General features: G+C 38.6%; 2 protein-coding genes across 2 annotated transcripts; both read left to right on the top strand.

Annotated features, from left to right (window-relative positions):
- Positions 1 to 22,077: 22,077 nt before the first annotated feature.
- NUP107 (nucleoporin 107) lies at positions 22,078 to 66,302 on the top strand. Its single transcript, XM_065887615.1, has 28 exons — positions 22,078 to 22,085; positions 23,827 to 23,918; positions 24,434 to 24,520; positions 25,177 to 25,292; positions 28,652 to 28,796; positions 33,776 to 33,879; positions 36,267 to 36,394; positions 37,095 to 37,143; positions 40,023 to 40,094; positions 40,752 to 40,840; positions 42,580 to 42,658; positions 44,453 to 44,566; positions 48,448 to 48,538; positions 48,675 to 48,751; positions 50,636 to 50,695; positions 51,726 to 51,871; positions 51,999 to 52,047; positions 54,889 to 54,958; positions 55,280 to 55,398; positions 56,088 to 56,126; positions 56,426 to 56,576; positions 56,911 to 57,023; positions 57,957 to 58,059; positions 58,521 to 58,681; positions 59,343 to 59,468; positions 59,856 to 59,969; positions 65,659 to 65,826; positions 66,195 to 66,302. The coding sequence occupies exons 1-28, from the start codon at positions 22,078 to 22,080 to the stop codon at positions 66,300 to 66,302; spliced, it is 2,778 nt and encodes a 925-aa protein (XP_065743687.1).
- Positions 66,303 to 67,559: 1,257 nt separating this feature from the next.
- Positions 67,560 to 68,009, top strand: LOC136131457 (NPC intracellular cholesterol transporter 2). The gene has a single exon (XM_065888215.1). It carries the CDS (start codon positions 67,560 to 67,562, stop codon positions 68,007 to 68,009), a length of 450 nt encoding a protein of 149 aa, XP_065744287.1.
- The last annotated feature ends 1,310 nt before the right edge of the window (positions 68,010 to 69,319 follow it).

Below are 69,319 nucleotides of genomic sequence, written 5' to 3'. Positions count from 1 at the left end.
TTCCATGTTATCTAAAGAAAAAAATGTTCTCTGAGAAACCCCACTTAACTAAGAGACTTGTTTTGGCAGAACTGGTTTTACTTAAAGTCACTGGGAGAAAATTAAATCCGCCAGAAGTGGAATTATGGAGCACTAAAATCACTTCAATTTATTATGTCCTGTTGTTACATCCATTTGGCCCTCTTTGAGGGCACCACCGTTAATTCAGTTACCTTCATAAATGTTTGTTGCCTACCAGCTATGTGCCAGGCTGCATTCTAGGCTCTTAAAAACAGATAAATTTAGTGATTTCTTGTCAGCCATTTATTCTGGGTCTGAGGATAGAGCAGCAACCAAGATCAACTTAGGACCCTGCCCGCTAGGACTGATACTTTACTTTGGGGTTTCTCAGCCTCAGCACTGTGGATGCTGTATGCTAGATGATGAGTTGTTGGGGGCTTTCCTGTACATTATAGGGTTTTTAGCAGCATCTCTGGACTCTACCCACTAGATGTCAGTAATACCACCCCCGCCCCCAAGTTGAGACAAGCAGAATTGTCTCCACACATTGTCAAGTGTCCTCCAAGTTAGATTCAGGGAAAGGGGAGAGGGGTGTTGAAGGGCAGAATTGCCCCAGTTGAGAACTGTTGATCTGGTGGGAAACAGCACATTAATTACAGATGAGTGTTAGGGGTACAAAGCAGACAGTTTAGGGCTTCCCTGGTGGCGCAGTGGTTGAGAGTCCGCCTGCCGATGTAGGGGACACGGGTTCGTGCCCCTGTCTGGGAAGATCCCACATGCCGCGGAGCGGCTGGGCCCGTGAGCCATAGCCGCTGAGCCTGTGCTCCACAATGGGAGAGGCCACAACAGTGAGAGGCCCGCGTACCACAAAAAAAACAGTTTACTATAGTGAATAAGGATGGGCTCCAGAACCAGATTTCCTAGGTTTCTAATCGCAGCTCTGCCACCTCCTAGCTTGTGACCCTGGTTAGTTTCCTCAGTTGCTTTACCTGTAAAATGGGAATGATAGTAGCATCTACTTCACAGGAGTTAAAGAGAGTGAAGTACATGGCCAGTGTCATCCTCCAGGTCAATATTTTTGTTGCTTTTTATTTTGTATTTTGCTAACAGAAATGGGGCTGTGGTTTTGGCAAAAAGCACCATTGTCTCCCATACAAAATAGTAACTGCAGCTTAGGAATGCAAATCATATGTAGATTGACTTTTCTGGTACTTAAATGGACAAAAATATTAAAATAATTAAGTCAGAAAACTAATGAGTCCCTTTTTATGTCCCCATGGATACTTGGAGAAAAGCAAATTTTTGGAGAATAACTGGTATTTCACGTAATTTTTCTAAAAAGTGTAAAAACCTTGTTTTAACTTGCATGTTGATTCAGTTCTTTTCCTTAAATATATAATCTTTACCACACGTGGATATTATGAGTAGGAAGTTTTAAAACCTCTGCTTATGAGAATAACTTTGCTTTGCTTTTTTTTAAATCGTCTCTAGATGTGGGGCAGATAGCTGAGAATCAAAACTCATTACTGCAACATTTTTTCTTCTGGTTTGTCTGTCTGTGTCTTCATTGAATTTAATCCCCATCTATTATTCTGCCACTCTTTAAATCATGGAAATGTAGAGTTACAGTATTTTATAATTAATACTCCTACAACCTTATCTTAGAAATAATCATAGTGTTTGCAGTCTTTTTTTTTTTTAATTTTAATGTTATTTTTGGCTGCATTGGGTCTTTGTTGCTGCACACGGGCTTTCTCTAGTTGGCGGTGAGCGGGGGCTACTCTTCATTGTGGTGCGTGGGCTTCTCATCGCAGTGGCTTCTCTTGTTGTGGAGCATGGGCTCTAGGCGCGCTGGCTTCAGTAGCTGCGGCACTCAGGCTCAGTAGTTGTGGTGCGCAGGCTCAGTAGTTGTGATGCACGGGCTTAGTTTTAGTTGCTCTGCAGCATGTGGGATCCTCCTGGACCAGGGATCAAACCCTTGTCCCCTGCATTGGCAGGCGGATTCTTATCCACTGCACCACCACCAGGGAAGTCCCAGTGTTTGCAGTCTTTCTCTCTCAAACCAGCAGTGAGCCTTAACAAATTGTGACTTATAAGACTCAAAAATTTTTTAATCTGTTCTATAATTTGTTACAGTGCGTCAGTACATCTGGTATTTTGTGAATGTATGAGAGAAGTGAAATAGAAAACAGAACTAAACTTCTCTTCCCTTAACTGACCATTGAAAGAAGAACGTGTGAGTCCTTTTTATGATATTGATGATACTTGTCAAAATTCTAAACCTATTAATGGAGCAACTAAGTTTGTAGGCTTGACATTAATTTATCTTTGAAAGGTAGAAATAAAATACTGCTGAATAGGTCGGTTTTCTAAATGCTACGGGAGTAATCCATATGTTGCACATACTTTGAACTTGTTCCCTTAAAACACCCTTTGTGTGGCCTATAGATTACCGACCTTAAAAATTAAAGATTTTTTCCAAAATTAGGTATATCCACCTGATTTTTGTATCTTAAGAACCAACAAACACATTGAGTATTGCATATTTACCATGGTTCAAGCACTGTTCACTATGCTAGTGTGGATACAGCAGGGATATTCTGCTCACGTGGAGCTTACATTCTGTTGGGAGGGGGGAGTCAACAAATGAGCAAAACTCAATTGGTGTAAAACAAACTGTCTCAGAACTTTCTATTTGGGACAACTTAATGATTTTAGAAAAGCATGGTATCGTTTTTAATATGTATATAGATGTTATCATTTGTAGGCAGTTAATTTCTCTATTCTGATTTATTTGAAAGGGTGTGGAGAGAATTTTTACGTTTTGTTATATTACAAACCTAGTTTAACCAGATTTTCCTGATACAGTGACTTAAATAACTATCCATATTCAGCATTTGGGTCAAAATGCAGGTTTTTTTCCTGAATACTAAACAAGGCAGATCATACAAGATTTTAATGTGAATAGCGTATTCACTTAAATCAAAAGGGTACAGCAGTTTTTTAAATAGGCAGAGATCAAAGCCTTCAGTGTTTTTGTCATCTACCATTATTACCCATTGAACTTTCTATTTATAGTGTGGTAGTTTATGCCCCCTGGGAGCACTAAGTTCAGAACAGGAAACTCTATTTCTGTCAGACGTGAAATGTGCTGTGTTTGGAGGAGAGGGGAGTAGGAAAAAGTAAATGAGAGAATAAACCCAGTCCCTGCTGGCAAGGTGCTTTATGTATCAGTGGTGGGGAAGGCCAGTCAGAAAGTATCTCATAAGCAAAAATCTAGTACCTCATATCTAACCACAGAGAGTTCATGCTCCATTATCCACACTAATCCAAGTGACTAAGAGTAAAAATTGTATTTTGCTTGTATGGACTATTTGATTTATTTTTCTATGCGTTTTACTCAGGTCAGTGTTAATTAGATTCTCTGAGCAAATCAACCATTGATGGAGAACTGCATGGCTGGCAGAAAGAAATGAGTGTCTTTCCATACTGGAAATGGAGCAAGATCAGATGGCTACAGCATAGAGTGGGAGCAATATGACTCATCAGCAGATTTTGACAGCTGTGTGGAAGATAGGAGGTGAAATGGTCGAGCTGGAGGTAACCCAGCCAGCTTGGAGGCTGCTTGGGTGTGTACGCATGAAGTGATAGCGTTGGAGCTGTGGTGAGGAGAGCCCACAATGTTTTAGAAAGGAATAACTGGAGAACTGTTTAATGGCTTAGATGTGGGAGCTGAAGGAAAGAGTGAAATACCGGGTTATATGAGCCAAACCAGAGGGATTGAAACCAATGATGATAAAATACAGAAGCCAACAAGGAATCGTGGTTTTTAGTGCATGAGCGAAACAACTTTTTGGTATGATGAAGTTTATTTTAAGTGAAATGTTTTAAAGGGTATCTTCTGAGGAGAGGTGGATTTTAACAGACTTTGAAGTCATTGAGATACAGGAGGCAACTGAAACCATGAGTGTGAATGAAATTATTTTCATAAGGATTAAGTATAGAGAAAGAAATATAAGAAAGCCTGGCCTCAGTGGGATGGGGAGGAGAAAGGTTGGAGTACAAAGGATTGCTGTTACAAAGACAAGGGCGTAGAAGGCAGCAAATAGCCTTCTATAGCCAGGGAATACAGCATTCTTAATGGCAAGACAGTGTCCCCCTCTACTTGGTTTACAGTGGTAAGACCAGCAGTAGTTCATTCTCTCGTTGCATCATAATTTATATCTGTCTCTTTATATACTTCTTGGTGGGAAATTAGCTACTAATCTAAGGAGATGATAGGATAGTTTTAGAAATACCATCCTCGGATTAGTACCAGGTCTATGGATGTCTGTTCAGCAACTACAGGCACACCTCAGAGATATGGCAGGTTTAGTTCCAGACCACCGCAATAAAGTGAATATTGCAATAATGCAAGTCACAAATTTTTTAGTTTCCCAATGCATATAAAACTTAGGGCTTCCCTGGTGGCGCAGTGGTTGAGAGTCCGCCTGCCGATGCAGGGGACACGAGTTCGTGCCCCGGTCCGGGAAGATCCCACATGCTGCGGAGCGGCTAGGCCCGTGAGCCATGGCCACTGAGCCTGTGCGTCCAGAGCCCGTGCTCTGCAACGGGAGAGGCCACAACAGTGAGAGGCCCGCGTACTGCAAAACAAAACAAAACAAAAAGTTATACTGTAGTCTATTAAGTGTGCAGTAGCATTATGTCTAAAACAAACTACAAACCTTAATTTAAAAGTATTTTATTGCTTAAAAAAATGCTAGTCATCATCTGAGCCTTTGGCAAGGTGTAATCTTTTTACTGGTGGAGGGTCTTGCCTCAGTGGTGATGGCTGCTGACTGATCAAGGTGATGGCTGCTGAAGGGTGGGGTGGCTGTGGACATTTCTTAACATAAGACAGCCATGACATTTGCCACATGGATCAACTTTTCCCTTCATGAATGATTTCTGTGTGGCATGCAGTGCTGTTTGATAGCATTTTACCCACAGTAGAACTTCTTTGAAACTTCAAGTCAATCTTCTCAAACCCTGCCGCTGTATTATCAGCTAAGTTTATGTAATATTTAAAATTCTTTGTTGTCATTTCGACAGTCTTCACAGCATCTTTACCAGGAGTAAATTCCATCTCAAGAAACCACTCTTGATCCACAGAAGCAAATTATCAACCGTTGAAGTTTTATCATGAGATTGCAGCAATTCAGTCACACCTTTGGGCTCCACATCTAGTTCTAGTTCTTTTGCTGTTTCCACCACATCTGCAGTTACTTCCTATACTGAAATCTTGAACCCCTCAGACTCATCCATGAGAGCTGGAATCAACTTCTTCCAGATTCCTGTTAATGTTGATATTTTGACCTCTTTACCCGAGTCAGAAATGTTCTTTCTTTTTGCTTTTCCATTATGGTTTATAATTCCCTTTGGTATACAGTAGGACCTTGTCTCTTCATTCTGTATATAATAACTTGCATCTGCTAATCCCAAACTCCCAATTCAACGCTCCCCGCTGCGCCCTACTGGCAACCACAAGTCTGTTCTCTATGTCTGTGAGTCTGTTTCTGTTTCGTAAATAAGTTCATTTGTGTCATATTTTAGATTCCGAATATAAGTGATACATGGTATTTGTCTTTTTCTGACTTCACTTAGTATGATAATCTCTGGGTCCATCCATGTTGCTGCAAATGGCATTATTGCTTTTTTATGGCTGAATAGTATTCCATTGTATTATATGTGCCACATCTTCTTTATCCGTTCATCTGTCAGTGGACATTTAGGTTGCTTCCATGTCTTGGCTATTGTAAATAGTGCTGCTGTGAACATAGGGGTGCATGTGTCTTTTCCAGATATAGTTTTGTCCAGGTATAGATCCATTAGTGGGATTGCTGGATCATATGGCAACTCTGTTTTTAGCTTTTTAAGGAACCTCCATACTGTTTTCCATAGTGGCTGCACCAATTTACATTCCCACCAACAGTGTAGGAGCATTCCCCTTTCTCCACACCCTTGCCAGCATTTATTATTTGTAGATTTTTTAATGATAGCCATTCGAATCAGGCATGTTCTTTTTTTAATATATTTAATTATTTTTGGCTGCATTGGGTCTTCGTTGCTGTGTGGGCTTTCTCTGGTTGCAGCAAACGGGGGCTACTCTTCGTTGCCGTGCGTGTGCTTCTCATCGCGGTGGCTTCTCGTTGCAGAGCACGGGCTCTAGGTGCGTGGGCTTCAGTAGTTGTGGCTTGCGGGCTCTAGAGTGCAAGCTCAGTAGTTGTGGCACACGGGCTTAGTTGCTTCGCGGCACGTGGGATCTTCCCGGACCAGGGCTCGAACCCATGTCCCCTGCATTGGCAGACAGATTCTTAACCACTGTGCCACCAGGGAAGCCCAGGAATGTTCTTAATAGCATCTAGAATGGTGAATTCTTCCCAGAAGATTTTCAAATTACCCAGATCCATCAGAGGAATCACTATGGCAGCTATAGCCTTATGAAATATATTTCTTAAATAATAAGACTTGAAAGTCAAAATTACTTCTTAATCCATGGGCTGCAGAATGGATGTTGTGTTAGTGGGCATGAAAACAACATGAATCACCTTGTACCTCTCTGTCAGAGCTCCTGGTTGACCAGGTGCATTGTCAATGAGCAGTACTGTTTTGAAAGGAACATATATATATATTTTTTGAGCAGTAGGTCTCAACAGTGGGCTGAAAATATGCAGTGAACCGCGTTGTAAACAGATGTGCTGTCATCCAGGCTTTACTGTTCTATTTATAGATCACAGAGTAGATTTAGCATAATTCTTAAGGGCCCTAGAATTTTCAGAATGGTAAATAAGCATTGGTTTCAACTTCAAGTCACCAGCTGCATTAGCTCCTAACGAGAGTCGGCCTGTCTTTTAAAGCTTTGAAGCCAAGCATTGACTTTTCTCTAGCTATGAAAGTCCTAGATGGCATCTTCCAATAGAAGACTGTTTTGTCTACATTGAAAATGTGTTGTTTAGTGTAGCCACCTTCATTAATTATCTTAGCTAGATCTTCTAGATAATTTGCTGTAGGTTCTACATTAGCACTTGCTGCTTCACCTTGCACTTGTATGTTATGCAGATGGCTTCTGAAATCTCAAGAACCAACCTCTGCCAGCTTCAAACTTTTCTTCTGCAGTTTCTTCACCTCTCTCAGCCGTCTTAGAATTGAAGAGAGTTAGAGCTTTGCTCTGGATTAGGTTTTGTTTCAAGGGCATGTTGTGGCTGGTTTAATCTTGTATCCAGACCATTGCAACTTTCTCCATATCAGCAATAAGGCTGTTTAATTTTCTTATCATTTGTGTGTTCGTTGGAGTAGCACTTTTAATTTCCTTAGCACCCACAATTTGCCTATCTGGTACAAGAGGCTTTGGACATGCCTTCCTCACTAAGCTTAATCATTTCTGGCTTTTAAAGTGAGAGACATGCAACACATTCTTTCAGTTGAACACTTAGAGGCCATTGTAGGGTTATTAATTGGCCTAATTTCAATACTGTTGTGTCTCAGGGAATGGGAAGGGCAAGACAGGAATGGCCAATCAGTGGAACAGTCAGAAGACACACAACATTTATTAAGTTCGAGGCCTTATATGGGCATGATTTGTGGCACCCCAAACAATTAAAATAGTAACATCAAAGATCACTGATCACAGATTGCCATAACAAATATAATAATAATGAAAAAGTTTGAAATATTGCAAGAACTACCAAAATGTGACACCAAGACACGAAGTGAGCAAATGCTGTAGGAAAAATGGTGCCAGTAGGCTTGCTTGCTGCAGGGTTGCCACAAACTTTCAGTTTGTTAAAAACACAGTGATCTGCTAATTGTAATAAAGTGAGGTATGCCTGTATAAAGTCTGTTTCAGAGCCAGTATTGACAGACTTCTTTTAAATTCAGTTGTACCACGTCCCCAAGGCATCTTTCAAATACATGTCATTGAAATATTTCTCCACCTGCATTTCCAATGATATAAACATGTTTGTTCCTCTTTTAAATGGCACTTTGGTGTTTTACCCGCAAAAATGCATTAGGGTGGTAAATTATTATTTATTAAGTGGGTTCTCATATGTTGTCGACTTGTTTCTGTTATTTTCTAAAAAGACATTGGTGTCCTAGCTAAGCAGTATGTGTTAGTTCCTAGGGCGACTATAACAAATTACCACAAATTTGGTGACTTAAAGCAATAAACTTTCTGTGACGGTTCTGGAGGCCAAAAGTCCAAAATCAAAGTGTTGGTGAGGCCTCGCTCCCTCTAGCGGTTCCAAGAGAGAAGTCATTCCTTGCTGCCAGCATTCCTGGGCATTAGGCCGCAATCACTCCAGACTGCCTCCATCTTCATATCGCCTCTGTCTCTCATCTGTCTTTTAAGGACATTTATGTTGGCATTTAGGGCACAGCCGGATAATCCAGGATAATCGCAAGATCCTTAATCACACCTGAAAAGACCCTTTTTTCAAATGAAGGTAACATTCACAGGGTTGGGGATTAGGATGGGAACATATCTTTGGAAGCCTTTATCAACCTACTACACAGCGTTTTACTGATTTTGCAGTAACAAAGACCAGCATGGGTCTACTCTAGGATAATCCGAAACATGCCAAATTGAATCAGCAGACCTAAGGGTCTCCCTAGAGAGATCCCGCCTAGGAAAGCCCCAGAATTAAGCTACTCTGCAGGGATCCTTCTAAGGGAAACCTAAAGTCAGAGGAGACCTTCATGAATCAATAAGAGGTCCGGTCTGGGCTAGTTCCACAATTCCAGAACCAATATAGTGTCCATGAAATGCTGTTAATCATTATCCCACTGAATTACCTTCCACTTGGGTTAGCACACATCCAGTCTAGCCGACATTTTATATTATTCAGTGATAACAGAAACTTCCCCCTTCTACTGACTTACTATTACTATTTGTAAACTTTATTTTCTCGGCTTTTCATTTCTAGACACAACAAAAAGGGTTTTGCCTCCACCTCACCCCCTCACCTTCAGTCAGACATACATGATTCATATTAGAAGAAAATGAGTGCTTCTGAAACCAGTGTCATGATTTAGATTTTATTCAACCTCTGCACTGAATTGCATGTTTCTTTTACTGCCTTTCTTTCTTTGTTTTTAGAAATGGGAGCAATGGATGGGCACAAGAATTAAATGATAAAAATTCATTTGGTTGGAATAAAGTACATTGAACATTCAAGCAAATAAGGGATTAATTCAACCCAGTGGCATTTGGGGGTTTTATATTTTTTAGTACATCCTGCATTAGGTTTCTGTGAGGTTTCTCAAAAATGAATGTGAACCTTCTCCAGATAGGCCTTATCTGTTCGTTATTTCTGGTAACTATTTGAAGTAATGGTAAAAGGGGACAGTAACCATCTGTGGGGTTTATGTGTTTAAGATACAAACTTATAGTTCCCAGAAGTTGATTCAGTCATTCTCTATCAGAACTATTCTGGAAAAAGTTCTCACTTTGTTCATTTATTCCTTTGGGTTTTCTGACTTCACTAAAGCATGACTTGGATTGTGCAAGATTTTCACTGGAGACATAGAGTCTATTTTATTAGACTAAAAGACAGTCATGATTCTTGAAATGCATCTTGGGCTCCTGCAGAAGCTAGACCAGCTGGTAATTACTATGTCAAACACCTAACGGCTAGCTCTTAACTTGTTCAGAAACAAAGAGATGATACTAGCTAGCTACCACCATGCCATTAATTTCATTCCACCAGTGCTGTCATAGAGGATGGCACTAAAGAAGGAAGAGGCACCCATCACCCCTCCCTTCATCCTTCCATTCTGAACCAGTACAGGATATTCTGATGGGCAGGGCATCCTCTCCTTAGCAGGATGTGGCTAATCCAGATATAGAGTTAGCCCTGGGCCCCCTGCCAAGGTTCTTGTTCAGGGAGGGTAAAGAGGACAGGTCTCAGGATGTCATCCAAATAAGTAAAATGTCAAACCATGTCAGCCCTGGAAAGTGAAGACAATTTACAGTGCCACCTCCCTGCCCCACTGTCAGCCGGAAGAGAGCTATAGCTACCCTAGAGTTCATCTCCCCAAGGCTATTACATCATAAGGAAGTACTTTTTTCTTGGCTCAGTTGCTTGTGAAACTCACTGAGAGGAGCAGTAGAATTAGTCACCATTGGCTCAACTGCTTTATCTCACTTCGAGGAAGAAAGGTAACAAATTCTAGGAAGCAAAAGATTTTTGTGACAGGTTTCCTTGACCTGCACACAATAAATTCAAAACCACCCCATGAGTTAAACCAAAACATATTCAGTATCTAGCCTTAAGCCTAGTTTGACTATAACATCTCTTTTCCAAAGGAAGGTAACCTGTGGAATGATAATGATTCCAGAAATTGTTGTTATAAAATAATAATTATGTAATAATTTTTATTTTTTAAGCTGTTATTACATAATAACAATCTATGGAATCATCCCCAAACATAGACTATTTCTCTGCTCTCTTTTCCTGTCATCCTGTCAAGGTGAGAGAATCACAAATAAAAGCTTAAGAAACCTGTTACCCATGCTCCCCAAAACCAATTTAAATGCAGAATGATGAAAGAATAAGAAAAACCAGCAAGTGATAGCTGAATTCTTGTTCTTTGGCATGATGTTCTGATGAGAAACTTGGGATTCAAGAACTCATCAACTCTGATAGTTTAGAAGTAATAACAATATTAGTTATTTCTTGGACCCCTACCATGTGCCACCCACTGCTCTGAGCACTTTACAGGTTTTTATTTAGCCTTCAAAACGATGCTATGAAATAGGGGATATTAGTGTCCCCAATTAGTGCTAATGGATGCCTTAAATCAATAGAATAAAACATAAACACTAGAAAAGGAAGTTATTATAAATAAATACTTGAAAAGCTCAAAAAGTCAATTAGAATTATTCAGGAACTTAGGAAGGTAGCTGGATACAAAATAAATATGCCAAAAATCAATAGCTTTTTTTTTCTATATTCACAATAAGCACTTAAAAGTTGATATGAGGGTAAATATTGTAACAGACAAAAATTATAAATGTCTCAAGGAATAAAGTAAACAAGAAAGAGCTACTAAAAAGTCATTAAAGAACATAAATCAAGATCTGAACAAACTATATTCTTGAATGGGAAGACAATATAAAATATCTATTCCCCCAAGTTAACATTTTAATGTAATATGATTCCAATTTGAATTTCAACTGGTGAAGTTTTGAAATTGAACTAAATGATCTTAAAGTTCAAGTGAAAGAAGAAATAACATTAAGGGACTTCCCTGGCCCTCCAGTGGTAAAGAATCCACCTTCCAATGCAGCAAACGCGGGTTCGATCCCGGGTCAGGGAACTAAGCTCCCACATACCACAGGACTACTGAGCCTGCACACAACTAGAGAAGCCCGTGTGCCACAACTAAGAGCCTGCCTGCTGTGACTGAGACCCAACACAGCCAAAAATAAATAAATATTTTTTTAAAAGAAATAACATTAATTAGTAGAGTAGAACTGAGTCCAGAAGTAGATTCTAGTATATAACATTAATATATGACAAAGTTGTATTTCAGTAAGAAAGAATGTTTCTTAGTAAATGCTGGCACAACTAGCTATCCATTTGAAGAAAATGAAAGTGCAACCCCTATATCGCACAAAAAGCAAATTCCATATATATTAAATTTTTTAAATTAAATATAAAGTAAAACAAAAATAAATCTAAGAGACTGGAAGCGTAGTCTAGAGATAGGGGAGACTTTCTTAGCCAATTTAAGAAACTAAAAAGCTATTTTTTAATTAAAATATTTTATATATTTATGGGACTTCCCTGGTGGTCGGTCCAGTGGTTAAGAATCCGTCTTGCAATGCAGGGGACGCCAATTCGATCCCTGGTTGGGGAACTAAGATCCCACGTGCCAGGGGGCAACTAAGCCCGCGCACCACAACTAGAGAGGAGCCCGTGCACCACAACAAAGAGCCCACACACCACAACGAAAGATCCTGCATGCCGCAACTAAGACCTGAAGCAGCCAATAAATAAATATACTAAAAATATTTTATATATTTAAATTAAGATAATGAAATTAAAGAATTTATAGATTTAAAATTTGACAAAATATATTACAAAGTTCATGTGGGAAAATATAACAAAATATATAGGGTTAATATCTATAAAATACAAAATGTTCTTAAGGATTGAGATGAGCCAATACAAAAGAAAAATGGGCGAAAGATATTACTAGGCAGTTCCGAAGAGAGCAAATTCAAATGGCCCATAAACATTAAAAAAAAAATGCTCAAACTAACTTGTAGACAGAGAGGTGCAAAACAATATACCAAAGAACCCAACACATGGGGAAAATTTGCAAAGAGATAACACTACAAGCCCAGAAGAGAGGTTAGAGGGCAAGAAAGGAGTCATATATTGCTGATGGAAATGTGCCTTGTAGAGCCTTTGGTAAGCAAAAATTTTAATTTGCTATCTGCCATTACCTATTGAAAGTCAAAGTGGGCTTATTTGACCCAGCTATATCCTACTCCTCATAGCTACACCAAAGAAATAAAAGTATATATATATATATATATATATATATATATATATATATATATATATATATATGTACTTTACTGCTACAGTGTAGTAGAAAAACAGAAATAGGGTGAATGACCATCAAAAGAATGATTAAATAAATTATGATGCATTCATAACATAGAATATTATGCAGCCATTAAAAATGAGTTTGAGGGGATTCCCTGGCAGTCCAGTGGTTGACTCGCCACTCTCACTGCGGAAGGCCAGAGTTCAATCCCTGGTCGGGAAACTAAGACCCTACAAGGCAAAAAAAAAAGTTTGATTTTTGTTTTTTTAATTAATTATTTATTTTTGGCTGCGTTGGGTCTTCGTTGCTGCAAGCAGGGGCTACTCTTTGTTGCGGTGCAAGGGCTTCTCATTGCACTGGCTTCTCGTTGCGGAGCACGGGCTCTAGGCACGCGGGCTTCAGTAGTTGTGGCACACAGGCTCAGTAGTTGTGTCTCACAGGCTCTAGAGCACAGGCTCAGTAGTTGTGGCGCACAGGCTTAGTAGCTCCGCGGTATGTGGGATCTTCCCAGACGAGGGCTCGAACCCGTGTCCCCTGCACTGGCAGGCGATTGTTAACCACTGCGCCACCAGGGCAGTCCAAGTTTGATTTTTAATGGTTGATTTAGAGGGATTTCTATGAGGTATTTAAAGTGAACAAAGCAAAATACATGGAAGGATTGTGTTATGTTTGTGTGTGTGTGTTACATGAGCCTGGGAAAGGTACTGAAAAATACATCCCAGGTTGTTAACATGGTTTTAGAGGAGGGGAGGGTTGAGGAGGTTAGAGTTAGGGGGATCTGAGTAGATAAGGGAAGAATAGCAAAAATACAGCTGTGGGAAAACAAAACAGGATCATAAAGGCATAGAGAATTCCTCATTGTCAGTGTCAAGTAAATAACAGTTTCTGGAATATAAATTTTAAAAGCTATATGAATCTCATTGCTATATGTAAAATATGAATATCAACATATGGGGGAATAATGTGCTATAACAAAAATAACTGTCCTAGCCATAGTAATATGGATGACTTTTGAATTATTTCTTTTTCCCTAACATTCTTATGCTATCTTTAAGTAAAAAATAATTTAAAACAAAATTAAGTAATAACTTCATAGCTAAATCAGAAAAAAATAAGTCATCATTCAAAAAGCAAAAGGAGTTTAACTTTCTTCTGTTACCTGAAATTCAATCTTCTTACACAGCTGAAGAACTTCAGTTGATCTTGTGAAGGACAAAGAAGCAGGACTCCCCTAGGATGGCAGGCAGTTTCCTGAAGATTAAACTCAATCTTTTAAAAATTGCAAATAGGAAGCCAGGACAGATTTCTAAGCACAGACGTACCTAATGCCCTTTCGCGGCACAGACTGCAGCTTCCTAACAAGTTTCAAGGGCAGTGTTCAAGACAGACGCAGGTTTTTCTTGGCATTATGGTGCACTGCCAATACTTACATTATATCATTTTATGCTTTTAAATGCTCTTCTATTTATAGAACCTGCAGAGTTGGCTCTTATATGTCAATATGTTTGTAGCTCAAAATATCCTCAAAGTATTTACAAACTAAATATACTACATTTTTTTTTTTTTTTTTTTTTTTTTTTTTATGCGTTACGCGGGCCTCTCACTGTTGTGGCCTCTCCCGTTGCGGAGGACAGGCCCCGGACGCGCAGGCTCAGCGGCCATGGCTCACGGGCCCAGCCGCTCCGCGGCATGTGGGATCTTCCCAGACCGGGGCACGAACCCGTGTCCCCTGCATCGGCAGGCGGACTCTCAACCACTGCGCCACCAGGGAAGCCCTATACTACATTTTCAATCATTAAAATAACCCCTTGGGACTTCCCTGGCGGTCCAGTGGTTAAGACTCTGCACTCCCAATGCAGGGGACACAGGTTGGACCCCTGGTTGGGGAACTAAGATTCCGCATGCCGCACAGCATGGCCAATAAATAAATAAATAAATAACCTCTTGAAAATTGTGTTGTTGTTAAAGAATAGATTTATAGCATACATTTTCATAGATGATCTAATTAGAAGATATTTACTTACAGAAAAAGATAACTGTACATATATGGGATCCATTCAAGTTTTTAAATTACTTGTTATATTGTTTCTCAAAAGGTTTTCATTTAGATAATGATGTGTTTGTTTTCGCTGTGTTCTTTTAACCCCTCCCTACCCTCTTCCAACTCACTGGGTATGCAGCATCTTTCTGACTGTCAGACACAGAGACCTGGACAATGACCTGCATTTGGTAAAGTGGACTGAAGGCTGAATGCCATTATCTGTGTTCTTAGCACCATAGGAGCCACCGCGTGGATTCTTATGCAAACCCTAGAGAAGAGGAAAGACCCTCTGTGATGTGTGAGGTTGAATTTCCCGCCTTCAACCCACCAAACCAGGGAGGATGAGGGCTCAGTCAGAAGTAAGACCATTATAAGAAAAACAATTTTTAATGTGACTTTTCTTAGCCAGTCGAATTTATGGGGTAAGGTTCATGCTAGCTACCTTCTCTTCATATTAAAAGCTAAATAGAGTATAAATCATGCTATTTAGAGAAAAGAGAACAAAGCAATGCTGTCTCAAAGGCCCTAAGAAATCATTCATCAGGAATGCGAGTGCATATTTGATTTACAGAATTTCTTTGCCAAGCAGAGAAGTATGCGAAAACAGCAAAGCAAAATGCAGAAGCTGCCATAATAGTTTCGTTTAGCTGGAGCATGTCCTGTATCAACAGGGATTAACGATTTTAGTTTTTTGATCGCCCCCAAGATCATGTTCACTATTGATGACAGCTAAGATGTCTGTAAAGAGTCACTGCAATTGATTTATTTGTCCAGCAAACTTTTTGTCAGCAAATTCACTACCACCTTAAAAATGTCACTGACTGCTCTATGCTTTCAACACTAGAAGCACAAGCTGCAGTGAAAACTGTATGGAGCTCACCCTTACTGTCAGAGTTCTAAGAAGCAATAACATATTTATGATTTCATGTTAAAAATCTCCCAGACATCACTGTTTAAATCACAATTTAGCAATAACAGAGTAACTTGAAATTATGAAGTTTTACATTTCACCATTCTGTTTTCCTCTTCACATTGAACAAAATTTGAAAGGATTAAGAGGAGAAGCTATAACATATAAATTATTCAAGAGTTCTTCCTGTTTTTAAGCTCCACAAGACTGAGATGACAACTCTTTTGAAGTGGTAGAGAGTACTGTGAGGTATCTATATATGATAGAATATAATATAAATGAAAATAAATTCAGTCTGATTATATAAATGTAGATATTCTTATTAGAATATTTGTTGAGGAATTGAATGCAGTTGTATTGATTGGAAATGACCCACTCATTCAAAAAAATTTGAGCACCTACAAAGTGACAAAAGGTAGAGATGAATGAAACAGATATGGTCCCTACCTTCTTGGAGCTGAACAAAAGAGCAAACACATACTAAATATTTACTATACGTGGTGCATTATAATATTAGTCTATGTTTATTATTATAGACCAAACGCTGTTCTAAGTGATTTGTCTGTGTAAACTCATTTAATCCTCAGGTAAGTACTATCATTTATGTTATACGGAAACAGAGAGGTAGTTTGTTCAAGGCTCCATTGATTAAGTGGAGGAGCCAGGATTCAACCCAAGGAGTCTGTGTTCTGTGCCACCTCTCAAATTGCTACATAATTATACTCCAATAAAGATGTAAAAAAAAAATTGCTACATAAATAATATTTAATCACGAGTACAAACTTCTGAGGACAGTACTCTTATCTCAGTTTTGCAGAAGAGGAAACTGAAGTGTAAAGAGGTGAAATAACTCATCAAATATGAACTAACAAGACCCTACCCACCACACTACACTACACTACACTCTCTGCTTTACAGGCAAGATAGACACACAAGGGTCAACTAGGCTCCATATTTAAACTTTGACCGCATTTGACCTCAAGGTAAAGCATTTTCCTTCAAACCAGATACTAACCCCACCCCACCCCCAGCAAAAAATGTCGTATCGGAAAAGACATAATGTACTCAATTAATAGCTTTGTGCTATCACCACCACGACCACATCCTTTCCTAGACTCCTATCGATGTCTCAGGAAGTCCTTCTATTAGCATTTCTCCTATATGTGAGGTTCCGATAACACATCTGAATCTTCGAGGGCACACAAGGTTTACGCTCCACACTTAAATATTTTTGTACTCCCCTGATTCATGAGCTTCCTCTTCTTGAAATTTAACATTTTTTCTATCTTTTTTGCTCCCTGATCTCTCCGGACCAAACTCATATCTTGCAGATTCCCCCTAAAATCCATTCGAAGCTCTGTTTTCCTTCCCATCACTGATGTATAACTGCTTTACAGCATCACTGCTACTTATGCATGAAATGTGTGTCAGCATTTTATTCTGACTACCAAGATCTGATGCATCTTGAGCAGGAAGCCAAATTAAATAAATAATTTTGGATTTATTTTGGTTTATAATTTGGTTTCTATGTTTAAGGCTAAAATATTTCCTTGCACAATAATGTGAAATGGGGCTTCCCTGGTGGCGCAGTGGTTGAGAATCTGCCTGCCAATGCAGGGGACACGGGTTCGAACCCTGGTCTGGGAAGATCCCACATGCCACGGAGCAACTAGACCCGTGAGCCACAACTACTGAGCCTGCGTGTCTGGAGCTTGTGCTCCGGAACAAGAGAGGCCGCGACAGTGAGAGGCCCGCGCACCACGATGAGGAGTGGCCCCCGCTCGCCGCAACTGGAGAAAGCCCTCACACAGAAACGAAGACCCAACACAGCCAAAAATAACTAAATAAAATAAATAAATAAATAAAATTTAAAAAAAAAAAAAAAAATAATGTGAAATGTACCTAATGCCACAGAACTGCACACGTGGAAATGGCTAAAATGGTAAATTTTATGTGATATACATGTCATCACAATTTTTTAAAATAAATAAAAGAGCTGAAAGAGCTGGTCGACATCAAAAAGGAAAGGAAAAAGAATAAAACATTGCCAATCAAGCCCTAATATCAATTTACGAGATCTAACGGTTTTACCTCATAACAGGTTTTAAATAAGAATATTTTAAGAAAATAATGGCCAGGGAATTCCTTGGAGGTCCATTGGTTAAGACTCCACAGGGACTTAAGATCTCACAAGCCACAGCACGACCAAAGGAAAAAAAACAAAACGCCAAATTTTATTTGGTGACTATAATGGTGATCTAAAATATTTATGTATTCCAAGTTTGTGATCAATTATGTATATTTGAATAGGTAAGTTTACATGATTTTTTTTTCTTTAATCAGCAAATGTCCTTTTCCCCAGTCAATATCTCCCAGCTACAAGCACAGTGCCTGGTACATAATTGACACTTGATAATTATTTGTGAATGGTTGAATAAAGGATTCTTCAGGATTATAACGACTGAGCTACTTTATATGGAGAACAAAAGGAGACTTTGCAATTATATTTATATTTATCAATATAAAGTATTCGTTATTTTGAGATCTTTATATAAACAGGGAAAAATGCTTCTGCATCAGAAGTGAAAAATAAGGATTGGAATTAGTTCAATTCAATCTATGTTACTAGTGTCTCTTTCTCTATGTCTTAAGTTTGATGTTGCAAAATGAACTGATAATTATTGTAAGAATAAGATAATTTTTGAACATGTATAATATGCCACACATTTAATGCCTGGTACTATTCTAAGGCTTTACACATATTAACTCACTAAATCCTCCTAACAACTTTATGATTTCATACTATTATTACACCCAAAAAGAATGAGGCACACACTTGCACCCAAGGTCATGTAGCTGGTATGTGGTGGAGCTAGGATGTAACCCAAGTCAATCCAACTCTCAAGTCTGAGCTTTTGACCACTTTGCTCTATTGCTATTTTTGTGTTTAGTCCTCACAATTACCCTAAGAGAATATTTTCATTTATAGAGGTGGGGTTTAGAATAATTAAATAGCTGATAAACTGCAGAACTGAGATTTAAACCTGGGAAACCTGATTTCCAAGACTGCTCTTAACAGGCCAGCCAATATTGTCTCCTGAGCCAAGCTAGGTCTTAAAACCTACATGTGGTTTTGGTTCAGCCAAAAACTGGTATTTGCATTTAATTCATGATTCATGTTATTTACTATACTTTTGGCTTGTGATTCAATTTAGCTCAAGTCCATGACCTGAAGTAAATTACTTAATCTTACTGTAATTCTACTTCTTTAGATAAAAAGAATATTATGAAATTTTAATAGCATGTTTGCAATGTTTTGAGCTCATAGAAGAAAACTGCTGTTTTAGAATTCGAACATGTTAAATTTCAGATACTCTGTATCCTCAAAGTGGACATGCCCAGTAAGCAATTGGATGTATGAGTCTGGAATACAAAAGCAAGATATGGGCTAGAACTATAGATTGGGAATCTGGGAGGAAAGAAAGCCTGAGGATAGTGCAGAGTTGAAGAAAAGAGAGCTTAGGTCAGAATTCTGGAGAAAATGAATTAACATTTAAGGGAAAGGCAGATTTCAAAAGCCCACATTGGAGACTAGTCAAGAGAAGCCAGAGAAGACTTAAAAAAGTTCATGAGGAAAGTCATGAGACCTAGGGACAGGACTGTGTCAGAGAAGGCTTAAAAAAGTTCATGAGGAAAGTCATGAGACCTAGGGACAGGACTGTGTCAGAGAAGAGAGTGGTCTGCAGTGTCAAATGCACCCAAGATGATGAGAGATGAAACACAAACTTTTACTGACAAAGAGAGCATTGGTGACCTTGTTTGGAGCAGTTTTCTTTTAGCAGTGAGGGTTGAAGTCAGACTGTGTTAAGTTGCATTGTCAGTGTAAATAGAGACAAAGTTTCCTCTTTCAAAATATTTGGCTAAATTAACAATGTTGCAGATGAAAAATATTTGATATGATTAAAATGTTCATACTGTTAAGTGAAAAAGCATTTATAAAACAGTGTTATAGTCTGATCCCACTTGTTCCAGTTATCTATTGCTACATAACAAGCCACCCCAAAATGTAGTGGCATAAAACTGAAACAGAAAGGAAGGGGGCAGGGCACATTAAAAGAATGCCTAACCATTGAGGACAAGACATAAACTGGTTAGAACCAACTAGGTCCAAGATGGCAGAAGATTCAACTTGCAGTAGACCTTCAGTCTCATACACTCATTGTAATTGTAATACATTAGCATCTAAATGACACACCCACAGATGCCATGACAGTTTCCAGGCCTACCATAAAAGGCCAAAAAGTGGGCCGTGGCCCAGTTCCTGAAAATCCCCGTCCCTTCCCCAAAATAGTTGGAATAATCCTCCCACTTGTTAGCCTATGAAATTACTCAGTCATAAACTAACCACCCCATATTTCGGGGCTCACTCTCGCCTTTTGAGGTGGACTGCATTCTGTCTATGGAATGTGTCTCTCTCTAAATAAATCCACTCCTTACCTATCACTTTGTCTCTCACTGAATTCTTTCTGTAACGAGACATAAAGACCCTGAGCTTCATTAAGTCCTGAGACCAGGTGTCGGATTTCAATTAAAAGTGGGTTCAAGGGTTTCCCTGGTGGCACAGTGGTTGAGAGTCCGCCTGGCGATGCAGGGGACACGAGTTTGTGCCCCGGTCCGGGAGGATCCCACATGCTGCGGAGCGGCTGGGCCTGTGAGCCATGGCCGCTGGGCCTGCGCGTCCGGAGCCTGTGCTCCGAAACCGGAGAGGCCACAACAGTGAGAGGCCCGCATACCTGAAAAAAAAAAAAAAAAAAAGTGGGTTCAAGTCCCAGTCTGAGTTCTGGCTGGGTTCGAATTCCATCCGAGTTATGCAGTTTCGGTATGGTGTTTATGTCTACTAGTCGATTGTTTCAAAAGTGAACCTCAGTGCACTTTTTAACAAGTGTTCCCTCTTTGCATATGAACTGAACACTAAGCTAATCCTTTGCCCAAAGCTGCTCTTCACTTTTATTGTGTGCCTTAAGGTCAATCACTTCAAGTACATTACATGAATAAAACGCTTTGGAATTCACTTGCCAGGGGACACATGGCAAAAACCTGAAACACTGGCTCATACTTTGAATAAACCTGGCTCTGGCACTGACAAAAACCATTAAGACCACATTTCATTTTCCATAAGAGAAAAGTGTTCTTCTGTACAAGAAAATTAGGATATGGGAAAAATGAGAGAGCACTAGGGTGAGACCCAAGTAGTTATTGGAGGAGGAGAAAATTAACATTTCGATGAGTACTATGTGCAGTGCACATCTGACATCTCGGTTTTTAAGAAATTTTTTGCGGTACGTGGGCCTTTCACTGTTGTGGCCTCTCTCATTGCGGCACACAGACTCCGGACACGCAGGCTCAGCGGCCATGGCTCACGGGCCCAGCCGCTCGCACACAGGCTCCAGACACTGAGGCTCAGCGGCCATTGGCTCACAGGCCCAGCCGCTCCACGGCATGTGGGATTCTCCCGCACCGGGGAACGAACCCGTGTTCCTTGCATCGGCAAACGGATTCTCAACCACTGCGCCACCAGGGAAGCCCTGACATTTTGTTTTAATCCTCCCAACAACTCTTCGATAAAGGCGTTACCTCTGTTCTACAGATGAGGAATCTGCAGCGCAGGGATTTCGAGCCTAGATGGAGCCCAAAGCCACGTTTCTTCAAAACCCCACGTCGTCTCAGCAGAAATTAGCAATGAAGAAGCCTTCCTAGAATGACATTTCCCAGGATTAGAGTGGAATGTAAATGCCTAAGGCAAAACTTCGACTGATTCCTTCAGGGCCAGAATATTCTTTTTGCCTATCCTGCACTTTGAAATAGAGGGCAATACCAACATCTTTTATGCTTTTTTAAGACAGGTGATCCTTTTCTCCTTAATAGGGAAAAATACCAAGTAAAGAACAAATAGCCATTATGGAAAACAATTTCAAAAACTGTAGGGGGTTTACACTACAGTTCAAACAAGGTGAGTACAGTAAGAGAGAGACAGGGACCCCCGAGGTGTAGCGCAGAGACTGCACGTCAGAATTCCAGGTCCAGGCTGTTTCTGACAGAGAATACCAGGAAATGACTTCACATTTTTCTAGACTATCAATATACGTCAAGTATCCCAGCAGGATAATCCAGGCGCCTGGACCACGCCCATAAATGCCAGTCAAGCAAAGGGGCGGCCGCACAGCGAGGCGAAACGCTCCTGCCCCGCCCCGGTCCTGCCCCGCCCCGCCCAGTGACGTCAACCGCCGGCACACCTTTGCTCCTGCGCAGACCGGACAAACGGCGGCGGGCTGAAGAAGTTGCGCATGCGCCGAATGGGAAAGTTGTTCCTTCTCCCCTCCCGCCTCTCGCTTCTTTTTTCTACAGCGGCTTAGCGAGGACGTGCTTCCGGGTCAAAGGATTTGCTTCCGGAGAGCGGGAAGGCTAAAACGCGGCGGTTAAGCTGGGACTGAGTTTGCAAGGTTCTCGGTGGGAGAAGGCTATAGCCATGGACAGGTCAGTTCTGGTGGTGACGGCCGAGCCCGGACACTTGTCCCTCCAGGGTGTTGGAGGAACGAAACAGGTGAAATCCGACTCCCAGAGGAAGCCGACGAGGGCCCGGGTGCTGACCCTAGGACTCCTTTTCCGGGCTGTGGGGACTGCAGCTGATGGGAGAAAGGCCGCTTGGGTCGGGAAGGGATACGGCTAATGATAATCTCCTGGTTCGCACGGCGGCTCTGCCATCTACTCACTTTGGCGCAACATTTTTCGCTCCTGGGTTAGGCGAGGTAGGAGGTGGCCCGGCATTCGAGATGCTGAGTGACTTGCCGTAGATCACAGAGCCAGTCAGTGATGGAACAGGGATCTCAGCCCAGACTTTCTGATTACAGGTTCCAGCACCATAGTTACTGAGTTCTTTCTATGACCCTGGCACTATGCCAGACATCTGCGTTAAAGATGAGTTATTCAAGGTTCTTGGCCTCGGGGGAATGTGTAGTGGAGGAGACAGCCGAGCAGTAGGGAGCGATAAGTGTTTTGTACTGCTCTGTGGGAAAAGAAATGGGGAGCAATGAAGTCTCCCTGTCATGGGAGGTATCAGGAAGACCTCTCAAAGGAGAATACTTTCTAGTTGGTGTTTGAATAGTAGCAGTAGCCTACACTGAGTAACTTAAACGCTTTAAATATATTATTAGCTAATTTAATCTTTCTAACAATCCTGTGAGGATAGCTACTGTGATCCTCTTTTTACACCTAACATTGGGGCTAAAAAAGGTTAAGGAACTTGGTCAGTTAGGAAGCTAACAAATAGAAGAACCAAGTTGCCAACCTGGATCTGTGTGTCTCTAGACTCCAGGAGGCTGTTTGATGAGTAAGTATTCACCAGGTAGACCAAGGGGGCAAATGTAGGCCTCTGTAAAAGAAGCAACATGTACAAAGGTGTAAGGATATGAAAGCGTAGCTGAATGGTCACGTGCAGTGTATGTTTGTATGGAGTGATGTTTTGGCTGAATATAAGGCTGAACTGGTAAGCTGGGGTCAGATTGTAAAAACCATGCTAGGAAATTTGGACTTGATTCTGTAGGCCAGAGATAGCTATCTGAAGATTTTCAAGTGGAGGAAATGCATATTAAATTCTTGTCTTAAGATACAGGCCTCTTAATTCACACAATTTATTTTCTAGACTTTGGGCAGAGAATGACAGGGGCATTGTGACTACAGTAGTGCTGAGACAGGAGACACCCTTAGTGTAGTCTGGGGAGAAAAAACTTGAAGGATCATTTCTCTCCAATTTACTAGATTTCTTTTTTACTTAGCCTCCCAAGTCACTAACTTAAATAGTGGTATCCATGGTTTGAAGTATTTTGGAAACTACAGAAGATCCTTTTAAGAGTTCCTGCAGTTTTAGGGACCTCAATCCAAAGAGGAAAGGTTTACCTTCATGAAGCAGTTATCTAAAACAGTGTTATAATATAGATTTAGATTCCACGTGTTAAAATAATTCCATAGGAGAAAATAACAAGTAAGTATTTGAAAGTCATAGAAGTCTTTGTGCAGGTAAAATTTGAGCAGGACTTTGAGGGATAAGCAGGATTTGGAGCCATAGGGGCATTGTCAACAAAAATATCAAAGACTTGGCTACTGGGATGATCTACATCTTGACTGACTTAGGATCCTTCGGTCCAATCATGATGATAAAATTTTTTTGCAAATGCTACATTCTCATTTCATTCACATGAGCTTGATTATGCCATTTTAGGAGTGGCTTTGGAGAGATGGCATCTCCTGTGATCCGGGAGGCAGAGGTGACTCGGACTGCACGAAAACAGAGTGCTCAAAAAAGAATTTTAAGTATCCTTTGCATTTTAAGCATGATTATAAAAATTGCAACATGTTCGGAATCAGGATTATAGACTTTTCTTTTTATGAGAGATATTAAACACTAGCTATAATAATAAAATGCTATGGACATTAGTTTTAGGTTTGTTTTTTTTTAAACTTCCCAGATGTGTTATTTTGTAAGTATAATGCTGAAATTCAGTGAGATTCATGTTTCCCTGAAAATAAGGATGTTCCATTTTACTGCTAACCATCATACTGTGTTAGCTTCTGCTGAGATTAGATTTTTTTTATTATTTGAAATCTGACTAACAAATTTTAGTTCAATGTGTAGTAACCTAAGACTGATAACGGAGAATTTAAAGGGGAGAGGGAATTATTTACTCTTTGCATAGAAAATGTGGTAGCCATAAGATACTTTGCCCTTGAAAAATGTATTCACATATTTTGTATAGTGTAAATATGGTTCACTCTATCTTTGATGGTGTCTTTTCTACATGAAAAACTTTTCTTAACTTTTCCTGTAGTTCGGGCATCCCAAGATGAAATTTTTGCTAATACTACACCAAGAAACCAGGTTATCCCGCGAACTCCCAGCTCACTTAGACAACCTTGTAAGATTTTTTTTTTGCTTTTAAAGCATTTAATAATGATAATAATAATAGCAACTAATACCATAATATATATTATATTTTATAAATTATCTCTAATTAAGAATAAATAATAATGATTGCAGTTACTATTTGTTGAACTCTTACCATGTGTAAGTCACTGTTCTTTACATAAATGCATACTAACTATGACATAGGTATTATCTCTATTTTGCCAAGACTGAGTGTGAGACTTAGAGAAGTTGATTAACCCAGATAACATAGCTAGGTAAGTATGTAAGTAATGGAACCAAAATTCGAACCATAATCTGCTTACTCCAGGGCCCATGTCCTCTATACTATAGTATGCTTTATAAAATTAGAATTTGGCAAATTCATGGACTCATTTGTGTCCCTTTTTATGCTCAGTTGTGCTGTAATGAAATCATCTCTGTTTGCAGTAAAGTTTTTCTTGGTGGGCTCAGTAGTACCAAAAATTCATGTTTAGAAAAATAAGTTGAATCTTCGTATGATGGAAATGTTAATATTGAAAGTATTTATTTGGTTAGAATCTAAATAATTGAAAAGTGAAAATTATTCTTTATTGTTTGTTTGCTTGTTTTCTTCCATGATCAAGGCTCACGCATTTCGAATTCTTTTTACTAACCTCTTCCTAGTAGTTACTCCAACAAACCGAAGCTTACTAAGGCAGCCAGATGTTTTCTGCATTCTTGGAACTGGAGGGAGGTCTCCTCGGCTTCCACAGTCTTCAGGGTTCTTGGGAAATCTGTCTATGGTATGTAGAAAGATGGAGCTGAAATTTTCTTCCTTTTTATTAACGTAAGATATTTAGCTTAAAAGCTTTTAATGAGAATTGAAGTCTTATTTGTCATAAAGTAATTTGGTTATGTTAATTGAAATCAGGTTTTGATTAGAAAGACTTTCAGAAAACTGAGACCCTTAAGCATACTCATGTCATAGGTGGAAGCTGTGGCACCAGCGGCAGTTAGTTGTCTACAAAATGTGTTAATCTGACAGTTTGCTGATCAGAATAAATCAATTCTGATTGGTTGCTATTGGTATAAAAACTGAGCCCAAGAAGCATAGAAGAGAAGGAAGCCAGGAGTAATCAATGAAGACTGTCATAAGGAAGGAGGACAAAGCATTAAAGGAAACACGAGAAAATTTTGGGAGAAGCAGATGAGACACTCTTTAGGAATCACTATGGTACAATATTTAAAATAGCAAAAGAAATATCTTATAAACTGTGATACAGAATGACTTGACCTAGGTGCTTAAAATACCCTATAGAAAAAGAAAGAATTGTGTCTAACTGAGAAGAAGAAAATGGAAGACTTTTGTTGGAGTAGTAGAGTATTATGGCCCATTTAGTTCCAAAAACAAGATAAAAATGGCTCTTTATTTGGCTCTGTGCTTTTTAAAAAGAGGTTTTGCATGTTAAACCTCTCCTTGTCTTAGAAGGTTAAATCCATCTTAGCAATGTTTATTACAGTCTTATGAATTTTAAGAGTGTTAATATCTAACAGTGATCTAGTCATTGAACAGTTTTACTTTGCTTATAAAACTGGTTTATTTTGGCAATGTTTATTCTTATTCTTCTTAAAAACATGAGTGAATTGACTGCTTCTGGGTTTAAGCAAAAGAAAATGAGTTTTATTATTTACTGCTTCAGAACTGCAAGATTAATAGTAAAATTGTTACTCTTTTAAAGGCCAGAATAGAGTAAATATGTATTGATTATTACAAAATGTTTGGAAATTACTTTGTAGTCAAAGATATTGTCTTGATTTGTTTTGCCTATTTTATTTTATTTTTGAATATTTATTTTCCTTATTGTTTTGGCTGTTTTGGGTCTTAATTGGGGCACACGGGATTTCTGTTGGGGCACGCGGGATCTTTTCGTTACGGCGCGTGGTCTCTTTGTTACGGCGCGCGGGTTTTCTCTCTCTAGGTGTGGCACACAGGTTTTCTCTCTCTAGTTGTGGTGCGTGGGCTCCAGGGTGCGTGGGCTCTGTAGTTGTGGCGTGCGGGCTGTCTAGTTGAGGTGCGAGAGCTCAGTAGTTGTGGTGCATGGGCTTAGTTGCCCTGTGGCATGTGAGATCTTAGTTCCCTGACCAGGGATTGAACCCACATCCCCTGCATTGGAAGGCGGATTCTTTACCACTGGACCACCAGGGAAGTCCCTGTTTTGCCAATTTTAATATCAGCTGTGAGACGTGGTCTTAGATAGCCCTGAAGGAAGTACAGTTATTTGCTATGTTGATTTTACCATGTGTCTACCTGCCAAGATTTGTTTATGGACCAAAGTATTTTTCTGAATGCAGGATATCACTGCTGTGTAAGATTTTCAGTTTGATCTTTATGATAATGATGATTAGTATCCAGAAGGGAGTAAACTATCAATCAGTCTTCAGTAGCTGCAGCTAAGCTCTCCTCAGCCCATAGTTACTACCTCACTAATATATAGGGCCTCAGCACCCATCTTTAGCATTTTTCCTTGGGGAGACTGATTTAAAGGTACATTTTTATTGTTGCTCATGCCTAGATTTTAAGTAAAGATAAATTTAAAAAAGCTTTTTATTACTATTTTTTAATATGTCCAAAAATACAATAGTAGAGTAAGCCTCCATGTATTTATTGCCCACCTTCAACAGTTATCAGCATATGGCTGATCATGTTTCATCTGTACCCACAAGCATTTCTCCCACATTATAGTTCCCAGGTTTCATACCATTTTATCCATAAATACTTCAGTAGGTATCTCTGAAACATAAGGATGCTTTCTTTAACGTAAGTACAATATTGTTAACACATCTAACCCCTCCCTACACACACACAGAGTAATTCCTTTATGATTTCAAATAGCCATTTTATGTGTACTTTTTCCATTACAATACGTATTTCATTAAGTGTTCATACTTCTTCAGTTGTGTCAATTTTTTTTTTTTTTATTACGGTACGCGGGCCTCTCACAATTGTGGCCTCTCCTATTGCGGAGCACAGGCTCTGGACGTGCAGGCCCAGCGGCCACGGCTCCCGGGCCCATGTGGGATCCCCCCCTGGACGGGGGCACGAACCCGTGTCCCCTGCAACAGCAGGCAGACTCTCAACCACTGTGCCACCAGGGAAGCCCAGTTGTCAGTTTGCTCAAATCAGAATCCAAACAAGCTCAACACATTGCATTTGCTTGGTATGTCTCCTAAGTATTTTAATCTATAAGTTCCTCCATCATTCTTTTTTTCTTTACCATTTATTTGTTGTAGAAACTGGATCGTTCATCCTGTACTATTTCCCAAAATTAAAAAATTGATTTGAACTAGTCCTAGAGCAATAGAACTAAAGCTGATAATAGTTTACTTATTAATATCAGCTTAAATATTACAAAATGGAATCTTTATTGGCTTTTTTTTTTTTTAAGTATGGAGTAGTACAAAGAAGAAAACTAAAAAGCTGGGACTGGGACTTCCCTGGTGGTGCAGTGGTTAAGAATCTGCCTGCCAATACAGGGGACATGGGTTTGATCCCTGGTTCCAGAAGATCCCACTTGCTGTGGAGCAACTAAGTCCGTGCACCACAACTACTGAGCGTGTGCTCTAGAGCCCACAACGACTGAGCCCGCGAGCCACAACTACTGAGCCCGCATGCCACAACTACTGAAGCCCATGCGCCTAGAGCCTGTGCTCTGCAACAAGAGAAGCCACCACAATGAGAGGCCCGCGCACCGCAACGAAGAGTAGCCCCTGCTCACCGCAACTAGAGAAAGCCTGTGCGCAGCAAGGAAGACCCAGCGCAGCCAAAAATAAATTAATTAATTAAAAAAAGAAGGAATATACTGCCTTTTTTGAAAAAAAACCCACCAGGACTTCCTTGGCGGTTCAGTGGTAAAGACTCCAAGCTCCCAGCTCAGCGGGCGCAGGTTCAATCCCTGGTCGGGGAGCTAAGATCCCACATGCCTCATGGCATGGCCAAAAAAAAAAAGCCATGATTTCCTTAATAAAATGGTCCCATGGCTCTCTTTTAAAAGTGAAAAACACATACCTATGGTCTTTAAAAGGTTTTAATAGTATTAAAGTCTTCATTCACTCAGCAGCAATAACCACATTACTTTTCTGTATCTTCCTTTTATTTTTTCAGGTAACTAATCTGGATGACAGTAATTGGGCCGCTGCATTCTCATCACAGCGTGCAGGGCTCTTCACAAACACAGAGCCCCACAGTGTAACAGAGGATGTAACTCTCAGTGCTGTTATGTTACGGGAGGACGATCCTGGAGAAGCTGGTAAAACTTCGTTTGTAACAGTAGCTTGTCGTTTTACTAAGATCAAGGAAATTATCTCCTATTCCTGAACATCATAAAAAAATATTTTTGGGGGCTTCCCTGGTGGTGCGGTGGTTGTGAGTCTGCCTGCCAATGCAGGGGACATGGGTTCGTGCCCCGGTCTGGGAAGATCCCACATGCCCAGCGGAGTGGCTGGGCCCGTGAGCCATGGCCGCTGAGCCTGCGCGTCCGGAGCCTGTGCTCCGCAACGGGAGAGGCCACGGCAGTGAGAGGCCCGCGTACCGCAAAAAAAAAAATTTTGTTAAGCCAACTAGTTATGGTAATGGCTACGACATTTGATGTAGCTCTAGGAGGTTGAGAACCTCACGTTAGTTCTCAGTTGGAGCGGCATTTTGCCGTTTAATCTTTCAGTATAAGTAGTAGCCTGTTAGGTTATTAGACTAGTCTCTAATATTTTTATTTCCATATTTGTGCTGTTGAAAGAGCTTCTCTTTTTCTTTTGGTTTAATTTTTATCTGACATTGTTGACGTGTTTTATTTGGCCTGGATGCTAGTGTTGCTTCTTCAAACAGTACTGTGACTATTCTAACTTTACATTGGTTATTACCATTCCCTTCTGAAAAAAAAATCTGCTTTTAGTGTCTCTGTACCTGCACATTATGACATAGGTTCTTCTTCATTTTATTATTATAAGCTAACATATATGAGTGCTAGTCAGTATGCTTACCACTGTATGAACACTAACTCCTTTCATGGTCCATTAAATAGATACAGTAACTGTTTCCGTTTTCAGGGAAAGGAAACTGCTGCTTAAAAGGATTAAGTAACCTGTTTGAGCTCACCTGGCTGGGAAGTGATGGCACCAGGATTTGAAACTAAGCAGTTTGATTCCAGAGCCCTTCTCTCTCTCTCTTTTTTTCTGAATAAATTTATTTATTTATTTATTTTTGGCTGTGTTGGGTCTTGGTTGCTGCGCACAGGTTTCTCTGGTCGCGTCGAGCAGGGGCTACTCTTTGTTGCAGTGTGCAGGCTTCTCATTGCGGTAGCTTCTCTTGTCGCGGAGCACGGGCTCGAGGCGCGCAGGCTTCAGTAGTTGCAGCACGCGGGCTCAGTAGTTGTGGCTTGTGGGCTCTAGAGCGCAGGCTCAGTCATTGTGGCGCACAGGCTTAGTTGCTCTGCAGCATGTGGGATCTTCCCAGACCAGGGCTCAACCTGTGTCCCCTGCATTGGCAGGCATATTCTTAACCACTGCGTCACCAGGGAAGTCCCAGAGCCCTTCTCTTAACTCTCTGGTGACCACTGCTTCTTTGTAGTATTTGCCAGTTATAAGTACTCAAATACTGAGTGACTCAAAAGTACTTTGTACTTAATCTATAAAATATTTCATTTTTAGTGTGAACCGTGGCTGAGGCCTTAAATATTATACAGTATTGTAGTAGAGTATATGTATTTTCCCTGAGTAAAACATGTCATTTTAGTATCTATTATAACTTTCTCAGCTACTTTGTTATGGTGTACTTAAATATAATTCAGATGTTTCAAAATCTGGCTCATGGTTTTGTAGTAATGGTCAAAAGACTACTGAATAATACATTTTGGAATCTTTAAAGACTTGTAGGTAACAAAAGACAAAATAACTTGGACTACATCAAAATATGTGTCAAAAGAACAATCAAGAGAGTGAAAAGGCAGCCCACAGAGTGGGAGAATATATTTGCAAATCATATATCTCATAAGAGATTAATATTCAGTATGTAGAAAGAACTCCTACAACTCAACAATAACAGAAAACAAACAACTCAGTTGAAAAATGGACAGAGGACTTGAATAGACATTTCTCCAAAGAAGATATAAAACTAGCCTTGGGCTTCCCTGGTGGCACAGTGGTTAAGAATCCGCCTGCCAAGGCAGGGGACATGGGTTCGAGCTCTGGTCCAGGAAGATCCCACATGCTGCGGACCAACTAAGCCCATGTGCCACAACAACTGAGCCTGCACTCTAGAGCCCACAAGCCACAACTGCTGAGCCTGTGTGCCACAACTACGGAAGCCCGCACGCCTGGAGCCCGTGCTCCGCAACAAGAGAAGCCACTGCGATGAGAAACCCGTGCACTGCAAGGAAGAGCAGCCCCTACTCGCCGCAACTAGAGAAAGCCCGCGTGCAACAAGGAAGACCCAACACAGCCAAAAATAAATTAAAAAAAAAAATAAAACTAGCCAATAAGCATATGAAAATTTGCTCAACATCTGTAATGTTGCATTATTAAGTAATAATTTGCATTAAGGAAATGCAAATCAAAACCACGAGACACCACCTGAACGCATTAGGATGGCTGCTGTCAAAAAACCCCACAAAAACAGAAAAACCCCAAACAAACAGAAAATAACAAACGTTGTCAAGGATGTGGAGAAATTAGAGCTCTTGTACATTGTTGGTGGGAATGTAAAATAGTAAATAGTGGTGCTTCCTTAAAAAATTGAAAATAGAGTTACCATATGATTTAGCAATTCTGCCTCTGGATATATACCCAAAAGAAGTGAAAACAGGATTTTAAAGAGATTTGTGTTCCCTTATTTATAGCCCCATTATTCATAATGGCTAAAAGGTAGAAGCAACCCAAATGTCCATTGATGGATGAGGGATAAACAAAATGTGGTATATACTTACAGTGGCATATAATTCAGACACATGCTACAACATGAATGTACTTTGAGGACATTATGCTAAATGAAATAAACCAGTGGCATTGGGACGAATACTGTATGATTCCACATATGTGAGGCACCTAGAGTAGTCAAACTCATAGACATAGAAAGTAGAATAATGGTTGCCAAGGTCTAGGGAAAGGGGAGAATGGGGAGTTATAGTTTTAGGATTTTTTTTTTCTTTTTTTTTTTTTTGAGGTGTAATTGACATAACATTCTGTAAGTTTAAGGTATACAACATATTGCTTTGATACACTTGCATATTATTAGTGTTAGCTGATACCTCCATTGTACTTTCACATCACATAATTATAATTTCTGTGGTGAGAACATTTAAGATCTAGTCTCCTAGCAACTTTCAACTAATACAGGTTTATTGATTATAGTCAATGCTGTGCATTAGATTTCTAGAATTTACTCATCTTATAACTGCAAATTTGTACCCTTTAACCAACATCTCTCAACTCCCCCACTCTCTAGCCCCTGGAAACCACCATTCCACTCTCTGTTTCCATGAGTTTGGCTTTTTTAGATTTCCTCATGAGTGATATAGTACAGTATTTGTCTCTCTCTGTCAGATTTATCTTACTTAATGCCTTCAGGGTCTATCCAGGGTCTGTCCTGTCACAAATAGCAGGATCACTTTCTTTCTCATGGCTGAATAATATTCTGTTGTATATATATACCACTTCTTTATCCATTTATCCGGTGATGGACACTTAGGGTTTTTCCCTGTCTTGGCTGTTATGAATAATGCTGCAGTAAGTGTGGAAGTACAGATACCTTTTTGAAAGCCTGTTTTCATTCCCTTTGAATATATACCCGGAAGTGGTATTGCTGGATCATATGGTAGTTCTATTTTTAATTTTTTGAGGAACCTCCATACTGTTTTCCATAGTGGCTGAACCAGTTTACATTCTCATCAATAGTGCACAAAGGTTCCCTTTTCTCCACGTCTTCACCGACACTTGTTATTTCTTGTGTTATTGATGATAGCCATTCTAACAGATGTGAGGTGATATCTCATTGTAGTTTTGATTTGTATTTCCCTGATGATTAGCGATGTTGAGCATCTTTTCAGGTACCTGTTGGCCATTTGTATGTCTTTTGAGGAATGTCTGTTCAGTTCCTCTGCCTATTTTTATTGTTTTTTTTTTTTTTGCTGTACGCGGGCCTCTCACTGTCGTGGCCTCTTCCGTTGCGGAGCACAGGCCCCGGACGCACAGGCTGAGCCGCCATGGCTCACGGGCCCAGCCGCTCCGCGGCATGTGGGATCTTCCCAGACCGGGGCACGAACCCGTGTCCCCTGCATTGGCAGGCGGACTCTCAACCACTGTACCACCAGGGAAGCCCCTCCTCTGCCTATTTTTAAATCGGATTGTTTGTTTTTGAATTTTATGAATTCTTTATATATTTTGGAGATTAACTTCTTATCAGGTATATAGTTTGCAAATATTTTCTCTCATTCCATAGGTTGCCATTTCATTTTGTTGATTGTTTGTTTAGTTGTATAGAGCCTTTTAGTTTGATATAGTCCCACTTGTTGATTTTTTGCTTTTATTGCTTGTGCTTTTGGTATCGTATCCAAAAAGTATTGCCAAGACCAGTGTCAAGAAACTTTTTCCCTACTTTCTTTTTCTAGGAATTTTACAGTTTCAGGTCTTATTTAAGTTTTTAATTCATTTCAAGTTCATTTTTATGAGTGGTGTAAGATAGGGGTCTGAGTTTGTTTTTCTGCATGTGATTATCCAGTTTTTCCAGCACCATTTATTAAAGAAACTATCCTTTCCCCATTCAATATTCTTGGCTCCCTTGTCAAATATTAATTCACCATATATGTAGGAGTTTATTTCTGGACTCTCCATTCTTTTCCATTGGTTTATGTGTCTATTTTTATGCCAGTACTGTTTTGAATACTATAGCTTTGTAGTGTAGTTTGAAATCAGGAAATGTGATGCCTCCTGCTTAGTTTTTTTTCAGGATTGCCTTGGCTATCCTGAGTTTAGTTTTGCAAAATGCAGAGTTCTGTGGTCCCATGGTGGTGATGGTAGCACAGCACTGTGTATGTACTTACTGCTACTGAACTGTACGCTTAAAAATGGTTAAAATGGTAAATTTTGTTATGTATATTTTACCACAATTATATATTTTTTAAAATATAGCAGTTTAAAAAAAGGATTTGTAGCTATGTTTTTAAGTTTTTAAAACAAACAGAATTACCTAGAAGTATGTCATTTAACTCTTTCTGTTCCTTTTCTTTTTAATGTGTTCTAGCATCCATGAGTATGTTTTCTGATTTCCTGCAGTCTTTTTTGAAGCACTCTTCAACTACAGTTTTTGACCTTGTGGAAGAGTATGAAAACATTTGTAGTAGTCAGGTAAGTTAATTTCACTGCGTTGCTGGTCAGACTTCAGTACTCTTTAAGTTTTTTTTGAACAGCATCAACTTGTGAATTTCTATACTATATTTAAGGAGGATGTCTTGGGGTGTAGTGACAAGTGTGGCATGGTTAGAAGGTCGGCCAGAGCAGCTCTGCTTTTTACACGTTGAGAGTCCATATAATATTTCTTTTAAGGACAAAAGGATTCTGCATCTTTGAAAAAGGAAAACCCAAAATATACAAAGAACTTAAAACTCTACAGTAAGAAAATGAACAATCTAACTGAGAAATGGACAAAACATGTAAACAGACACATCACCAGAGAAGATCTACAGATGGCAAATAAGTATAGGAAAAGATGCTTAACATCATATGTCAACACAACATTATAAATCAACTATACTCCAATATAAAATAAAAATTAAAAAAAACACATCATATATCATTAGGGAATAGCAAATTAAAACAACAAGATGCCACTATACACCTGTTAGAATGAACAAAATCCAAAACACTAACAAAACCAAATGCTGGCAAGGGTGTAGAACAAGAATTCTCATTCATTACTGGTGGGAATGGAAAATGATACAGCCACTTTGGAAGACAGTGTCTCAGTTTCTTACAAAACTAAACATACTCTTACCATGTAACCTAACATTCATACTCTGGTATTTACCCAAAAGAGTTTAAAATATATGTCCACACAAAAGCCTGCACATAGATGTTTATAGCAGCTTTATTCATAATAGCCTAAATGTGGAAGCAATCAAGATGTCCTTCAGTAAGTGAATGGGTAAATCAACTGTGGTTCATCCAGACAGTGGAATATTATACAGCCCTTAAAAGTAATGGGCTATCAAGCCATAAAGAGATGAGGATTAACCTGAAATGCATATCACTAAGTGAAAGAAGCCAATATACAAAGGCTACGTATGGTGTGATTGCAACTATACGATATTCTGGAAAAGGGAAAACTTAAAGAGAATAAAAAGATCAGCAGTTGCCAGGGTTCAAAGGGTGGTAAGGATAGAAAGTGGAGCACAGTGGTTTTTTACGGGAGTGATATTATTCTGTGTGATATTATTATGAGGGATACATGTCATTATACGTTTGTCAAAACCCATAGAATGTACAACACCAAGAGTGAACACTTGTGTAAACTGTGGACTTTCAGTAGTAATGACATGTCAATGTAGCTTCAGTGACTGTAACAAACGTACCACTCTGGTACTGGATATTGATAGTGGGGGGTTAGGTTGTGTGTATTTGGGGGCAGAAAGTAACGGGAACTCGCTGTACTTCCTACTCAGTTTTGCTGTGAACCTAAAACTGCTCAAAAAATTAAGTCTCTTTTAAAGGAAAGGAAAGGACTTCAAGAAACTATTGCATTCAAGAATAATTGAAATAATAGTAATAGCCAACATTTTTTGAGCATTTAATATTAGTTCAATAATCAGTTTCTGAATTGTTCCATTATAAAAGCAGTAGCTTCATTAAATAACAAAAGCAATAATAATCACCTAGTGAATCACTGGAGTTAGGATTCCAATAGAGAATTTATTAAAGGAATGAGAAATACAGATAATACTTTTATTAAACACTGGCCTTAAGACAGAAGTAACATTACTTTGTGAATACTTTTTAAAGGGTGGGGAAACCTGTTGTTTTGGTAGTGATTCTTCATTTTCTGAATGAGACCAATCCTCTTTCTTAATTGCTTAATTTCTTAATATTCATAACCTTTGAGAAAGGTTTCTTTTACCTTGGGTCCTTAAACCTCCTATTAAATAATTTGGTGTGTGTTTCTGTGAAGAACATCCATATCTTTCATTAGACTTCTGCAAAAAGTCCTCAAATGGTTAAGAACTACTGTTGTACAGAAAGGAGGGATTTTGGTTAAGGTTTGGTTAGAAATGACAATGTTTTGGTACCAGTCTTAGGAAAATATTTTTCTTGATTTTTTTTATATGGTATAAATTTTTCAGATAAAATTTGCAGATACCTTATTTTTAATTTTCATTGCTGTTCTGTTGGTTCATGTTATGATTTTGTTGGGCGTAGGTTAGATTTAGCTTATCTTCTGGGTTGATGTACAAGGAGAAAAACGCACTCATGGCTGTTATTGTTGAATCTGAACTCTAGAGTCTGTTAAACTTTTACATATATACTCACATAAACACACCTTACTTCAAATTAAGGCCATTTCTAGTGGGAATGTTATATTACACTCAATTTAAAAAAGACAATAGACAGGAAAAATTTATAATATAAATATGTACATATATAATATATATATAATTAGTTTTAGCACTATGTACTTGAAGAATACAAAGTTGTGACTCAAAATTATAGAAAACCTTATTACATTTGTGTTTTTAATTCAGGTGAATATACTGAGTAAAATAGTGAGCCGAGCAACACCTGGACTTCAAAAGTTTTCAAAAACAGCCAGTATGCTCTGGCTTCTTCAACAGGAGATGGTCACATGGAGGCTGCTGGCTTCTTTGTATAGGTAAAGTTGTGTAGGACTTCAAAGAGAAATAAACTGGCAGATTAACTTGGAAGTTAGAGTAAGATGTGTTTGGAAATAGGTTCTGCCATTTTGTGATACTTATCATTTCTAATGCCTTAGTTGTCAGAAGTGAGTTAACAAGGAAAGGGGAATATTAATCATAAGCTGGTAGCTACCAAAAATTGGATACATGTAAAGATTTAAGGAAAGTGCTAAAAATACGGCAATATTTAGAAGAGGATAGATTAAGAAAAAGAACTGACAGATATACTTTATGTAATGTAGAAGTTCGAGAGAAGTTAACCAAATTTTTCTTCTCTCAGATGCTCCTTGGTTTTGGCTCTCATTCTGTTACTTTCTCATCCTAATGAGAAAATCTTGAGAGGAAATTATATTTTTTCATTTGGGCCCTGTGAAAACATTATATTAAAAAGTTAGGTGTATGAATTAGCAGGTAGCCACTAAAGACTTTGCAGTTTTTCTCTTCAGTAAATATCATTTTTGTTCAGATGTCAGTATTAGATTCAGAAGGCATTTACTACTTGATTTTTGCTTTTAAAAGCATGTTGGCTAAGTTAATTGGAAACTCATTTGTTTACAGTGGATGGAATGCAGGTTTCTGCATGTATCTAGCTTAAAAAGGTGATTTCATTTACTCATATGAAATAAGGCTTTTTCATTTTGTGTTATTTTTCCCCAGAGACAGAATACAGTCTGCATTAGAAGATGAAAGTATGTTTGTAATTACTGTAAGTTTTATATTAAATTTTTTCCTTTATAAATGCTTAAAATTCAAATGTTTTTAGTAGTAGAATTTGATTTTTGACCCTCCATCTAGAGTTTCTTCATTTTAAAAATTTTACAAGTAAAGATACAATAATCAAAATTGATTTACATTATAGAGTGAAAGGTTAAAGTTCTCTTTTATCCCTCATACTGTTCAGTCTAACAATTTAGTACATATTCTACCAGACATTTTTCTCTGCATCTTTATACATATATACACATACAATTTTGTGGGGTTTGTTTTGAAAATCAAGTTGAGAATGTCATTTTGAAATGTTTAGTTAAACCTTGAGAAGGTCAACCACAGTGTTCTAGAGATGCCTTCCTTCAGACAAAGGATCCTCCAAGACAATGAAGGCTATGCCTCATTATCCTCGAAATCAAACATTGACCTCCTAGGTAATTTGAGGGAGTTGTCCCTCAGGCCATTCAGCAGAAGCCTTTTTTTAATGCAGTCTGGGTGAAGTGTTGCAGGATTCAGTGACTTGGGTCCTAGTAAAGGTATTAGTCAAGTTGTTAAATTGTGCAAACTTCTCTGCAGTGCTAGAATATATTTTGTTCTCTCCTAGAGACTCCAAGCAGAGAGAAGATAGAGCCTGAAGGGAATGAGTCCCCCGGCTCTGTCTCATTCTGTAAATGGTCTTTCCATATTTTTCTTTTCCTCCCAGCAGACCCAGGGGAACTCAGCCACGTTGCCTCCCTTCAAAAGTCAGCACCTTCTACAGTTAACGTTTGAACAACACGGGTTTGAACTGTGTGGGTCCACTTAACACACAGATTTTTTTCACTAAATACATGCTGCAGTACTACATGATCTGCAGTTGGTTGAATCCTCAGGTACAGAACCTTGGTTACAGAGGAATGAGCAGTACAGAGAGCTAACTGTAAAGTTACATTTGGATTTTCGACTGTAAGGAGGATCAGTGCCCTAACCCTTGCATTATTCAAGGGTCAGCCGTATTTCTTTCTTTTAAAGAAAATAATTTTCAAGCACTGTAACTCCAACCTGTCAAAAGTCAAACCCACTTTTGTCTTTCAGTGGATGGCACCATAGCCAACTTTCCAAGGAACCCGAATGTTCCCTAAGCCAGCACTTCTCAAACTTTACTGTGCACATGAGTCACCTGGGGATCTTGTTAAAATACAGATTGTGGTTCAGTAGGTTTGGGGAGGGGCCTAAAATTCTGCTTTTTTTTTTTTTTTTTTTTTTTGAGGTACGCGGGCCTCTCACTGTTGTGGCCTCTCCCGTTGTGGAGCACAGGCTCCGGATGTGCAGGCTCAGTGGCCATGGCTCATGGGCCCAGCCGCTCCGCGGCATGTGGGATCTTCCCGGACCGGGGCACGAACCCGTGTCCCCTGCATTGGCAGGTAGACTCTCAGCCACTGCGCCACCAGGGAAGCCCAGATTCTGCATTTTTAAGAGGCTCACAGGTGGTACTGATGCTGTTGGTCTGTAAACTACACTCTGAGTAGCCAGGGTTTAGACACTGCTCTCTGCCTCATCTCAAAATTTAGTCCATCATCAGATCTTGCTCACTTTAGCTCTTCTGTTCCAACTCTGACCTCTCATCTCTGTTCCTCTTGCCACCACTTAAGCCAAAGCCTTCATCATTTTTTGCAGGAATTATGTCAATAGCTTCATCTAGTCTCCCTGCTCTATACATACATGTAGTTTTGGGTGGTGGGGGGGTTGGTTTGGTGTTTTTTTCTTTTTTACTGTATAGTATGATTTCATTTATACCTTATACTGAGAGTTTTTTATTATTCATCAATATTTCTTAGTTTTTTTCATGTCAATTTGTATACGTTTACCTTATTTTTTCATAGTATGCCAAAGTATAAATGTGCCATAATTTTTTTCAGACATTCTGCTGGACATAGTTGTTTCCAGTATTTTTGCTATAGTTATAATGCAATGAACATTCTTCACACTTACCTACATATTTGAGTATTTCCTATATTTCTGGAAGTGAATTGTTGGGACAAAATTTGATAGAGTTTGTCATGTTGCCTTCCTAATGAAATGTACTAGTTTACACTCTCACAGTGTGTGAAAATGTTTACTCTGCCATCAATCATTTGATTTTGCCAGTTGGAAGGAAGGTACCTTGTTTTTTGTTTTTTTAATTAATTAATTTATTTATTTATTTTTGGTTGCGTTGGGTCTTCATTGCTGTGTGCAGGCTTTCTCTAGTTGCGACGAGCGGGGGCTACTCTTCGTTGCCGTGCGCAGGCTTCTCATTGCGGTGGCTTCTTTTGTTGTGGAGCATGGGCTCTAGGCACGCGGGCTTCAGTAGTCATGGCACGTGGGCTCAGTAGTTGTGGCTTGTGGGCTCTAGAGCGCAGGCTCAATAGTTGTGGTGAACAGGCTCACAGGCCTAGCCGCTCTGCAGCATGTGGGATCTTCCCAGACCAGGGTTTGAACCCATGTCCCCTGCATTGGAAGGCGGATTCTTAACCACTGCGCCACCAGGGAAGTCCTAAAGTTTTTAAATGTTAATTTCCTAATATGCCCCATGACTGCATCCTACCCTTTATTATGATTTGTTTCATTTTGTTTTGTATTTTATTTTTCCCAAAAACAACATCTCTGGGGAAATAGAACTTAAAAATTTTAAGCATAACCAAGAATTAAAATATCAAGTAAGAGCAGCTGCACATTGATCTAGCAGTTTGAAACTTACTTATAAAATTTTTTCAAAGGTGAATATACAGATTTGCTATGTTAAAATGGTTATAGGTGGTTAAGTATACTTATTTCAGATTCTCTTACCTTTCTGTTGAAATAATGTTCTTGAGGATCTTCTTTTCTTTCTTTCCACCATTTTTTTTTTTTTTATAGGTTCTTAATGCCAGTGAAAAAGCAGTTGTGGAAGCATTATTTCAGAGAGATTCACTTGTCCGACAAAGTCAGGTATGACTAGAATTTTTACATTTGTTTTGGTGAAATATGGAGAAAGGTAAATGACATAAAAGAAATGAAGTTTTTTTGTTTTGTTTGGTTTTGGGTTTTTTTGCGGTACGCGTGCCTCTCACTGCGGTACACGGGCCTTTTTTTTTTTTTTTTTTTGCTTTTCTGTTGCGGAGCACAGGCTCCGGACGCACAGGCTCAGCGGCCACGGCTCACAGGCCTAGCCGCTCTGCGGCATGTGGGATCTTCCCGGACTGGGGCACGAACCCGTGTCCCCTGCATCGGCAGGCGGACTCTCAACCACTGCGCCACCAGGGAAGCCCCTGAAGTTTTTTAAGTCAAACTTTTTTCTTAATTTTTTTCTTTTTGATCTTTTAATTTATAATTAAAAAGAATTAAGAACCTTGTTTTTTGTTTTCAAATAATAGCTCCACCATTTCCAGGAATAGCCTGTTAAAAACTGTATTATTCCTATAGAAAATACCTTTTGCCATAATATTTATACATCTTTAAAAAGTAAAAACAGTGATAGAAAAAATTGTTACTTGGTATTTTTGAATTAGAAACCTTTTTTTTTAAATTAATGGTAGGAGTAATACTACTTCAAATAAAATACTTACAGATTTTATAGTTAATACTCTTTTTCCCCTCCTTTCCTAGCTGGTGGTAGATTGGTTGGAGAGCATTGCCAAAGATGAGATCGGAGATTTTTCGGATAATATTGAGTTTTATGCAAAGTCAGTATATTGGTAAGTCACTAAACTTTTATTGTTGAAGTCATTTAATGTTGGTTTTGTTTATTCATCTTTCAACAAATATTTATTCAGTTCTTACTGAACTCAGTCTGTGAGCAAAACAGATAAAAACCCTGCCTTTGTGGAATTTATAATTGTATAGGAGAGTTAGACAGCAAATAGGTATATATCCTATTGGGTGCTAAGAGCTTTGAAAAAAAAATAAGAATCAGAGTTGATGGATAGAGGATGGTAATGGGAGTTACTTTAAGTAGAAGAGGTGACCAGGGAAGGCCTCTCAAAGGAAGTAACAGGTAATAAGAGTAAGAGGTTTTTAAGAAATAAAGGAGGCCAGACATGCAAAAATTTGAGGGACAAGTGTTCAGGGCAAGAACAGGAACTGCAGAGACTCTAAGAAGGTAAAGCATTTGCACAAGGAGGCCAGTGTGAACACAGCAAAGAAAAGAATGGTAGGAAATGAGATTGAAGAGAGCCAGCTCATATAGGACTTTTACAGGTAGCCCAGGTAAGGGTTTGGGACTTTATTTTAAATGTGATGGGAAACCTTGAGAATAAAAGAATGACATGGTCTGATTCAAGTTTTCAAACAATCACTGCCATATTTTCTTAATAATCATAATTGATTATCAGGAAGACAATTCTCCCATGTTTCTAGCTACTTGTATGTGTTTTTGTGTTTGTTTTTGAATTGCTTTTCCCTGCATCCTTCAGTGCTTCTAAATTATTGTAAGACCTTGAAACCAGAAAGCAAGTACCCCTAGGTTAAAGAGACAGTTTATTTCAAGACTTAAAGAAAAAGTTCAGTTTGCCTTTGAATTCAGTAACATTATATATGTATCAAGTCTATAAATCAATTGTTTTTTCTCTGCTTAACTAGGAAATTAGTGATACCAAAATTTTTTTTTTTAATCTTAAATCTTGGTTAGTTGTTTTTGAGAGAAACAGAAATTTTCATTTTCAGAAAAAAAAATTTTTACGTTAATATGTCCTGTTAAGGTTTTTACAAGTTTTTTACGAGTTAGTCTCCTTTTCTTGGTGGTCAATAGAAGAGAATAGAGAATCCTAAAACAGAGCCACACTTCTGTGGTCATTTGGTTTTTAATGAGGCATCAAAACAATCCAGTAGGGAAAGCAATGTCTTTTGAACAAACTGTGCAGGAAAAAACTGCATATCTATGTGAACAAAGATTAGCCTTGATACCTCCCTCACACTGTACCCAACAGTTAATTCAAGATGGATCATAATCCCCAATGTAAAAGCTAAAACTGTAAAGCTCTTAGAGGAAAACATAAGAGGACATTTTTGTGACTTGGCGAATAAGTGATTGTCACAGAAAGCAGTAATCAGGAGAAAGAGATTGATTTGACTTCATCAAAATTAAAACCTCATTAAAAGACATCATTGAGAAAAGGAATTGGTGGCAATCCGCAGACTGGAAGAAACATAAAGAACCTGTAGTTCATAAAGAACTACAACTCAGTAGCAAGAAGACAGCCAGATTAAAAAGGACAAAGATTTGAACAGATTCCTCACAAAAGCAGATAGGTGAATGGCCAATAAGGCATGAAAAAATGCTCAACATCATTAGTCATCTGAGCTAAAATGCCCTTTTATATTAGCGTTTTGCATGTTTTTTCTGAGTTTGTACTCTCTTTCTTTCCTTGACTTGATTTTTTTAAGTAGACCTATTAAAATTCCTCATTTAAAAAAAAAGTTGTACTTATTCTTTCAGGGAAAATACTCTGCATACCTTGAAACAGCGGCAGCTCTCTTCTTACATAGGAAGTGTCCGTCCTCTTGTCACTGAATTGGTAAGTGTTCTTTGAAATGGAAGTTGCCTTCAGAGTTAAGTGATTTTTATTCCTAAAGGCTGAGAATTTTTATTTTCTTGGATCCTTGTTTTAGTTTCCAGAAGGATTGCATATACTGTTTAACTCTAAAAATTACTAAGTTGTGTTTGAATTTGATGGCATATATTTGAACCCATCTGTGGCCTATAGATTGTAAATTGTAAAAGAAAGTATAGAAAGTGTTCTTGATTTGCCAGCATTAAAACAAATTAATTTTGACTTTATAGCAAGGTTTGACTCTGCAGCTGTAAGGTGGTGACCTGTGAAAGTTCTTTTATATAGAAAGCAGAGGAAAAAAATAAAGCTTTGTGAATTAGCTTGAGGTTAGAAGGGTCATTCTAGGATATGAGTTATAGGAGTAATAGTGGATTTGAAAAGAACGGGAGTCTAATTATTGTAGAAATGAAGGAACAGAGCTTTGTGATAGGTGGAGGCATGTGAATTAAATGTTTATAGTGAAGAGTGAGAGAAGTAAGTAACAGTCGAAAAAATAGGTAAAATTCCATTTGGTAACAAAAGTGTGTTTTGATGAAAATTATTTGGAAACTACTGAAAGTTCTTGTAATAAATTGTAGCATAATTACCCCTGTAGCAAGCAACTAAAAATCAGTTACCCTTAACATCTGGAAAGTGGTGATTTCCTTTTGCCAGAAAGAAACCATTTGTTCCAAAATTGAATGATTATATCTGTCTGCAAAATATTTGTGAAACTAGCCAATTGACCTATTATGCCTTCCAGTTTTTGAATTGATAATCATATTACTCAGTAACATTTGGAATAAGAATTACTCCTCTTTTAAAGTCACATTAAAATAGCTTTTAATCTGAAATTCATCATGTAGATCAGGGGTCCCCAACCCCCAGGCTGTGGACTGGTACCAGTCCGCGGCCTGTTAGGAAGCGGGCCACGCAGCAGGAGGTGAGCGGAAGACGAGTGAGCAAAGTTACATCTGCCGCTCCCCGTCGCTCCCCATCGCTCCCCATCGCTCCCGTTACCGCCTGAACCACCCCTTTCCCCCACCCCCACCCCTGCCATCTGTGGAAAAATTGTCTTCCACAAAACCGGTCCCTGATGCCAAAAAGGTTGAGGACTGCTGATGTAGATCATGTGTGCTCTTTGCCGCAAAAATGAGGACACTATGTTATCCCCAGTGTTCAAAGGCCCATTTCTTTTTATTCTTGAAAGGTAGTTGGTAGGAATAACTGAGGGTGGAGGTATTTATTAGAAATCTATTTTAAAATTTCTTTTGTTGGGTGTTGGTGTGCTTTGTATAGCATTAGTCCCATACGGGGTTCTCTTCTCATATGTTCTGAGAAAGAACCAGCTAAGCACCTTCTAGTCATAGAGTGCGTTGTGATTCCTGCAGTTTCTCCTCTGCTCATTCTCCATCTAGGCCTAATTCTGTTTAGGATTAACTGGGCCATGTAGTTGCTACGACAGGGTAAAGCTCAAGTCAGCTTGAATTATGAGTGGAATTTCTAGAGCTGCTGGGCTGGACTAGGGCTGTTTCCAGCTTGCCTGACTGAAGTATGCACCTTTGTGGACCAACAGAGTCTGTTTTGAATGGGCAACAGACAGCTGTGTGGCTATTTGGGACACTTGTGACACTTTGTTCCCTTTGTTACTTAAGTAAATTCAGTGAATTTATTTCAGTATGTAATTCAGGAGACATTTATCATCTCTTGATGTTTACATTGTATGTGCATATAAAGAATTTATAGTTGATGATTTAATTAATTAATTAATTTTTGTAGGACCCTGATGCTCCCATAAGACAGAAGATGCCCCTTGATGATCTGGATAGAGAAGATGAAGTCAGATTACTTAAATACCTTTTCACTCTGATTCGTGCTGGAATGACAGAAGAGGTAAATGATGTATATACCCTGCTTGTCCAATATGAAAAAGTCACAGACTGTAAGTTGGAAAGGATCTTTATGACCACTGAGTATGCCTCCTCAATGCAGTAATCTTTTTCACAGTATTTCTGGATCTAACTCCTGTTCCAACATTTCTAGTGATAAAGAACACATTGCTTCAGAAAGCAGTGCACTTCAGTTTGCACAACTCTGGTAGAAAATCCTTTGTAAGAAGTCAAACTTTGCCTTCCCATTAGTGTACTGCATACCCTAAGCATAGCCCCATTATTTCTAGTTTGGATTTTTTTTTTTTAACAAATTGAATGAAGACTTTTTTTTTTTTTTTTTTAGTAAATTTATTTATGGCTGCATTGGGTCTTCATTGCCACACATGGGCTTTCCCTAGTTGTGGCGAGTAGGGGCTACTCTTCATTGCGGTGCGTGGGCTTCTCATTACAGTGGCTTCTCTTGTTGTGGAGCACGGGCTCTAGGTGTGCAGGCTCGGTAGTTGTGGTGCATGGGCTTAGTTGCTCCGCGGCATGTGGGATCTTCCTGGACCAGGGCTTAAACCCGTGTCGCCTTCATTGGCTGGCGGATTCCTAACCACTGCGCCACTAGGGAAGTCCCTATTTCTAGTTTGGATTTTTAAGAGTTAAGAATAAGTCTGACCCTAATTGCTCTTCTAGTTGACACTGTCTAGCATTTGAAGACTATGGTCCCCTCAAATTTCTTCCTTTTAACTTCACCTCTTTAATATGTAACCTCCTGGGCTTCCCTGGTGGCACAGTGGGTGGGAATCTGCCTGCCAATGCAGGGGACCTGGGTTTGATCCCTGGCCCGGGAAGATTCCCACATGCTGCGGAGCAGCAAAGCCCATGTGCCACAACTACTGAGCCTGCGCTCTAGAGCCTGTGCTCTGCAACGAGAAGCCATGACAATGAGAAGCCTGCGCACCACTCGCTGCAACTAGAGAAAGCCCGCGCACAGAACAAACACCCAACACAGCCAAAAATAAAAACAAATAAATAAATAAATTTATTTAAAAAGAAAAGTAACCTCCTTTGTGATAGTTAAGGTCTTGTGTGTAAGGTGTGAAGTATCTGATTAGACAGCTTACTGGATGGCTCTGTGGACTTTTTTTTTTTTGCGGTACGCGGGCCTCTCACTGTTGTGGCCTCTCCCGTTGCGGAGTACAGGCTCCAGACGCGCAGGCTCAGCAGCCATGGCTCACGGGCCTAGCCGCTCCGAGGCATGTGGGATCTTCCTGGACTGGGGCACGAACCCGTGTCCCCTGCATCGGCAGGCAGACTCTCAACCACTGCGCCACCAGGGAAGCCCTCTGTGGACTTTTTAGATGAGGTAGTCTGATGCATAGGAGCTTCAAGCTTCAGATATTATGCTATACCTGTTTTGCGGTACTCTTGGCAGTGTTCTTTAGATAGAAATATGTTAGCTCAAAGTGTTGTTTGTTCTTCTGTGTTACAAACCACTAGCATGTATTAAGTAATTTTTATAGTAGTAAGTGTTGGATTATTAAACATCATTCTTATTTTTTAATTAAGAAAAGAAGGGGAATTCCCTGGTGGTCCAGTAGTTAGGCCTCTGAGCTTTCACTGCTGAGGGTTTGGGTTCAATCTCTGACTGGGGAACTAAGATCCTGTAAGCCACGTGGGTGGCGCGGCGCCCCCCCCCCCAAAAAAAAGGAAAGAAAGAAAAGAAGTAACACGTACTCATTTGTTCAGAAAATATTTGAGTCCCAGCCACTCTGCCAGGTGATGTGCAGGATACTAGGAATCACAATGGCAAGTAAGGATGTATTTTTAAAAACAAAACAAAAATATGATCACATTATTGAAAGCCTTGAAAAATAAAAACTCTCAAGGTCCCACTACCTTTACATAATCACAGATAGTGGGGTTTTAAAATTTACTTACAAGCCTTTTTTTGTACATCTTTTTTTTTTCACTTTACATGAGCCTCTCACTGTTGTGGCCTCTCACTGTTGTGGCCTCTCCCATTGCGGAGCATAGGCTCCAGACGCGCAGGCTCAGCGGCCATGGCTCACGGGCCCAGCCGCTCCGTGGCATGTGGGATCTTCCTGGACCGGGGCATGAACCCGCGTGCCCTGCATCGGCAGGTGGACTCTCAACCACTGCGCCACCAGGGAAGCCCAAGTCAATAGTTTTGGTATATTACAGTAATTGATTTTTTCATTGTGATAAAAGATATATAACAAAATTTGTCATTTTAACCATTTTCAAGTGTAAATTTCAGTGACATTAATTACATTCACAGTGTTGCGAAACCATCACCACTATGTTTCTAAAACTTTTTCATCACCCCAAGCAGAAACTCCATAACCATTATGCAGTAAGTCCCTATTTCCCCTTTCTCTCAGCATTTGGTAACCTAATTTACTTTCTGTCTCTATGCATTTGCCTATTCTAGCTATTTCATGTAAGTGGAATTATACAATATTTGTTCTTTTGTGTCTGGCTAATTTCACTTAGAAAAATGTTTTTAAGGTTTTGCATTCAGATTTTGTCCTGCCTTTTTTAGATAGCATATCAAATATTTTAAAAATATTTTTCCATGTTGCTACATAGCTTTCATAATTTTTAAAAGTCATAAATCCAAAATGATGTTTTGGGTATGATACTTTTTAACTGGTTCAATTTTTTTTTAATATTTATTTATTTTTATTTGGCTGTGCCGGATCTTAGTCATGGCATGCGGGATCTTCATTGTGGCGTGTGAGATCTTTTAGTCGTGGCACGTGGGCTCTTAGTTGCAGCATGCGGGATCTAGTTCCCTGACCAGGGATCAAACCCTGGCCCCCTGCATTGCGAGCGTGGAGTCTTAACCATTGGACCACTAGGGAAGTCCCTTAACTGGTTGTATTAATCAGATTCTGTAGGTTCAAATGACAGAAGCCCAACTCAAATTACTTACAGGTCGGGGATTGATTGTCTCATGGAACAGAGAAGTATAGAGGGTTATATCTGGTTATAAAAGCAGGATTCGGGGACTTAGAAGATGTCCTTAGGATACTGTCTCTCCCAGGCTCTTGACACTCCTCTCTGTGGCTTCATTCTCAAGAAGCCATTTGTGTCCATGATGGCCACCAACAGCTCCAGCCTTACTTACATCCTCCTGCAAGTTAGCAACCCCAGCAAAAGGAGTGTCTCTCTTTCCCAATATCTCTGGCAAGGGTCCTGGGAGTGATTCTTGTTACATCACATGCCTAATCCTTGAGTTCAGAGATGGAATCATATGACCTATTCAAACCATATGAACTAAATGGGGAGAGATGGTTCCTAAAGAGATGATGGACCAACAAACATGTTTCTATCTCACTGGTATATCAAGCTCATCTGATTGGTCACATTTAACATGAAGAAATATCATCTTTATGGGCTGAATGAGCAATAGCACCCTGTCATTATAGAGACTAACAGTGCTTTTGTAATACTTTTACATAAATCAAGGGTCATCAGCCTCTTTAGCCCATTTGTCTCTAGCAGAATTACATGCCTGTGGGCACCGTGGGCACCTATTGGTAAGCCCAGAATCAAAGAGCAAACGGATATTAGGGAAAGAAAGAAAGGAAGGAAGGGAGGGACGGAGGGACGGAGGGACGGAGGGAGGGAGGGAGGAAGGCAGGAAGGCAGGCAGGCAGGCAGGCAGGCCCGCGGGCGGGCAGAGGCCACAGAAAGACATGCATATGGCTGAAGGGAAACGCCATTACTGATTGTCTACACCATCCTTTGTCACATCTATGCCATAGGTTATCTAATCCTCATAAATTGCTTGTACTTTTCTATAAGGCACAAGTACTTCTTTAGTACTGCATTGGTTATATGACCAACCACTGTTTCTTGTTTCTAAAGGCACAACGACTCTGCAAACGCTGTGGTCAGGCATGGAGAGCTGCAACACTTGAAGGCTGGAAGCTCTATCATGACCCCAATGTTAATGGAGGTATTTTAATTGATTTTATTCTGAGAGTTAGCTCTAAATGGCAATTTTGTGAAGTATAGCTTTTGTTTTTAGAAATTGTTGAAATTAGGAGATCTCATTTTAAACTATAAACTTTATTTCTTTTACTGTTTTATAGGAACAGAATTAGAACATGTTGAAGGGAATCCATATAGATGCATTTGGAAAATAAGTTGTTGGAGAATGGCGGAAGATGTAAGATATAATAAAATATTTACTGATACTGATTTTTACTCATAATTCACTGAAGGCCTGCTGAAGATGCTATGAAATGTTGAGAGTAGTTTAAGACTAAAGTTCCTGTTTTTGAAGAACTTCCAATCAAACTGAAGAGCAGGGCAGGCTTTACGAATCAGAGTTATTCAGACACACTGAGTACTAAGGATTAAGCACTGAAATAAGGCAAAAATACAAAAAAAGGTAGTGGATGAAGTCACAGAATAAGCACTGGGCTGGCTTCCAAAGAGAATTGAATCGATCTTTTAAAAATTACTAGGATTTGAGTTGTTGGGCATGAAAAGCAGAGAAAGGAATTGTCGGTAGGATGCCTAGGTTGGGAAAAGTCAAGGGAAGGTAGGTTTACCAGGTTGGAGCAGAAGGCTCACAAGAGGAAATATAGTCAGTTCTGTCATGACACCACCTACGCATTCCTAAAAATCACTACAGCATGACAAATTGTGGAGAAAATCCACAGGGATTTTAGGGAAAATAGAATTAAGAGCACAGTACTCAAAAACCACCAGTGACACATAAAAAGTTAAAAACTTAATAATAATAGCACAGTGTCACATTGTTAAATAAACACATAAATACTGCAACAAATATGGCAGTTTACCTTGAAAAAGAACTGGAGTTTGCTTGTGGAATGAGGTGTCAGAGGGTTACAGCTTGTGAGTTATTGAGAGGTGATAGAAGGAGGTTATCTGAAATGAAACAAAATTGTAACAGTTGATGTGGATGGATTTAGCTTATCATACACCTGGAGAGCCCAGGGAGCTGGTAGATGTTTGAGGAGTGTCAGTTTTGTGTATTTCCAAGTGGCTTGGTTCATTTAGGTGTTTTCAGTATTCAGCTAATGTTTCTTGTACACAAAATTGTGCATAAGGAAATGGGAAGTTTATATTATGTTCAAATCGTTCCTTGATATATCAATTGCATTGGAACAAATTCACATTTTCAAAACAAGCATTGTAGCAGAACTGACTGTAATGAGAAGATGACTGAAAAACGTAAATTAAGAGCAGGCAGTGGTGGTCCTCAAGTGCTGCTCTAAGGAATGGGAACTTTGTACCATAGATAGTGGTGAGCCATCAAAACCTTGAGGGCACATGACAGCAGTGCTTTAAGAAAATTAGCATGGCAGTGGAAAATAGGCTTAAAATTGAATGAACTAAAGACTGAGAAACTAGTTAGGAGACTGTCAGAGTTATTCAGACACTAAGTAATAAGGGCCTGCCCTGGGTTAATATGGAGAGTACAAAAGAACGGAACAAAAATGGTCAGGACCAGAAACTGGAAACAATGCAGAGGAGGACTCAGTTGTATAGTGAGAGTCTCTGAAGTCTCTTGTTTGGATGATGAGAATACAGGAATGTCATTAATAGAATCCAGAAGTAAAATGGGATAATTTGATGAATATAATTAATTCTACTTAGGAATTTGATGCAAACTGATGCGTGACAGGCTCCAAGTGTGCCTTGTTTGGATGTTGTTCTTAGGTCACTATCAGGTAGTATTAGGTATTTAGAAACTTTATAGGGGAAAAGACCTATACAGAGTCTATCTGGAATAGAATTTGCCTATAATAAATAATCAAAGCATCCATTAGATTTGAATCTGCTTTCACTCTGTATTTGAAATTTAGATATTTGACTTTTCAGGAAGATTTCAGCATTGGCTATATCAAACTAAGGGGTCCTTCCTTCTTATTCCCCTACTAGATCTTTTACTAAAGTTTAGAAACTGTCAGGTGAGTAAATAAGTTCATTTTAGAAGACACTGCAGATTTCCAGATTATGAAAAAGTTGACATACTAAGAAAAACAGTAGTTCAATTTTATTTATATTCATTATATTTCAGGAGCTTTTTAATAGATATGAGAGAGCAATTTATGCAGCTTTAAGTGGGAATCTCAAGCAGGTATGTGATTTATTTTAATAATTCTTTTTTTCCTCTGGAATGAAATTATATATAATATATGTTATATATATAACCATATATAATAATCGTATAAGCTTAAGCTACTAAGAATAGCAATGATAGAGATAATCATGAAATAGAATAGTAACTTGACGTACTTAGTTTGATGTATCTCATACACCTAATGATGTTTTATTTATTTATTTATTTTAATCTTACTTTTTTTAAAAAATTAATTTATTTATTTGGCTTCACTGGGTCTTAGTTGTGGCACGAGGGATCTTCTTTGCCGCATATGGGATCTTTAGTTGCGGCATGCAAACTCTAAGTTGCAGCTTGTGGGATCTATGGAGTTCCCTGACCAGGGATCAAACCTGGGGCCCCTGCATTGGGAGCGTGGAGTCTTAGCCACTGGACCACTAGGGAAGTCCCCCAAATGATGGTTTGATACATGAAATCAAATTTCAGTTTCTAAGAATTGTAAATTTAATTCCAATTCACATTTATTGATGACTTATGGTTCCCATAGCTTTATCCAGAAGTGTTCCATAAAGGCACAATGACTGAATTGTCTCACACGTGTGTGTGCTGCTCACAACTCCTACTACCCCCTACATTTTACAGCGGTTTTGAGGAATGTTACCATAACACTGAAACACCATCTTATATCAGCATGGAAAATTGATGCTATTGTGTGCTCATCATGGAAAAAATCATAATAATTCAGACTTCTTAGAAGATGTAGTTTGAGGGACTTCCCTGGCCGTCCATTGGTTAAGACTCTGAGCTTCCACTTCGGGGGGCACGGGTTCATAATATCCCTCACCTCATGCTGTGCAGTGCAGCCAAAAAAAAAAGGAGCTGTGGTTTGAGGGGTGGAGAGAGGAGGTTATTTTGGTATGATATTTTACAATACACAATGTCTTATATCATTATAGTGACTTTATAGTCCATATAAGTGGGTGTAACTGCTTTTCCTTTCTTTTTTGTTGACTGTGTCTGCATGTTTCTGTTTTGGAATGGGGTAAAGCTGCTTCCTGTCTGTGACACCTGGGAAGACACAGTGTGGGCCTACTTTCGGGTGATGGTGGACAGTCTGGTAGAACAGGAGATCCGGACATCAGTAATAACTCTAGATGAAACTGAAGAACTCCCTAGAGAATATTTGGAGGCAAAGTGAGTGAGTTGGTTTGTTTTTCATCATGAGGATTTGTAGTATTCTCTGTGAAGTTTCATTTTGTAGTCTTTGTTCATATTATTTATTAGCGTTATTTTATCCCTTTCCTTGTTCTTTCTTTCAAAGTTGGACTTTAGAAAAGGTTTTTGAAGAACTTCAAGCTACTGATAAAAAGGTAAATATCAATATTTTAGGATAACTGGAATACGAAACTAGATGTTACATTGTGCACTGTAGCTGAAAGGCACAAAAGTATGTGAAATCTTGTTATATTCTCTTTTTGTTTCCTCACCTCTTATTCATATAAGATATACTCTTTAAAAAGAAAAAACTTAACTGCATATTTAAATGATACATCATTTCTGTTTATTTGGTTTAGGATTGGTTTCATCTAAATATATGGTATGCATGTAAGCTAATTTATCCCTTTCTTTTTGAAAAATTAAAATATATAATGGCAAATTAGCAAGACTTTCTTTTCCTAGATCTCAAAATAATCCAGTATTTTTTAAAGTAATATTCTTTTTTTTTTTTTTTTTTTGCGGGGGGTACGCGGGCCTCTCACCACTGTGGCCTCTCCTGTCGCGGAGCACAGGCTCCGGACACGCAGGCCCAGCGGCCATGGCTCACGGGCCCAGCCGCTCCGCGGCATGTGGGATCCTTCCGGACTGGGGCATGAACCCGTGTCCCCTGCATCAGCAGGCGGACTCCCAACCACTGTGCCACCAGGGAAGCCCTAAAGTAATATTCTTAAAAATTTTTTTAAATAACCAAAGTATGTACTTGAAACAAAATAATCTAAAGATGTATAAGTAAGGCCTTTATAAAACTTCCTCCCAACCTCTTTATGGTTATTCTCATTCACTGAGATGATAAAACATTGATATGTATCCTACATATCCTTCTCCATAATCTTACAAATATATGTAGATAATGTAGATATTCCAGTATAGGATTTTGGTTTTTGAGGTTGTTTTTCACATCATTCTACCTACATTAGTCTACGGCTTTTTTTCCCCCCATTTAATGATACTGTCTTTGAGTTAGTGGATATAGATTTAACAGCCTAACTTATTATTTTTAATAGGTATATAATGTTCTATAGAATGACGTATCCTTTTTTTTAATCATTCCCCTTTTGGTGATATTTAGGTTGCTTCTAGCACTGCAATGAACATTCTTATTTATTTATTCTTATTTTTTTATGCTTATCTACTAGTCCTGTTTCTTTACAAGTTTCCTGAAAGCAGGAATGTTGGGTTAAAGGGTATATGTATATTAAGTTAATTTCCTTGTGTAGCAATTAATTCATACTCCTACAAGTAATTTATTAATGTGGCCATTTCCCTGCATTCTCACTAGTCCCAGATATCACAGTTTTTTTTATTTTTTGCCAATCCATCAGATTAGCTGGGAGATAGAAACTCACTGTTCTTCTCATATTTCCCTGTCTATTCATAAGGCTGAGCAAATTTTCCTGTTTATTGACCATTTTTGAATTTCCTATTTAGAGCTTTCACCTATTTTTCTGTTGGATTTTATCTTTTCCTTATTATTGTATAAGAGTTCTTTGTATAGTAAAAAAAAAATGTAGTGCTTTCTCTATCAAGTGTTTTTTTGCCAGTCTGTTGTTTTGGAGATTCCAATGAATGAAAATAAAACAAGAAAGTCAAGGAATAGATACAAATTTAGAAACAGGGGAGCATTTACATATGATGAGAGTGTAAATCTAGAAACTCAAGATGCAGTAAGTTACTAGAATTAATAAGAGAATTTTTAAAGTATCTAAATTCAAGACAAAGTTATGAAAAAAATCATATCCTTTTTGTAATTGTTACAGCTAGTTAGAAAAGGATTTAGCTCCCTGTAAAAGTCCCATTTAAATTATTGACCAAAACTATAAGATACCCAGGAATAAAATTAACCAAGGGTTTGAGGACCTTCATAAAAAACTATAGAATCCTATTGAAAGACACAAATAAATAGATATACCACATTCCTGGATGAGGTGATTTGATATAAATATCAGTCATTCCAAAATTAACATTGAAACCTAATGCTTTGGGGCATTATTTCTGAACAGAAAATTTCCAAGTAGAAGAATAAGTGAGAATGGCGAGAAAAGAACAATAATTAATAGGGCATTTGCCTTCCTCAATAATAAAACAATATAAAGATACAATAAAACAGTATCGAATTGTCACAGGAATAAATAGATCATCGGAATACGAAAATCCATATTAGATTCAAATATATATGAGAACTTAATAGTTGTAGATGACAGAGATGACGTTTCCTTTCAGAGGAAGAGGGATGGTTTATTTACATACATGGTATGGACATAATTGACTTTCCATCTGGAAGAGAACAAAGCTAGATCTCTGCTTCATGCCATGTATTAAAATCAGTTCCAGAGGGAGCAAACATTTGAATGTAAAAAAGAAAAAATATTGGAAGAAAATTTAGACAAATAAAAATCAAAATATATTTGACCAAAAATATATGAATTATTTGCTTCAGAAAAAAATCCAACAGCAGGTTACTTGTAAATTTTGTCTGCTCTGTGCCTTATCATTATTTTGATTGGTTTTGTTACTTTTGGTGCCATTTGCAGAAGAGAATACCCAAAGAATGCTTTCAAGAACCACTGTTTATGTTGAAGGAAATCTTACAGTTTATTTTGATTTGGTCACATGTGCCCTTCTTTTCTGGTTCACCACGGACTGCCAAGGAAAACTGTAGTAAAATATAAAAAAAAAAAGTTTCATAACATTCACAGAGATTAAATTGTTTTATCGCAATTCTCTGCTTTCAAAGATAACGTTGAGCCTTGAGTATATATTTCCAAGGGCAGTATCTTTCTCATGTTTTACTCTTTTTTGGTCTCCTAAGACCCTTCATCTCCAGCTTTTTCTTTGTATATGTTCCTTCAAAAGTTGACATTTTTAGCTTACCAATGAGTGCATACTGCAGAATGACCATAGTAGATTTATGGAAAATGTAAAAACTTTTTCAGAGAGTTCTGGAAGAGAATCAAGAACATTATCATATAGTTCAAAAATTCCTTATCCTGGGAGACATTGATGGTAAGATATATTTTATTTCACTTTGTATGAGTTCTTTGTTTTCTTTAGTAATTTTGTAAAAAGTTATCAAAACAGTGCATATGACTTAACCACATTTTGTCATCTCTATAAATATCAACGTATCTGAATGCAACTATTTACTTAATTTTTAGAAAATAAAGTTTGAATTTAATCCAGAGTCTGTTTTATATGATGGTTCTTAACAATGAGATAGTGAACTGGTCGTGGTATAGAAATACAGTAAATGTCCTTGGATAGTGTTTATATCTCTTCTTTTGATTTTTATCCCTATTGTTGCATATTTGCTTTGATTGCTTATAGGTCTGATGGATGAATTTAGCAAATGGCTTTCCAAAAGCAGAAACAATCTACCTGGACACCTCCTTCGCTTCATGACTCACCTCATTTTGTTTTTCCGCACTCTGGGACTACAGACCAAAGTAAATAAAAATGAGTTGTATACCCTTCTCTGCAAGACTGATGCTTTATACACCTATTGTCAGGAAAACATGCTACCTTTTGGTTGTTGTTTTCTGGAAATGGTGACCATAGTCTCATATGGTCTGGTCACTCGATGATAATTCACTGCAGGTTACGTGTTAGGGTTCTAATCTGTGGCTGCAGAATGCTGGTGGTTACCTGGATTTTGGACAATTTATAACTTTAATCCTCATCAGTACCCAACTCTAAATCAACCAGCTAAGGTAACTGAGCCAGACTAAGTTCTCTGAGATCTTAAACCTTCTTCTGTCCTAAGTGGTAACACTTTGGTCAGAGTACATGTAGAAGGCAGAATGATACAGTAGTTGAAAGCTTGGGTTTTGGAGTAAGAATCCTGGATTCATATTCTTACTCAGCGGCTTCTAGCTGTGTAATTCTGGGTAAATCTCCTTAGGTCTTAGTTTCTTCCTCTGTAAAATGTGAACAATAATAGTAACTACCCACAAAGAGTTAGGGTAAGGCAATACATGAACTTTGCTAAGCACTTAGTTATTACATGTAGTTATTGCTCAGTGGTAAGTATTAAAAGTCATTAAATCATTATAGCGGAATTTTTATTAGATATATTGCTGGTATACATAAGCAGTTGTATTTATAATTTAATAATTATATCTTTTTTCCTATGAAGGAAGAAGTTTCCATTGAGGTTTTAAAGACATACATACAGGTAAACTTTGAGAAACCACAATTATATATATTTTTTTACCATTTTAATGAAAACAAAAATCAGAATGATAGTATTTTAATATCTAGTGGCAGGAGAGTCATCAAAATCCATAAAGGTCTTTTAATTGTCATAAATACTTTCTTTTGGAATTTAAAATTCTGTTTAGCAGCACAAATCTATATCTGTATGAATCTCTCCTAAATATATTTGAAATTTTGAAGTGAACTTTTTAAAAAGCACTGTTGATCCTAGAACTTGTTTAATTATTGACATACTTTGATCCTTTTTTTGTTTTTTAGCTTTTAATAAATGAGAAACATACAAATCTCATAGCATTTTATACCTGTCATTTGCCTCAAGACCTCGCTGTTGCCCAGTATGCATTATTTTTGGAAGGTGTTACAGAATTTGAACAGCGCCACCATTGCCTGGAGCTGGCTAAAGAAGCAGGTAAAAATGGTTGAGAACATCTACTGGGCTTTGTAGGCAGATTATCATTTTGGCTTTAGTTAACATTTAGCCTTCTAGTTTTAAATCCTATTTCTCTTACGAGGTGAAAAAGGAATGAGGTTTTCAGTGAAATTCTGTTTTAGGAATGAAATAACCTATACTGTAACTCGTGTGAAATATCTTTTAATTTTGGCATTTTCTTTTAAAATGTCTTTCATATTTTACATATTTTTAAAGAAGTGTTATCCCAAATTTACCAAATCGCTGTGACTGTTTAGAGGATATTAGTGTGAACGATTAATTCTTGTTTTTGTTTCTTCAAAAAATTCTTTAGATTTGGATATTGCAACTATAACAAAAACCGTAGTTGAGAATATTCGGAAGAAAGATAGTGGTGAATTCAGTCATCATGACCTGGCCCCAGCCCTAGATACTGGCACTACTGAGGTAACATGAGGGGAAGAGAGAGGTGTGTTATATAACTCCTGATAATCCCTCATGTTATGCTTTTGTGAACTTTTACCTTAAAATACTCTGGCTTCTTTCTTTTTTAAAGAATTTTTCTTTGTCAGCCAAGTTATAAAAATTGGCAGCAAATTTAAGGTCTTGTGTAAGGAATTGCTTAATAGTAGTATTATGTTAAGGGAAGTTTCTTTAATGGAAAAAACCTGAGCATTGGATTTTTGCTCATCAGATTATTCTAGATACTTGATCAGTCACTAACTTTTTTTGTTTTTTGGCTGAGTCGGGTCTTAGTTGTGGCACTCGGGATCTTTTCATTGTGGCATCTTTTCGTTGTGGCGGGTGGGCTCTTCGTTTTGGTGCGTGGGCTTCTCTCTAGCTGTGACATGTGGGTTTTCTCTCTCTGTTTATGCCGTGTGGGCTCCAGAGTGCATGGGCTCTGTAGTCTGCGGCACACGGGCTCTCTCATTGAGACACGTGGGCTTAGTTGCTCTGCAGCTTGTGGGATCTTAGTTTCCTGCATTGGAAGGTGGATTCTTTACCACTGGACCACCAGGGAAGTCCCGATCAATCACTAAGTTTTATGTAGCTTACTTATTCCTATTTTCAGAAAAGAATAGAAAGTTTTATCTAGGAAAGAAAAAAATTTTAGAGTAGCACTTAAAGGAATTACATGATTAAGTTGGTGGGACATCACATATATAATTCCAGATTCACAGTCCAGTAAGTTTTTTCTATAATTTAATAGAGACCTATTAAATGTGAAAATAAACTAAGAAAAGCTATTTTCTTTCATTATTTTGTATAACCTGAGGGAAAGTATTCACTAGAAGTACAGACATAAGCTGGTTCTACTAATTTGTAGAATATCGTAGAAAAAACACAGTTGACATTTCTTTTTTCCAATTAAATGAATAGGAGGACCGTTTAAAAATCGATGTAATTGACTGGTTGGTATTTGACCCATCACAGAGGGCGGAAGCACTAAAACAAGGCAATGCCATAATGAGGAAATTCTTGGGTATGCTGTATTTTTATATTCTTTTTTTTTTTTTTTAAGTTTTTGTTCTGTTCTAGAACTTTGTTGTTTGTTTTTCCAACCCTTCCAGTAGGGTAAGGTACAAAACAGCCAGTGTTACGGCTGGTATTGTGAAACAAAACATATTTAATAGTGACTTTTCATATCCTACTCAATTTTGCATATAATCTCAAGGCTTTGAAAAAATTGAATTGCCTTTTTTTAAGACACAGAAAAGTATGTAAAAGTAATTGCATTTAATGAATCCTTTTGTGACTGTTACATTGAAATAAGGAAAAGCCCAGCCATTAAGTAGAGAGATCACCCAGACCTTTAACAGAAGTACCTTGAGACATGAAATGGTTACAGGTAGCTGTGAAAGTTGCAAACCAATAATTTGATTCCTTTAGAAACCATTACACGGAAATCCATATGTATTGAAAAACTGTATATCTTTTTCACAGCATCAAAAAAGCACGAAGCTGCAAAAGAAGTATTTGTGAAAATTCCTCAGGATTCAATAGCAGAAATCTATAACCAGTGGGAGGAGCAAGGAATGGAGAGCCCACTTCCTGCTGAAGATGATAACGCTATCCGAGAACACTTGTGCATTAGAGCTTACTTGGTGAGATTGTAAAAACCACAAAACCTTTCTTTATGATGACTTTCCTGATTCACTCTCAGACCTTGAACTGTTTTTCCAGAAGTGGTGATTGACTCATTATCTTAGCTCCCTTGCGACTGTGGGACTGACTGATCCATAAGAACTTTGAAGACAAGACCTGGTCTTCATTTGCTTGAGCCTTTAATCAGTGCTAACCAACTAAGAACGTTTCACATGGTAGATAGTGTGTGTGATGTCTGAAATGTATGTTTTCTTAAGATTCTTTGAATGCTTCTCTCAACTTTAACATTTCTGCTTTTGGCAATAACTGAAAAAAGCAAGATATTCTGTATTGTGACTAAAATAACAACACACTCATTCAAAATTCATTCAACAAATAATGAAGTGATTGGCTAGGTTCTAGGACTAATTCTGGATGTCTTTCTATCCTTGCCCTCTAGAAGCTAATAGGCTCGTCAAGAAGACAGACAAGTAAATATGTGAACATCACAAACAAAACACTTATTCACCATGATTTTTTTTTGTATAAAAAAGAAATATTAAACGATTTTACTTCTTGCTACTGAAAAATTTTATTTCTAAGAATCAACTTTTTAAAAACTTTGTTGAACATATGTGAACAGTTTTTTGTTTTGTATTTCTCTTTTATTTTGCATTTTAGGAAGCCCATGAAACCTTTAATGAGTGGTTTAAGCATATGAATTCAGCTCCACAAAAACCTACTTTGACACCTCAAGCAACTTTTACTGAGAAAGTGGCTCATGAACACAAAGAAAAGAAATATGAAGTAAGTTGAATGTAGATGAGACATGTCTATTGCATCTCAAAAATACATGTCATATATTTAAAGAGATCATTTTTTCAGCAGTTATATTCCTATTATAACAAGTGATCTTCCTTACTACTGTTCTACTTTGAAAAAAACCCATCTCTTTAGTTACTTTTCTGTAGATAATTAACCAAACATGAAACATACCTTCAGGTGACAATAGTGCTCATTTACATGGTTAACATTTTAGCGTTTTATTGAACTGCAATCCGTCGATGTTTGTTTTTATATTTGGCTTACTGAACGTCAACTCTTTAGAATGATGTTCCATATATGTATATTCCTGTCTGTACTTTACAGATACATTATAGTCTGTTATATATCTGCCTTATGTTTGTTTTGCAGATGGATTATGGTATTTGGAAAGGGCATTTGGATGCCCTAACTGCTGATGTGAAGGAGAAAATGTACAATGTCTTGTTGTTTGTTGACGGAGGGTGGATGGTGGATGTTAGAGAGGTAAGCTGTGTGCATTGTTTATAGCTAAAAGCAAAAATAATGTCTTTTTTAAAAAGTTTTTTGAATAGGAGCAGCTACAGATCCTATATAACCTTTGTACTTATAACTAAACATCCCATAATTTAACCTGAAATACTTGTTAGGGAATATAGGAATGTTTGACTCTTGGGTAAACTATTTTTCCATATTTAATATGTTCACTTAGGATAGTAAAATCTGATTTTTAAACAAGTATTTATTTGATTGTGCTGGGGCTTAGTTGCAGCAGGTGGGCTCCTTAGTTGCAGCCAGTGGGCTCCTTAGTTGTGGCATGTGAACTCCTAGTTGCAGCATGCATGGGGGATCTAGTTCCCTGACCAGGAATCGAACCCAGGCCCCCTGTATTGGGAGCGTGGAGTCTTAACCACTGTGCCACCAGGGAAGTCCCAAATCTAATTTTTTAAAGTTCTGGACCTAAAAATTAATTATATATGTATTCAACTCAATTTATGGATATGAAGATAAGTCCAGTAGGATGAGTAAGACATATATAAAGCAGTGGTTCTCACCTCTGAGCTGTCGATTTAAATGATCTGGAGAACTTTTTAAAAATACTGGTTTGGTTCCACTAGTGGTTACCACTAGTGGGGAGTGGGGAGGGAGGGGCAACATAGGGGTTGTGGAGGGGGAGGTAGGAACTGTTGGGTGTAAGGCTACAAGGACATACTGTACAGTATGGGGAATATAGCCAGTATTTTGTAATATCTGTAAATGGAATGTTGCCTTTAAAAATTGTATTAAAAAAAAAAACTTTTAAAGAGTCCTGAAAAGACATGACAGTTAAATGTAGTATGTGATCCTAAACTGGCTCCTGCATTGGAGGAAGAAAGATGCTATAAAGGAGAGTGTTAAGTCAGTGATGTTAAGGTATTACGTCACTGTTAAATTTCCTGACATCGTTAACTGCATTGTGATTATATTAGAGAAACTTCTCTTTATTAGGAAGTAAACACTGAAGTATTTAGAGGTAAGGGAACATGATTATGCAGCTTGCCCTCAAAGGGTTAAAAAAATGTGTATTTATAGATACACATACAGATGCAAATCATAAAGCAAACAGGGCAAAGACTGAACAAAGGGTGAGGGTATTGAGATATTCTTTGTACTATTGTTGTAATTCAGTTTGTTTGAAATGATTTTCAAATAAAATATCTTTTTAAATACTAGAAAAAAAATACCGGGTTCCACTTCCAGAGATTCTGGGTTAATTGGTCTGAGATAGGGCTGGCTGGCTTTTTTTTTTTTTTTTGCAGTACATGGGCCTCTCACTACTGTGGCCTCTCCCGTTGTGGAGCACAGGCTCCGGACATGCAGGCTCAGCGGCCATGGCTCACAGGCCCAGCTGCTCCACGGCATGTGGGATCCTCCCGGACCGGGGCACGAACCCGCGTCCCCCGCATCGGCGGGCGGACTCTCAACCGCTGTGCCACCAGGGAAGCCCTATCTGGAGAGCTTTAATGTGTAGCCTGGGTTGAGAAACCAGTTACAGAAGTAATAAATACCATAAGAAAAGCACAGATGAAGCATTTTGTGAGCTTAGGAAGAGAAAAGGTTCCTTCTACCTGGAAGAGATCTGGACAGAATGCTTGAAAGGTGTAGCATTTGACTGAATCTTGAACGAATTGGGTAAATTTGGATGAGCTGAGGTGGGAGAAAGGAAGGATGCTGCAGGTAATAATGGTGTGAGGGAAAGGCATTGAGGCTTGCTCATGGGGCATGACAGAAACATGGAGTAACTCAGTTTTACCTCTGCAGACCTGATGATCTGTCCAAGGATGGTAAATGCTGGATTCTTGGATATTAGGTATATTATTTTGAACAGAAAAATCACAGGAGTATGTTTGGTATCTTCCTTCTGCATTCCCTGAATCTTAGTATAGTCACTCCTTTTTCACACTTGATCTTAGTCAAAAGATTGAGAAGCGATCATCACTCCTTTTTTATTGTTTGTTTTGGTTTTTGCTACTACCTTTTTCTAGTTCCTCTAGCTTCCCTTTTTGACCAGAAGCAAAAACATTAGGGACAGGAGACTAGATTTGAGCCCCTATTTGCTACTATTCCTGATACAGTAACTCTGCTGACTTCATAAATAGTTTTGAACCTTTAGCAGGATCCTTGGGTTTTCTCTTCTATTTCATGCTGCTGCTCACGAAGATAAAATTTTAGTGTTGCAAAATGCTAATTAAATGGTATTTAAGGTTTGAAAAGACTTGATGCCTTATTTATACATAAATCTTTGTTATTCTAAGTATTAATTAATGTTAGATTAGGGACTTCCCTGGTGGTGCAGTGGTTAAGACTCCAAGCTCCCAGTGCAGGGGGCCTGGGTTCAATCCCTGGTCAGGGAACTAGATCCCACATGCATGCCACAACGAAGAGTTTGCATGCCACAACTAAGGAGCCCGCCTGCTGCAACTAAGACCCAGAGCAACCAAATAAATAAATTTTAAAAAAAGATAGTGAAAGTCACAAAACAGACACTCTGGAGTGTTTTAAAAATAGAGTAGGAGTGGAAGGCTATGAATGATACCATTTTGTTTTACCAAACATTTAAAAATCAATATTCAGTCTCAATCATGTCTTCAAATCTAATCCAAACAAGAAGAGATTTCTTGAACAATCAAATGATAAATAATGATATTTTGAGTTGAGTTTAGCTTAATACTCTTACATACTCAGCAAAGCAGGAAATTATTCAGGGCTCCTGATAGCACTTATATCACTTGTATAAAAATTAGGAAATGGTATCCATTCTCTTACACAGATAGATTCCATGCCAAGTGCACATGACCTGTAGACTGGAGCATGGATTAGATTTCAGCCCCCACTCACTCACCTGGCTAGCACCATGTGCAAGGCACAGCTGTTCAACAAAGCCCTGGCCTTGTATGCTGACTCTTACATCTGTACCTCACTTTTTACATAACTGCAGAACGGGCCCATTCGTGTTGGAGGCTGGTGGCACACAGGGATGGCAGGGGGAATGGAGGAGGCAGCTCATCTTTACCTACTTTTCGCCACCTCTGCCTCAACCACATTCTAGTTGAAGCCTCAACTGTCTTTCCCTTGCTTCCACTCTTCCTTACGCAGTCCCTTACTCAGAGATCAGCTAGTAATCCTTTTAAAATCAAAGAGGTATGACTCTCCTACTCAGACTTTTCTGATGGCTTCTCGGTACACTTTGAATAAAACCCAGAGTTCTTTTCTTGACCTACAAGATCACACATCTGCTGGCCCTGACTGCCTCCCCAGTCTTGTATCCTACTGCTCTCCCCTCACTTTGCTCTAGCCTTCTGGCCTCTTTGCCGTTCTTCTGCCTAGAGTGCTCTTTTCCCCCAGATATCTGCACGGATGGCTTCCTTCCTTCAGCAGTCTGCTCCAGCGTCATCTCTCTTTAGAGACCCTGCCCCACCCCCAAACCCCCTATCCTAAATAGGACATATACATATATGCACATATATGTACATAAACACATCAACACATATCAGTTAATGAGCTTTTCTCACATATAAAGCACTACATGTCCCTGATGGAAAGAATCTTTTTGTTTTATATATTTACAGGATTTTTCAAATTTTTCAAATTTACAGGATATTTTATTCAGATGAGAAAAATATCATAGGTTGTAGCAGAGCAATTTATTCCCTTTTCCTTGTGGCAAATTGCTGGGCCCATCAGGCATGATTCTGGTTGGTTGATGGTTGATAGCAGCCAACCCACTGGTATGGAAATCACCTATAGTCAGCAGAAGAGATCACACCCTGATATTTGGCAGCAACTGGATTTCGGAGAGGCAGGTGCCAGAATCCATCCTATGAAACGAGGTTATCAGTAAGCAGGTGGAAAGGAGTCTAGGGGCCAGGGGTACTTTGCTTCTTTAGCATAGGGGGAAAGAGTACATTGGAGCACAAATGGAGTGACCCAGAAAGAAGCAGTCTTCTTATTCTTACTAGGCCCCTAGTAGGATTCATTAATATGAATTATGAGTAAGACCTTGAGGTGTTTTAAATCCACCTCCAAAGGTAGTAAGTTCCTATTTGAGAAAATAAATGAAGGTGCTTTCCCTTTTAAAGCTAAGAACATACAAAGCATGCGTTTTAATATTTGCTTCTATGTATCTATATCTCAAAACAGGACAAAAAGGTTGACACTAAGTTTTTGTATGTGTGGAAACCTGACCTATGTCAGATTTAGTACAATTATTCCTTGGTATAATTTCCAGATTACATTCTGTTGCTTCATACCTCCACTTACATCTACCTTTGAAAATGTTTTAGCAATTTAATATTATAGTCTCTCACATGAAGAGATTTTTAGTGATTAATATTGTCATAAGGAAAAAATTTTTAATTAATTAGGTGTCTTATTAGGCTTTTCAAAGGACCAGTTGGTATTTTTGCTTGTCCTGTTTTCTGTTTTGTTTTACACTATGAGTCCTATGGATTTCCTCCTAATTTTTAAGATTATTTCAGAAATTTTTTTGTAGTTGGGTACCTTTTTATTATTTTAATTATTTTAGTTTTCAGTTTTTTATAAGAAAGTGTAGTGGGCATGAAAGGTCTGTTCTGGGGCTTCCCTGGTGGCACAGTGGTTGAGAGTCCGCCTCCCAATGCAGGGGACACGGGTTCGTGCCCCGGTCCGGGAAGATCCCACATGCCGCAGAGCGGCTGGGCCCGTGAGCCATGGCCGCTGAGCCTGCGCATCCGGAGGCTGTGCTCCGCAACGGGAGAGACCACAACAGTGAGAGGCCTGCGTACCACAAAAAAAAAAAAAAAAAAAAAAGTCTGGTTTTTTTTCTGCACTCTTAGTACCCACAAAATTTTTTAGAAAGACCCCTGCATACTTATAAAGAAATGCTCACTGTTTTCTCTACAGTGTTATCCTCATGTATCTGTTAGTTCTGTCCCAATGCAAATCTTCAGATTCTTTTTTTTTTTTTTTTTTTATGTGGTACGCGGGCCTCTCACTGTTGTGGCCTCTCCCGTTGCAGAGCAACAGGCTCCGGACGCACAGGCTCAGCGGCCATGGCTCACGGGCCCCGCGGCACGTGGGATCTTCCCGTACCGGGGCACGAACCCGTGTCCCCTGCATCGGCAGGCGGACTCTCAACCACTGCGCCACCAGGGAAGCCCCCCAGATTTTTTAAATTTTTCTATTTTTAATAAATTATACAAAGACATCATAAATTCATTCTCTGTTTAAAGAAACAAAATATGTGCAATGAAGTTGTCCTCCCTGTGCACCTCTCCCCTCATCCTGATGCTTATTCCCAGCAGGAATCACTGCTGGTGGTATGAAGAGCCCTCTCAGTCCTCCTGGTATCTGTGTTTCCTTCTGTATATATCCAGGGCAATGGTTATTATTTTCTGTTCTGATTTTTGCTCTAGTCTCTGTTTTTCCTTTTATGCATGTTTTTACTTAAAACATAGTAAGTACAAATTCAGAAGCATTCTGTTTTCATTTTCAGACTTCTGACTCCTCTGAAGATACCATGATAGAAACCCTGCCTTGTTTTATTTTTAGTTAGCATGACAAGCTTTACAGAAACACTTTAGCTTTTACCTGTTGCTTTTTGGTTTGATTCATTGACTTCTTTGTAAGGGTATTTAGCTTAAAGTTGTTAGAATGACTACTTGATGTCTGTCTGTAGGATGCTGAGGAAGACCATGAAAGAACATATCAAATGGTTTTACTGAGAAAGCTTTGTCTGCCAATGTTGTGTTTTCTGCTTCACACCATATTGCATAGTACCGGTCAGTATCAGGAATGCCTGCAGTTAGCGGATATGGTATCCTCTGAGCGCCACAAGCTGTATCTGGTAAGTTCTAGAGCATTTGCACTTTTAAATTTTAGTGATTTGATAACCTCTGTAATAATATTTAGGTTTGTGAGATGTGTTTATATTCTTTAGATGTTCTTAGACTTTCTTAAAGTAGGGATCCAGTTTTAATGTTTGTGCTTTTATATCCAAAATCTGTATACATTTCTAAGCAGTTTGAAGTATATAGACTGGTCCAGAGAAGTAGCTTTGAAGTCCTGGGCTATCCTAATATACTGGCCTCTGGCTACATAAACCTTAAAGAGGAATTTCTTCTTGCATTAAGCTAATCAGGTTGATTAGATGACTGTAAATTCACACTCTTTTTTGTTGTCATTCTTAACATTTTTCTCTTTTTTAAAAATCAGGTGTTTTCTAAGGAAGAACTAAGGAAATTGCTACAGAAGTTAAGAGAATCCTCTCTAATGCTCCTAGACCAGGGACTTGATCCATTAGGATATGAAATTCAGTCATAATTCGTCTGCTGTTTGTAATCTCAATAATTTCCATGATAAATGGAAGTTTTTCTGTAAAATATATATATTTGTAATTACTGGGTTTTTTCTTTTGCCTTATGGGGAAAATGTTTATGAAATTTAGGCATTTAATTTTGTACTTTTAAGAATATTATGGTGACACTTTGAAATTTTAATGTATTATATAATTCCCTGTTTATTAATAAAACTATATAAAAACTAAAATTTTCTGTTCATATGAATTCCAGGAACGTCCCTCTATTATGTAATAAGAAATTAAATTTCCTGTTATCCTTTTTCCCTGTGATCATAAGTACTCTGAAATCTTAAAGAGGATGGAAAGTAGATACATGTTTAAGCCAGGTATATAAGTCCTCATCATAAAATTTGGTGTTTTTAAAATATTACAGTTAATTAGATGAACATAGCAAGAATGTTTTCTAAAATAATATTATGCTATTTTCTTTATTTTGATGACGTTTCTAGTTTATTAACTCTCATTCAGCAAACCTGCTCTAAAATAAGTTGGAGCATGTACAGACTTAGAATAGTATCTGGCACACAGCAAGCAGTGAATAAATTGGGGAATACACAGTGAGTAAGATCTCATCTAGCCCTTCCAGTAGGGAAAATACAATAAATATATTTTTAAATGCCATTTTAAAATACAAGTAATCCAAGCAGGGAGAAACTATTTCCAGCTAAGAGGTTTCTGAGGAAGTAGCATTTGAGCTGGGGTCTGGGTAATGCACTGAATTTGCAAAGACAGAGATACAAGCACAAGAAGGGTGGGGCACTACAGATTAGGAAATCAGTATAAGCAAGGCCTACAAATGGTAAATGCATGTTTATGAATCAGCATTTATGTTGAATTGACTAGCGTGTAGGACTTATAAATGAGAGATGACCAAAAGAGAGAATGTGACTCTAAGAGAAAACATGATGTAAATGGATTGTAAACCTGAATATAAACGCTGAAACCATAAAACCTTTAAGAAAAATAGAGAATATCTTTGGGACCCAAGGGTAGGTAAAGATTTCCTATACAAGAGACAGAAAGCAATTACCATAAAGGAAAAAATTGATTACTTAGACCATCAAAATATAAAACTCTGCTCTTCAAAGACATTAAGAAAATAAGTAAGCCACAGACTGGGAGAAAATATTTGCAGAAGGATAACTGACTAAAAAAACTCGTGTCCAGCATATATAAAGAACTCTTAGGCTTTTTTCCTTGAGCTTGCAGTCTTAGCTGCGATGCGTTTCTTGGGCGCCGCGTTCCTGTTCCTGGCACTCAGCGCCTCTGCCCTGGCCGAGCCGGTGCATTTCAAGGACTGCGGTTCTGGGGTCGGAGTTATAAAGGAAGTGAATGTGAATCCATGCTCCACCCAACCCTGCCAACTGCACAAAGGACAGTCTTACAGTGTCAATGTCACATTCACCAGTAGCACTCAGTCTCAAAGTAGCAAAGCCGTGGTGCATGGCATTGTGATGGGTTTCGCCATTCCCTTTCCTATTCCTGAGCCTGACGGTTGTAAGAGTGGAATCAGCTGCCCCATTGAAAAAGACAAGACCTACAGCTACTTGAATAAACTACCCGTGAAGAGTGAATACCCCTCTATAAAACTGGTGGTGGAGTGGGAACTTATGGATGACAACGACCAACGTCTCTTCTGCTGGCAAATCCCAGTACAGATTGAAAGCTAGAGCTATTTGATGCCAATATGTCCGTCTGGGGGTGAGAGAGCACGGGTGGAGGGAGAGGAGGAGAGATCAAGTCTAAACTGAATCAGTGCCATAAGATGAAAGGAATTTCTAGACTGCCGTTCTAGCCTCTCAACCTCCAAAAGCATCTAAGACCCTATTTCCTGAGAGCTCAGAACTGTCGCCCCTGTTATCCTTTGTAAAAGGGTTGAAGGAAGGAAGAGAAAGTGAGACTGTAGGGATTGATTTGTCTTCAGGGGGAGTTGTTTGTTTGTTTTGTTTTGGTTTTTGCTTTTGGAATAAGGAGGGTCTAACCAGACATGATCCAAATGAGGCTGCTTGGGGGATATTGGATAACTTGCCCTAGGGTTACTAGCCCTTGCAGCAAAGCACGGGTTCCAAACCACAACCATCTAGCTGGGATATTACATCTGCAAGTTCCTCATCTCCACGTGCCTCGTTGAGTTCAGTGCATCTGGCCAATGAGCTTCCTCACATCCAGCTCCGCTGCTTCACTGGCCGTGACTTGCTCTGCAGTGGTGTCCAGCGTGGTAGTGGAGGGGAAGTATTCTACAACAGAAATTCTCTGCAGTTAGCTCATGTCTCCTTTACTATCTTAGGTGGTTTTCATTAAATGCATCACTTGATTAGCAAAAAAAAATAATAATAAAAAGGCCAAAAAAAAATTAAAGAGCGGACAAAATAGTACAACAGATGATTCTTGAAGACATACCTAACCATGTGCCTGTGAAAAGTGCTCAAGTCAATGGTGAATGCAAATTAAAACCATGAGATACCACTATACATTCATCAGAATGGCTAAAATCAAAGACTAACAACCAAATGTTTGGGAGGATGTGGACAACTGTGACTGGGACATATTGCTGGGGAATGTAAAATGGTACAATCTTTGGGGAAAGTTTTGACTATTTCTATTCTTGTGGATAACTGTTTATTTTATTGACCTTTTCAAATATTATAAACAACAATTTACCCTTTAACCCAGGAATTTCACTCAAATGCATAATGTTTAGAATAAGTAAAGTGATGTGACAACAGATGAAATAAATTGAAAATATGAAAAAAAAATTGAAAATATGGTAGAATACCATATACAACTCTGACCAAGTATATTAGAACATCTAAGTAAAATGGACACTTCTAGGACGATGAAAAACCAAACACTGATTCAAAAAAAAAAATCTGAATAGTTTACTAACCATGATGAGTATATGAGGGTTCATCATACTGTCTACTCTTCTCTATGTTTGGATTTTTAAAATAAAATGTCTAAAAATATGGTTTCAAGAACG

Source organism: Phocoena phocoena, chromosome 11 (genome assembly GCF_963924675.1).
Source record: "Phocoena phocoena chromosome 11, mPhoPho1.1, whole genome shotgun sequence".
In the NCBI taxonomy this organism is placed as follows: domain Eukaryota; kingdom Metazoa; phylum Chordata; class Mammalia; order Artiodactyla; family Phocoenidae; genus Phocoena; species Phocoena phocoena.
Note: the sequence above shows the minus strand (reverse complement) of the source record. Positions and strands in the feature narration are given on the sequence as shown.

Coding starts and splice junctions, on each gene's coding strand:
- LOC136131457 (XM_065888215.1), top strand. CDS start 67,560: ATGCGTTTCTTGGGCGCCGCGTTCCTGTTCCTGGCACTCAGCGCCTCT.
- NUP107 (XM_065887615.1), top strand. Junction 25,293..28,651: donor TCTTGGGAAATCTGTCTATG/GTATGTAGAAAG, acceptor TTATTTTTTCAG/GTAACTAATCTGGATGACAG. Junction 56,577..56,910: donor GGAGCTGGCTAAAGAAGCAG/GTAAAAATGGTT, acceptor AAAATTCTTTAG/ATTTGGATATTGCAACTATA.